This window comes from Trachurus japonicus, chromosome 9 (genome assembly GCF_045865225.1).
Source record: "Trachurus japonicus isolate A0001 chromosome 9, Traja_1.0".
Classification (NCBI taxonomy): Eukaryota; Metazoa; Chordata; class Actinopteri; order Carangiformes; family Carangidae; genus Trachurus; species Trachurus japonicus.
In genome coordinates, this window is record NC_140915.1 from 26172718 (window position 1) to 26233665 (window position 60948).

Below are 60948 nucleotides of genomic sequence, written 5' to 3' on the forward strand. Positions count from 1 at the left end.
GAAATGCTGTGTGAAAAAAAAATGCATCCAACAACAATCACACTTATTCTTTGTTTTTCTTCTTTATCTCACTTTCTTTGACACTTCAGTCGCACACTTTCATATACAGTCAGCTGCACACACACACACACACAAACACAAACAAATGATAGATTTGCCCCTCTCCAGCTTTACAACAACCGCTTTGGCATTTTGGCAAACAGCCTTTGTTTACTGAGCCTGTCGATGGGCTATGTAATCGTATATTTCCACAGAGAGTGTCTGTAAGCAAGGACGCTAATTAGCAAACGATTAAGCTCTCACACAAAAGAGGTTCTTGAGATTAATTGACGCTGAAGTTTACAAAAGCTTGTGGCTCGGTAAATAATTTAGGATGAACAATAGTACACCTTGTCTCACTGTGTTTTTGTTTTCCGCTAAATAATTGCAAGTGTCGCGATGAAGGGTTGATCACTGTTCAACACTGGTTGTCTAAGGTGGACAGTGGAGAGGTGTACGGGACATACTGTCGGCATGGTGACATTTCTTTTCTATGTGCTTCATTTTCTGATGTTGAGTCTAAATGAAATCAAAGGACATAAAGCTGTTGCCTTTGAGCTGCATGCAGTGTAAAATATGGGAAACACTCCAGTAAATGTGTAAATGTTCTTGTTCACACATGCAGCATTATGTAACTACAGTACCTGAAAAGATTAGAACCATGTCTGTTACTGTATGCCCTTCCTCGAAAACCACCAGAAGAAGCTGTTTTACAGTCTTGTCAGCCCTACAAGTGTCTCACACACACACACACACACACAGACACCAGGGGAACAGCTACATCACACACTCACGCGATATGGACAGTTGAGGAGGAATCGCAACTACAGTACAAATGTGTGCATGCCGGCTGAGACGTGAGCATAGACACACAAATGCAACGCCCGCCCGGGAGTACAGAAATATAAATCCCTGGTTCCAGTCTCCTCTGGTCCAGGGGTGTCTTGAAATTGCTTGCTCCAAACAATATTTGCTGTTCCCCCTTCCTCCTCCTCCTCCTCCCCCTCCTCTTCCTCTTCCTCCTTCTCCCTGCTGATGAAGACTCTCTCTCAGCTGAGAGAGCTTTGTTAATGGTGGAAAAAGTTACAAATCCCACCCTGAAAAAAGTTAGGAATTGCTTTCATAAGCACAATGAAACATCCAGCATGGCCAAATAAACAAACAAACAAATTGCCTCTGGGCATAATTTGATTAGCAGTCTAAAAAAAAAAGGCAACTTAACAAACTGGTTTCACAGTTTATCTAACAGGAATCAACATGGATACTGCAGCCATAAGATCACCCAGGCTGGGCAGTGAAATAAACTTGGCAATCAAGGGGAAAAAAAATGTTTGCTTTCAATAGTTGATGCAACCGGGAAGCAAGAGCTGAAAACATCCTAATAAGCATGTCTAGAAACACCCTACGTCTTGCTGATTTAACAGACATCTGAAGTTAAGCAGTCCTGAAAATTTGAGCCCTGCTGTGCCTACTCTTCTGTCCTGATGCTAGTTGACTCAAAGGATTAATGCATGTTTGCAAAATAGCCTGTCAGATCGTTGCGGGCGACTCAACCAGTCCAGTACGTGTTTAACTTGAACTGTGATTCCAAATGCAAGGGTGTGTGTAGTGTACGGTGTGCATTTGTTTTCAGTCAGTGGTTATCAAATTCTAGTCAATATAAACAACCACAGTAACAGTGTCCTGTCATCTGTGGTGTAGAAAAGTTCAAAATAGGCAGAGCAAAAAAAAAGACCTCCAAAAATACATTCTATGCATGTGACTCTGGTACAATCACATTTGCTTCTGATTTCGCAGAACGATGATGCAGTGTTTCAGAGATAAAAGAGACACAAACAGAAACAGAGACAGAAGAAATTGAATTTATGCGCATGAGAGAAGCGCATACCGTGTATTTGCTAGCCCATTTTACAGAGTATGATGCTGATTCTTAGAGCAATTAGGCAGCTGTTAAATGGTTTATTACTAAAACAGCCTCTGGCATTTTAACTCAACAGATGTTAAGAAATTGTACAGATGATATCACTTTATTATGATGACTGAGCAGTATGCTATGATGGCCGCTATACATTGTACGAGACATGATGTTAATGGTTATGATGCAGATAAATATAAACCCTACAGCCAGTGTAATCACTGCTAAATCGTGGTACTGGGGGTTCAAATAGTCACCGTTTGTCATGGTGAACGGTGGATACCTTAGGTGGCAGAGAATTCTACTATCATGATTAGGTAATGAAATATAGACTTTCCTTATGTATTGTCGATTTCATCGCTTCGTTTAATTACGCAGGTGAGATGAAACAGCATTTCATCCTGGGACTACCAAGAGAAAAAGTGCAGTTGAGCCGGGGCTTGAAAACTCCATCACAATTAGATATATGCACAGCCTTTTTCTAAATTCTGAGCAGGTTTTCCATCGGTGAAATTCCTGATGATCTGAGCTGGGCTGAGCGTGCGCTGGGTGCTGATGTGACTAACAGAACACTCCAGCAGCAGAGCGCCTTTTGGGCTGTCGCAAAGGACTCTGGGTAATAAGGCTGCAGATGAGTGCGCTGCGACCCAAAAAACAAAATGGGAGAGTGGGGATTGGATGAGTGTGTGTGTGTGTGTGTGTGTATATGTGCCTGTTTTTGTGCATTTTGTGTGCGTGTGTGTGTGTGAAAAAGAAACAACACCTCTTGTTCTGCCAGCCAAAAGCACACTCTCAGATCTGCAATACTGAGATGACCCCAAGACAGACTTCTCCAAAGAGTACAACATGCTTCAGTGAAAGAACAGACAGACAGACAGTACTGTGGGTACTCTTCACTCACACACACACACACACACTCACAGCTTTGTACTATTGGCTGCATTAACACTTAAAGAGCCAGTGGTAACATTTCTTGAGATGTACTATTGTTTACTCTTTGAATCACTAGGTTTGCTCTAATCATGTATATTATTATCTATTCTTTTGGGAGCATTTTAGATCAAATATTTTCATAATAAAGCTATTAAAGATGCTCCATCAGTATTTTTATATCAACAATGAATCAAAAGAAGGTGAAGACTAAAGGCTAAGCAACCAAGACTTGACGCTGCACTTCCCTTGACGAAAATTTTCACATTCTTCAACTCAGTTTTTGTTTTCTCACCTGCAACTTATTCGTTTTGCTTCACTGTCCCCATATAATTTAAAAAAGGCACCTGTATGTTAAATGACCAATAAAGAGTCGAGTGCCAATATGCATAGCATTGAACATCATCGGTGAGAGTATGTCTTTGTTGTGCCACTTGACAGATCAATGTCATGTATAGGGAAGATTATTTTGAGGGCCACAATGATGCAGAAAGAACATGAAACCCTGGCCTATATGAAGAATTTGGGGGTTATTATAGCATATTTCAATTAATTTTAATTAAATGGGGTTTTGTTTTTAGAAAAAAGTAAAAGTTACAGCTTTGTGTGCATAGGTATTTCTCTCCGACACATTTTTGCAAACATGTGTTCAATCTCTTTTTTTATTATGTTGTTTTCACATCTGAGCCAGAGCAGCTTGACAATGCTAAGAGTGCAACTTAGGCTACGTTTACATGGAAACGATCTGAACAGAAAACGTAAAAGTGGCGTTGCCTTCTCACTTTTTATTTCGCATTTAGACAAGCGTTTTTGGGGTGGAAATCGGTGTGCATGCGCAGTGACGCAAAAGTCTGTGGAATCCAACATGGTTGTTGTTATTTTCCTGTGCTGGCGCATGCATGTGATGAAAACGCAGAGCAAACTTTTGCGTTTCCACCCTTTACACGGAGACGCAACAGCGGAGCGTTTTTAAGATTTCCACTTTCCTGGAGGGTGGTTTCACTTTTTTGCATTTTCAAGCCTCCAAAATGCCGTCGCTGTCAAAACAAAAGGCACATCCGATGAAATACTTTGCCGTTTTCATCCGCAAGCATTGTCGTGCAAATTCCCTGGATTCATCACATGCATGCAAATTAGGGATGCACATTTTGAATTTTTTTCTGACCAATAACCGACGCTCATTAACCGATAATTAACCGTTAACTGATAAGATTACAACGCTCGCTCAAGTTGCCGTTAAATACACACGTGCGCTGTGACAGCTGATCAGCATGACACCTACTGTGCTCTGTCTCAGCTGATCGCGCCCATATGGAGGTTAGATTGTCCAATGTTGAACTATTATACAAAGTGCAGCCAAACCAGACTGGAGAGAGAGGGACAGCAGAGCTCCTCTGTGGAGCCGCAGGAGAGCTGCAGGTGAACAGGCTGGAGAGCAGCAACATCCTCTTTTTTTTTTTTTTTGCAGTGCCATTGTTACAGGTGATGCACATGATATCTATGTCCGACCGTGCAGCTACATGTATGATGTTCCTTCACGGGTGCTACCCTGCACATACTGTCAGTCCTCCTGTGTAACTTTTTGCTGGGAGATTTGACTGAAAGCATGTGGAAGTCTGCACGTGTCGACACGCCCGCATGGGTTGGAGCTAATAATAAAAAAAATTAACCGATTTTGACCGAGTATTAATCGGTCAAAGTTCTTGTTATCTGTTAAACGGTTAATCATGTGCATCCCTAATGCAAACCTATTACCTTTAACACCATTAAAAAATGGAGGGAACTTTTCCAAGTGTATTTTACAGTTTTCCTTGTACTTAATGTGATTATAACAGTAGCAGCAGTGTGGCCCTTTCTTGACAATGTTCTCACTCTAAGACTCTTGGGACAGAGGCTGCACACTGACTGGGATGGAGAGGCTCTAACCTGTGTTAAAGTGTTCTCCATCTGGATATACCTCTCAGCCTCTCCCCTTCTCTGAGCCTTGATGATGGATGGTCCTGCATCAAGGTCAAGACAGAGGTTGTGTGCCCATATTAACTACCCTCTTCTACTGATAGACTGTCAGACCCTGTGCGTCTGGAAGCCTCCCACTGGCCCTGGTGTAAACAACTGCAGCAACAGTGGCTGTGGGGTGAGAGACAGGACGAGTCCTAAACATACATCATGTGGACTAAATATGCGTATATTCCCGGCAGTTTCCTAGAGAAAAAAAAAGGCATTTTCATTTCATATTACAACATATCCTTTACAGTGTTTTAGTGCCGCATAATGTGATCAAGCTGCAGGAAATGAGAACAAGTTGAGTCAGGACTACGGCGGTTTAAGTGATGCCGTCTCTGTCTTCACTGAGTCATAAAGTGGAGTTTAGGGGGGAGATCAACTGGCTTTTATTTCAAGGTTCTGGACTCTGACCGGAAGATTTCTTTTTTGAAACAGCAAGACGGCTCAAAGAAAATATTGGACCAAACTTTGTAATTCTCTGTAATTCCTCAGTCATGTTGCTTTGAGTGACCATTATGATGGTTTACAGCATGACGCTGCATATTTCTAGCACGTTTGCACATGCATATCTCAGGCGTGTGTCTGTTGGTGTGTAGGGAATACACACACACACACATCAGGTTTTATGTAACCATTCAGTGCAGTCCGGGAGGATTTCCCAATTTTTACTTTTTGCACAAAACACTGTTTTGCCCAACTACTGCATTTTGCATTGAGGCAGATTCATGCAGCCAGCAGGAGCAAGTGACGTCTAGACGTTCTGCTGCCAGGGGTAAATGATGTCATGTTAAAGACAAAGATGAAGCCTCAGAACATGATTAGATCCTCTCCTCTTTGAGATCCACAAATGGAAATATTTATTTTTACAAATGTCCTAAAAGCTTGCATATCATTAACTTGAAAGGCCCATCTTCCACACAGAATCCCGCTTTTCCGGACATTTAGGCTAAAATGGGCAATTAGAATATTTGCGGGAAAGATGCATAATCGAAACTAAGAGTTAAAAGTTACATACAAAGCATTTGAAATATTTCACTGATAGAGAAAAAAACTGTTTAAGTCATACAATTATTATTTTTTTTAAACTTCATTTCATGAATGCTTATCAGTCATGATCAAATCCAAACCTGTCTCTCAGCATCAATTATTCTCCATACGAATCAAAAAATGGGAGTGCGACGTTTGCTCTACATGGACAAAATATGTGCCACAGACACAGACAGAGGTGCTGAATTAAATATTTTCTTCAAGGCCTACAGCACAGCCAGGTGAATAAGAAGTGCGGTCTGGCTTTGCCTGTAGAGCACCTGTGTCTTCATGCTCCACTGCCTGCTTTAAAAGAAAGAGTGTTGCTCTGTTCCTCGCCGAGGTCTTTGGAAGGTGAACGGTAATTGCTGAGGGAGGATTTAGCCTGACGATGGAACAAAGCACCTCTTTTGTTTAACTGAGGTAACTCTTATACTCTGAGAACAGGAGCGCTACTTTAGATGTAAACTTTAGACATGAATATGGTATCTGAGCTCTTGTGTTAGTGTGTTGGGGTGTCTGTGTGTTAACCACAGGGAGAGACAGATGGAGGATGATTTGTAGGCTGCATTACGAGACTCCACACTGTTCCTGACTCATTAGCTGTAGTATTGGCCCTGTGGTAATGACATCATAGTGGCAGTATTAGCTTTTAAAGTCTGACCGCAGAGCAAGTAAACTGTGATGGCCTTTTAAAATGGGATTCTTTCGCTCTGACTTCATCATGTGGTAAACTTTTCAGGAAACCCCAAACAGGTCCATTGTTTGAGTCATAAATAAAAGTTATTGGATGGACAAACTGTCTCTGGATTAAGACAGACATTGATTTAGACAGACTCTCTTACACAGTAAGCAGGTTTCTTATGACATGACATGACATTTACCCTCTGCTCCTGTGCTTTGAAAAGAGAAACTCACTGTTTTTTTTCCTTTTACACATAATATTCTATAAACATCGGGATGCATGACAATTGCGAAGAGACTGCACATGATCTTTTCCTGGAACTAAATGAACATGTCTGATCAGTGAGAGGCTGACAAACAGCTTGGCTCTGCCTGGTTACCGGGTCTTTCAACACCCCTCCAGAGGCTCCTCAGCCCTGACCGGCATTGTTTGTGGAGAAGAAAGCTATCAGAGGATCTACACAAGATTAGGGTTGCCAACTGTTCCCTCTGTGGCTTCCTGTTTTGCCGCAGGAATTCTTTTGGCGGGTGAAAAAAAAAAAAAAAAGTACATAACTGCACAAATCTGACAAGTTAACCCCTTCCTCTCAACATAGCCTTATTTGAAGTCTCACATATTTGGATATTATGTCGTACCACTTTAATTTGCATAGCAATAAGGGTTTTTTTTCTGCACAGAGAGATTACAGTATGTTGGTTAAAGGAGTAATCCAGTAAGTTAAAGGGATAGTTCACCCAAAATTGAATTTTCACTCATTATCTACTCACCCTCATGTCGACTAAGGTTCTGGGAGAAGTTTCAGAGTTATCCGTGGCTTCTCTGAGTTACAGGGGGTCTCGGCGTAGCTTCCGCTACAAACAAGCTTGAAATATAGACTTATTTAATCTTTTTTGGGACAATTTCGCATAATGGACATGCACTGCTACGCCGAGACCCCCTGTAACTCAGAGAAGCCACGGATATCTCTGAAACTTCTCCCAGCCCTTAGTCGACATGAGGGTGAGTAGATAATGAGTGAAATTTCAATTTTGGGTGAACTATCCCTTTAAGAAATGCACTTTTTGACCTCTCTGTGTTCTTGCCGATAATGAAATAAGCAGATCAATACCACTCTCATGTGTATGAAGCTGTCAGCTGGTTAGCTTAGCTTCGCATAAAAATTGTACAGAGGGAGAAACAGCTAGCCTGGCTCCATCTAAAAACGTGCCCACTTCTAAAAAACCCACAAACTGGTATGCCATATCTTGTTGTGGTGCACCTGTCCATGAAATAGCCCATGTCCATGAAAGCCCTAAGATTTTTTTCTTAGCACTTTTGCAGGCTTTGTTTTGTTTTCCAGTTTCTAGTCTTTGTGCTAAGCTGCGATAAGCAAAGATGTGGTATCCACCTTCCTCTACTGTAGCTGCTGTAATCAAGAAAGCTATAGTTCATTACCTATATCATATTTCTTTAAATGTTATTTATTAAGAAAAAGTTGCAAAATAGCATCGATTGTGTGACACTTCACATGTTGTATTAATTCAACCAACAGGGTCTGATCTCTTTCAAATCCATCTAGTCTATTTTTCTCTCTCTTCCCACAACCATTTTCCTGCAGCGCACTCATTCTCCTTTTTATCCATCATCTTTCCCTGTCACTCCTTTCAGCCCTCCTTCACTTTCCCTCCTCGTTCTCACCCTCCCACACCTCCTTGCTCTTCTCCTTTCCCTCCATCTAAATTGCAAATGGCAGCAGTGCCGACTGCCAGAGGAGCTCCTCAATGTCATTAGAGCTGACCCTGTGGATTAACTAGAGGAGAGAGGCGGTGTGTAGAAACTACAGATCAATAACACGGCTTATCCTCTGGGTTCTTTTACTTCACTTTGGATTTAGATCTGACTAACTGCCACTAGTCCACTCTATTCCTGCACAACAAACAATAGGAGTTGTAACGTGGTAAAAAAAAAAAAAAAAGGTCAAAATAGAAATCGTTACACAGAAATGGAAGAGTGATTAAAGAGGTAAAATCATGCCAGAGAAAACTAAGTAATTTCAAGTAATTACTCAGTTGGAGCTCACACGAGAAATGGACAAGAAACTTTGCTGATGAGGGAAACATGTTGCACACAGCAGCTGCCTGATTATGGGGAGATGATTAGGGTGTTACAGAGATTCAGACAGGACAACGTCAGAGGAAGTATCATATTTCCAAGTCTGTAAAGGTGTATTTGAGATAAAGTCACACAACTTAAGGCTGGAGTAAGAAATCAGCCTATAGACCAAAGAAAATAAAGCCTTAAGATGTACAGTAAGTCAACCGTGCGGAGCTGAACACCATCTGATCACAATACCAGCTCCTGTCCTGCGGTTGATCCAATTAACAATGTGATGTGATATCTCTGAGATAAAGAGATGGATGGAGAGATAGATGTGTGTATGTGTGCAGCAGCCGTCATACTGTGTGTGGTTGGTTTACCGAGTTGGCAGGCCGAGTCAAGTCACTGAGCTCAACTAAACCTGATAGGTGCCCTTATCAGAGCCAGCTAAAGTCAGAGCCCATTATAACAGGTTGTGTGTGTGAGTTCACTCACCTGCACACACACACACGCACACACACCATTGTGACCAACATACGGCATCAAAAGATCAGGTTGCCAACTGCCAAGACTCTTAAACTTGAAAGCAGATTGTGCCCAGTTCTCATCTGCATCAGTTTTGCACATTTACAACAACCAGCCACCTTTTCCAAAACCGAGCTACTCAAACATATTATGTCACAGAAGCCAATGTTCCCTCAGCACAAAAGAAAATCACTACAGAACGCGATGAAATCAACATGAGGCTCGGGATTCTGAGTCAAATATCTGTTATTCGGTTGGAGCACAGGTAAATAAGTAAAGAGGCAAAGGGATTTTTTTTTTTTCATACTTGACCCTTTTTGATGTATAAAAGTGAATGAAAGCTACAGAAAAAAAGGGGTTGATGTGATAGCTCATATCCATTAGCTAAACTTTCCAGGAGTGTTACGAGTAATCCTAAAAACATCAGAGCAGCCCTGATGCAAAACAGCTGTGATCCTGATTTCATGTGAATGCCACTTTGCACGAGTTGCTATCAGGGCCTCCAGCACCACTGCAACAATAAATTCTTTCCACTGTTTATACGACTGAATGTTAAGTCTTAGAGCGGCTAATGGACTAAGTCTTAATAGCAGAGATGATTAAAGTTTGTTGATCGAAGCGATTTCTGCTTTTCATCTCTTCCTGTGTCAAAATGAGGTTGAGGCACTATATTGAGATTCTGAGTTAAATATCACCAACTTTGTTGTCAAACACATAAACACTTAGAAAAATAGAAAATTAACCATTAACAAGGAATGGGAGTATGACAAAGCTTTGGCTTCCAGATTTTTCTACCTTTTTTCCTGCTGTAGCCTAAGTGTTTGATCGACTATTAATTTACTGACAATGCATAGGTCCACAATTTTCGGTATGTTTCCGTGATGACCAAAATCTTGATCTTGTGATAGCTGCCAGAGAATCTAGTATAGTTAGCGATGCATTGCCTCTTTACATCTGTGACAACTCAGGCACAATCTAACCAGTAATTTGTCCAAGTCCTACTAGGCTACCAACCCAAGAAAATCTGATAGTGGAGACACTGCCGGTGGGTCTGTTCCCTTCTCAAACAGAACAAGACAGCAGGTATGAAATGATCTGCGATCAAGTTCACTTGTGCCTGGAGCTATTATATGCCTTGTACTGACAGTTTTAATGGGTCTTTATATGCGTTTTATGGCTGTATTGTGTATCATAACCCCATCAAAGGGCAGTTAAACCACTTGTTATCAAAGCATAAGACATTATGTTTAAAATGCCACTGTGCAGTTTATTCCTAGAGCAGTTCTGAAATGACTGAACTGTATCTTAAGGAAATATGACATTTTGGTTTGTAATGTCATGTTAAGTTGTAAGCTGTACAGTCATGGCTTGTTCTGTTTGATCAACATTGAGCATCACAGTCAAGTCTTGAGTGCCATCTAGTGGTTTAATTAAATTGGGCCACATGGCGAACCGTGGCCCCAGACTCCAGAGGCCTTCAACATGACAATGGAACCACATGTGACAGTAAACAAACAGACAAAGCAATAAAAACAATGGCCAAAGCCATATGTCACATGGATCTTCAGCACATTAAAGGTTTTTCAGTATGAGAGTTTCCATTTCAAATTGACCCATGCCCATCATAAATTCAAACATTAAGCCACAAAATTGAAGAAAGGTCAATCTAAAAGCCACTCAATCCTATGAGCAGTACATTAACAACCAGCAACTTGTGCCCATGAATAAGTCAACAAAGACATTCTGCTTCCTCGCTGCAGGTGAAGCAAAGTTGTAGTTTCTATTCATCTATTTTCAGAAACATCTTCAACCAAATAAAGGCCTACTACAGAGGTCTTACCAAACTGTGCTTGCGGAAAATTATCGCGAGACCTCCCCCCTCTGCCAGAGTGGAGCTGTGTATGTATACAAACCCATACCAGGAGAGGAGGATTTATTCAGGTGTAAAAAGTCTAGAGGTTGTTGCCACGTTTGTGTTAAGAAACCCGGTCTGTCGGGATGTCCTGGAGGAGAGAGTATGTTGAGCGCATGTTTAATAGACAGGGGTGAAAGTAAGCCGGTACGGTCCGGTACTGCGTACCACTAAAAGATTCAGAGGCGGTACGCAGTACCAGGAAGATCATGAGAGAGATAAAAATAAATAAATAAAATAAAAAGTAAAAAAAATAAATAAATCTAATTTCACATGAATTCCCTGTGGTTTGAAATGATTTCTGTGAAATTGTCTCGGTTATTATTATAACACATAGTGTTACAAGATCCCGACCCGATCAAAGACAGAGACATGATCTACATTCTGTGCGCAGCAGCGCTTTGCCCTGAGACGTCAGCACCACCTGCAAGCAGCTGCAGTGTGCAGCTGTGCACCGCGGGACGCGCCGCTCGCTCACTGCTGCTGAAGACTGAACCTTTTTTCCCGGTACCGTGAAACTTTGCCCTCAGCGCGTCGTGGAGAGTCCTGTCGGGACCGACGCGGACGTTACACGCGTGCCAGAGCACGCGCTGGGTCTCGGTGCGGCTACAGTCGAGCTCGCGGTCTGTTTATGTGAACGCGGCTCCAGCTGCTCGGTGTGCGCCACAGCGGTGGTGCGCGTTTAGACCATAGTAGGCTACATCCATGATGGTTTCAAGCAGAGAAAAAACAAACGTGTGTAAAAACAAAACGGAGCTGAAAAATGAAACAATAAGTCAGTTTTGCACCAGTCTGTGGAAACAGCCTAAAGTGAATGAATGACAGCAACAGTTGTATCATTGAACTACTGGAAGATAAAAGTAATGACTACATGACTTTCCGTTTGTGTGTGGGCATATTTACCATTTTAACTCTGTTTTTACTTCATTGTTAAACCACAGTAGGCTAGAGCTTAAATACAAGTTTGATGAGAAACTGTTATTTATTTATTAAATCAAGTAGCCAATTTAGAAGCACATGTTTTTTTCTTCTAATTAAATCGTGGTATTGTATATGTATCGAGAATCGTGGAAATTTACTAGTATTGGTGTCGATATATAAGAAAGCTCCAGCCTCGATGGCGAGACCGCAGGCTGTTTGCAGGCTATGATATGTTCTTTTTTATTTATTATGGGGATCAATAGGCTACCTGACATTGTCCTGGGCCAGTGGTTAGAATGGTGGGGCCAGCGATCTTCAAAATTTCCTTTATTGTCTACCCCTGACCCAGCCTTCGAAACGTGTACCACGTTTAACGTTTGTTGTAAAATGTCCCAATTAAAATCAGTAATAATAACAATAATGCAGAGAAAAATAACTTTTGGTAATAGTACCGGCAAGAATTTAAAACTACTTTCACCCCTGTTAATAGATGACATGTTGTGGTCGTGTCTGATGCTGACCTGGTGGTGGGTTGGACAGGTGGAAGCTGAGCTGCAGGAGGACGGCAGCAGAGTGTGTTGGAGAACCGCCGTCAGTAAACTGAACATGAATGCGGGGGCACAGTCCGGCCAAACAGTCGATGAATCCACACTGTTGACGGCGAAAGAGAGTTTGGACCGCCAGGTGAGGAGCAGCCATCTTGAAATGCTCTTGTAGCTCTCTTGCTAGCTTGTTAGATGATGATGGTCGACCTAAGTTTTTCTATCTTCTGAAATAGTAACGGAGTTCCAATAAACCCAGAAACTACACAGTCTTCTTCAATTGTTTCCGCAATATCTCTTAGTTGCTCTACTTTTTTCCCCCCTTAGCCTTAGGTCTTGTTTCTTCTTGCTCACTCACCCACTGACAACTTTCAGACTAACTTACATCCATGCCGATTTTAGTATTCGTGAATACCCTGAAGATGCCGCCGGGAACTAATTTTGCTGCACTTCACTTAACCCTTTAACGAAATATGACTTGCTGTCTTGATATCAAATTCATGTGACATCCACTTGAATCATAGCCTGACAAGTCAGACTATCATTATAATGTACCTACGGAGCAATATATTTGCTGCCGCCAGGGTGCGTCTAGATTTCTAGGCTACTTGAATCACCCAGATCAGAGCGATTTACTCTATCGCTCTGACCCAGATGCCATCAGAAGAAAAATTGTGATTGGTCCATTGTATTAACCCATTGTTTGCCAAGAAAAGTCTACAACAATAATCTAGAAATTATTATTTCAGTAGGTAGCCTAAAAACTAACAAAAATGAATTAAAATAAAATACTTAAAAAGTAGCCTAAACATTCTTTCAATATTTTTTCTTGGGCCTTCACCTACTTTGAAGGCAATTTTAGATAAATGTTAGGCTAAATGTTAAGTTTAACAGAACAAAACGATTCACTATATTTTCACTAGAGCTACTGTTATCGCTATTTCTTCTCTTGCAGGGTAAGAGTGACCATAAAGAAAATGTGGGCAAGAACATTTTAAACCAAAGAAAACAATGCAGAATGTAAAAAGTACATAGGCTACAAGTCTGCAAAGCAACACGGGTGAAACATTAATGGTATCTGCTTCAGTAAACTTCACCACTATCATTATAAGCACTAACGTATTACTGTATTAAGCGTACTACACTACTTACTTAAAAATGCATAAGTTTTGAGTAAATGTATAGGCTCATTCAACATGTCATCTTTTCTCCTTTATCATGTCCTTTAGATATTCATTTAGTAGGTCTACGCAATATGGACAAAAATATATTATAGCCTATTATATAACACAATATTTCTGATTACCTTAATCTATAGGCCTACTGTGAGAAAATTTACAAAAATTGTTATCACAATGAGAATACACTACCAGTCAAAAGTTTAGGAAACACCCTGATTTTTCCAGTTTTTTAAAAAGATTTTTTATTGAAAATAATGCAGTTTAATGTCTCAGTACTCTGAATGAAATGAAATCATGGAACAAATGAACAATTGAAGTTAAAAAATAAATCATGGAATCAGATGGTGTAGTTTAACTATTGGGTCACCAAAATCTATATTTTAACAGCATACTGTACATTGAAATGTCTCCTTTAATACAGTCTAAAAAACATTAATTAAATTTTATCTTTTTATGAGAAATTAGGCTATATTGTTTTTTCAGTTGACACCACCTATTTTGTCATGTCCCTCATGGCTTTCAATGAAAGTATACTTATATACCAAATCAAACTATTAAAAAAGTCCATACATTTTGATATTAACTTAAACATCTACTTGTAGACAATTATTCATTAAAATCACATTATTTTGTTCTGTACCTGAGTAACCCCTCAACCCTGTTACAAATGATTCTCCCCCCATAAAAACAATGGAATGATCCATATGAGCATGTAGGCCTACATCAGGAAATGACATCACTGAAGTCTTTTGGACAACAGGACAACAGAAACAGGCAACTGGCTCCCTTCTTTTACTTTATTTTGATCTTAAATTTTGTGATATTGTGGTTGTCAAACTCAATGACTCAACACTGTCACATGAAAAAAAGATAGAAAACTATTACTTACATACACAAAAAATTATGCTATAGGTACTATGCTGATTCGTGTTTTGTTTTTCAACGCTTTGTGCCCTTTTACAACTGTGTGCTGATTAGAGTTATGGTACATTCCATCTGTTTTCCTAAAGGGGGCAGCAGCATACTGTATAGAGCAACCACCTGTATCTATGTTTTGTCTTTGTACAGTATCGCCCCTCCACCTCCAAACCCCCACATCAGCATGCCACAATCATCCATCAACTGTCTGTACCACTGATCTGTGCAGGGGAGGCCATCCCAGCTGACACAGAGCGAGGGCTGCACCACCTGGACAGGTCACCAGTCTGTCATAGGACTGGCTAACAACGCACACACACTCACATTCATATCAACTGGCAATTTAGAGTCTGTAGAGAGCAAACCAGAGTAGACAGAGAGAGAGAGAACCCACAATGTTCATACACATGAGCAAACTCCAACCAAAAACTGTAAAATGTCAATTTAAAGCTAAACTAAACACATACAGTAGTTGTGTGATCTGAAGTCAACAACCTGAGCAAATAGAAAGTACCAGAGGTATCACTGTCAAATGTGTCTCTGATTCTGGAGGTCTTCTGATTCAACACTCTATCATTCTTGTTATTGGTAAGATAGTCCTCACATAAACCTGCAGGCGTGTTTAGGGTCATAACCTGTTGAAAAACAAATCATGGCCCCACTAAGTGCAAACCAACTAGATTTCCACTGATTTAATGTCCATTCCTTGTGTTTCTTGGCCCAAGCTATTCTTCCTCAGCAGTGGTTTCTGTGAAGGCCTATGTTGTTTTACTTTTTGTTGTTGTTGTTGTTGTTGTTGTTGTTGTTGTTGTTGTTTAAATAAATGTAAGCAATTTTATTGACAGACTTTATTTTGATGTAGTTAAAGGTGTACAGAAAAGAAAATTGAATTTAAGCCCACTCTGGGTCATAAAATTAGTGTAATAACTCATCTATCAGACGATGTTGGCCAAACTTTGTGCAAAATTCTATTTTTGAGTAAATCCGGGATGAAAGTGTGTTTTTTTTTTCCGCATTGGATAATGCAGGCGCACGGATTATACGTCAGCCTGTACACAATTCACCAGCCACTGATATTGGATCCATAATCCGTCATTCAAACGTCTGAGACACGCACACACACAGACGGAGCTCGGTCTCGCCCCAAACTTTGAATATCCCGCCCGCTCGATAACGACCAATCAAATTTGTTTTCCTTACTCGGGTAAACTCGTGTTGCAGCTCGTGACAACTCGGCGCGACAAACAGGACAAACAGCCATTTCTGTACACCTTTAAGTAGGTCTACATTTAAGTTTATCTTAAAAGCATTTGTGAGACTTTTATTGTGAAAGGAAATATAACGGATGTTTGGTGATGATGTTTAGCATCTTTTCTTTGGTTCGGGGGTTCGGGTTAGGGTGGACTCATGGATGTATTTTATCCATGGGTGGGCTGCACTAGTTCTGGCAAGTGAGCTATACCGTGTTATATTTCATTATTCATCATTACCGTACGGGCGTGTACAACTACAATTAGGCTATGTTTCAGGAGACCTTCAAGAATTTCAACGTAAATGTCAACGCTTTAAATGACAGGAATACTTTCTCCAGCGGCGATCCAGTAACTGGACATGTGTCCTTCGACCTAACGAAAGAGACAAAGATCACTTCGATATCGATACGAGGAACTTGAGAACGCAACGGCGAAAGTATCCCACAAACAAAGTGGACTTCTTCGACTTAAAGCATGTCCTCGTGCAAGCCAACAGCAGTATGTACCTGTTGAATTTGTTTGGATGCAACAACTATTATTATCAACACATTGTCAACCTAACTATACTTTTTCTCACAGCTACTGACGACTCTGTGACACTACAGCCCGGCGCACACATGTTCCCGTTTTCGAGTCGGCTGCCTGAGGGGTGGGTACGAGCTGCTTTCTCCATTCTTTTTTCGTCAGGGGGGTCACGTGGTTTTCCAGAAACCAAACGCATAAAGCAGCTGTCATAAATTCTATGGAGAAACAAATGCAGCAGATTAAACCAAAATGTTTGTTTGGAATGTTTGTGTTAAAGCAGAAGTAAGCGATCTGGTCGTTTTGGCTAACTTCTTGTCAGATGATGGAGTTAGCAGTCCCCACCCTCGTCATGGATCTATTGGTCCTCGTCCCTACGTCACCACATTCACGTACATCCCTTGGCTGCACACACAGCCCCTTATGCCGTTCTCTCTCCTCATTGGATAAAGGTTGTAGGTTGTAAGGTTGTATAACTATTTAAGACTTATATTAACACAAATATTCCGCTTACTTCTGCTTTAATATAAGTCTTAAATAGTCATATCTTCCGACGGCAATCACTTATATATTGTGTTTGGTCTGAAACACGGGTCTGTCAGTCACTCTGCTCTGCTGTAAGCCGAGGAGAAAACTTTCCTTGTATCCTACAACCTTTATCCAATCAGGAGAGAGAACGTGCAGCCAAGGGATGCGCGTGAATGTGGTGACGTAGGGACGAGGGCGGGGACTGCTAACTCCATCGGCTGTCAAGAAGTTAGCCAAAACGACCGGATCGCTTACTTCTGCTTTAATGCAGACATTTTAATATTTTTGTTCAAGATGAGTGCCTTGTGAGTGGTACTTTCGCTTTTTTTTTTTTTTTCAAATTTATGTTGTTTCGAAAATTTGAATTAGTACTTGAAAGTATTTGAAATACATTATTTTGAGGGGAGGAGCAAGAAGCACATGATTTATAGAGATTTATTCAGAGCCCTGACAGGTTCACTCATGTTAGCACTTGTTGCAGTGGACCTTTGTCAAAACGCAGTCGTTAACATGGTCAAAAGCAGCACACAGAGAAGCAGACTGTGACTCAGATGAACTTGGTATACCTATGTGTTTTAAAACACGCGTTGATCTGCTGAAGGATAAAAATATAATGTAGGAACATATTCTCATTGTATAGCCTACACCTTAGTGCTTAATGTACAAGTGCCTCCTCGGGATATTAATTACAAGCCAAACGGCACAAAGTTTGCTTTGTAGAAACTGCCTTAAAACAACAAATTACTATCAGACACACTGCCATACAGTTCTTAGTGTGTGTCTATTTTCTTTATCTATGTAGCCTACTGTCAATCTTGGATTATTGCAGATGTTTACAGGACATTCATCCAGTTTCACCAGTTGACCAAGTTAACTGAAATGTGAGGGGAGGAATGTTACAGTTTGAATTATTAACACTTAACAACACCATTTAAAAATGTATCAGGATCATGCATTGATGTACTCTACGTGTCATTAGAAAAGTAATTTGACAAATGTAATATGTTATCTTAAATATGTTTGACTTCTATCACGTCTTCTAACTCTAAACTAATTAAACTGTGTAGAGAAGTTTAGCTCTATAACCTGACTTGATTAGAGGTTTGGGTGCATTAAGGGCCAAAGTGCTCCAGGTGATGATGATGATGATGATGATGATGATGATGATGATGATGATGATGGTGATGATGATGATGATGATGAAGATGATAATAATGATGGAGATGAAGACAAAGATCTGCTACTTGACAGACTCCACCAGATTCCTCTTGGCTTCCTACAGCACAGAAAACACAGCTGAATGTAATCTTTTTAGCCTTATTATGGAGCAATGCCAACACCATCATCTTAATTTCCTTGATGAGAGCAGTCTCCTCTTTGTTATTCCGCTGGTTCTCATCCCAAGAAAACCAGTGTGCTGATATTCACTAACCTGGGACGTCTGGCTGAGAGCAGCAATTGTGAGACTTTTATTGTGAAAGGACATATATAACGGATGTTTAGCATCTTGTCTTTGGTTTGGGTGGAGTTCTGGCAAGCGAGCTATAGGCTGTTACCGTGTTATATTTCATTATTCACAAAGTCCTTCTCAATATTAGAACGTCTACCGTACGGGCGTGTACAAAATTAGGCCAACTATGTTTGAGGAGAGCTTCAAGAATTTCAACATAAATGTCAACGCTTTAAATGACAGGAATACTTTCTCCAGCGGCGATCCACTAACTGGACATGTGTCCTTCGACCTAACGAAAGAGACAAAGATCAATTCTATATCGATGCATGTGAAAGGAGAGGTCAATCTCCAGCCGAAGGGCAATACGGGGAACTTGGGAACGCAACGGCGAAAGTATCAGCCAGTCAAAGTGGACTTCTTCGACTTAGAGCATGTCTTCGTGCAAGCCAGTAGTATGTACCCGTTGAATTTGTTTGGATGCAACAACTATTATTATCAACACATTGTCAACCCAACTGTGGTCTTTTTCTCACAGCTACCGACGACTCTGTGACACTACAGCCTGGCGCACACATGTTCCCGTTTTCGAGTCGGCTGCCTGAGGGGTGGGTACGAGCTGCTTTCTCCATTCTTTTTTCATCAGGGGGGGTCACTGGTTTTCCAGAAACCAAACACATAAAGTAGCTGTCATAAATTCTATGGAGAAACAAATGCAGCAGATTAAACCAAAATGTGTAAATAACGGTAATGCATGAATTTGATGCATTTTCATCTGAATGTTTTTCTCTTTGTTTGTTTCCACCTTTTATTTTGAATGGATTTGCATCAACGCAGAAGCTTCCCATCCCCCTTCAATGGACGTTTTGGACAAATAGTCTATTACATAATTGTGGGCATCAAGCGGCCTTGGCATATGAAGAAGGAGTTTGAGATAGGGCTGAACTATGTAAACCGCATTATTATGGACCAGCCTGAGCTGCAGGTAGGTAATGCATGATGATGTAACTCACCAAGGATGTCTAGGGTAAATACAAAGAAGCATCTCTGCCAAAGTTCCTGCTACAGGTTTTCTCTACTTTATATTGTGACCTTTAACAGCAACAATATAAAGGTGTTTGCTTAAACTTGATTAAATCGGCCAAACCAATAATAACACAAGTCGTAACTTTACACAGTAGTCCAGCCGCGAGTTCACTATAGTAAAGAAATGAAACTGAATGTACGAAAAATTTACATCACTGCCCCACTGTGCAAATTTACAATTTAAAAAGCAGGAAAGGTGGTGAGAAGATTAGAAACGTTATTTAAAGGTGCAGTTTGATTTAAGTTTGTGGGTGAATGTACATGTATTGTGTTTTTCAGCACAGTAGATAAAATCTGTTGATCAGTGCTTCACCTCTGTAACTCTGTCAACTCGTCTCCTCTGTACAGGCTCCTCTCTCAGGCTCCAACGAAATGGCAGTCTGCACTCTGTTTTGCTCCTCCTATCCTGTCTCACTGAAAGCCAGTACAGAGAAGAAAGCCTTCATTCTTGGTACTGTTACCATCCACCCATCGTTTTTTCTGATATGCATGATAATGAAGTTATCAAAAATTGTCCTTCTGACACTGTGTCTGTTCTTCCTCCAGGTGAAACTGTAAAAATAACCTGCATGGTTAATAATGGGGCACCTCGTACACTTACTCCAAATGTGATGCTGCGGCAGACACAGGACTACAAAATCAACAACTATTCCAAGAGGCAGGTTCGCGGGACTTTAGAGTCAGTGACTGGACAGCCTATCAGCGCTTACACCTCTGACGAGCACACTGAGATCATGCTCACTATTCCCTCATCTGCAGTGGCCTCCATCTCTAACTGCCAGAACCTGATGGTTCAGTATGAAATTAAGGTTGGTACTAATGAAAGCCGGATACTGGAAGATATGATTCATTTGTTTGTGATCCAGTTTGACTGCAAAAATAAAAATCAATTATGGACTCCTTGAATTGAACATTTGTTCATGTTCATTTCTTGTGTCTCCTGCAGGTGAGCCTCAGTGGGTGGGGTGTCCCCGGCCTTGCAGTTGTGTTTCCAATCGTTCTGTGTGAGCCTCCTGCACAATTAATCTCCAACCTAATTTATGAGTACATATAGAGGAAGGACTCACCAGGATCCATTTCCTTGGTCTGGTGTCCACTTCTTTTACCTGTTGGGTCAAATTAACTAACTCCTTGGAGTTGTGAAGTTGCCATTTCATTTGCAGTGTTGTTGTTGTTGTTGTTGGGAGCGCCTTATGCTATTTCTCAGGATTTTTTACTCAACCATGACCTGGGATGACTTCTGCCTTTTAACAGGTCAAGGACATGACTGTTTTGACAACCACATTTTGTGATTTATTTATATTTTTTAAGATGCCTACTTTTCCTATTTTGACAAACATATGTTTCAAATGTATGGTGCTAATGAAATGTGGCATTGAAAGCAGCATATGAATATAATATATGTTGTTCTGAAAACTTTATCGTCAGGAAGTGACGAAGGCTCTCAGCCAAAACGCATCAAAGCATCTTTTTTTTACTATATTTCAGACATTTTAATATTTTTATTTAAGATGAGTGCCTTGGTACTTTCTCTTTTTTTCAAAATGTATGTTGTTTCAAAAATTTGCGCTCTAGAACGCTGCTGGTCTTCCTGGGGTCGCCGCTAGTCATCTAATGTAGAAATTAAATGTATTGTCCACTTCTACAGTATATACACAGCATAGTGCCTCACTTAATATAGGAACTGACTCTACAGTATATGAATTACAAGCCAAACAGTGCAACAAGTTTGCTTTGTGGAAACTGCCTTAAAACAACATACAACCATCAGACACTGCCATACAGTTCCTAGTATGTGTCTGTTTTATCTATGTGAAGTTAACTTTGGATTATGTACAGTACAGGACATTTATCCAACCATCTGACTGAGATGACTGAAACATGAGGGCAGGGATGTTACAGTTTGAATATTATTACCACTTAATACCATTTAAAATGTGCTATGATCATGCATTGATGTACTATAGGCTACATGTCATTAGAAAAGTCACATGAAACATGTTATATTAAATATATTATGAACGTTTTTATTGTTTCATCTCACAGTTGTTTTATGGTATTTAACTGGTATAAAGTGTTCCATGTTTTAGTGCAATATTGCAAAATAATTTATTGTATTCATGAAGCACTTTACCTACATACAGTAATTGGTAAAAAATGTGGTATATTATGGCATGCCATTCAGGAAATTAATATTTGAATATGGAATGAACCATATTGAATGAAACTCTAAATATATTGAGTGAACTTTTGAATATATTGAATGAAACTCTGAATATATTGAATGAACCTTGAATATATGGAATAAACTCTGATTGAATGAAACTCAACTCACTAATAGATTATTCCTTTTTGGGCTATCAATTGTGTTTTTAAATCATTTTTGTGCATGTTCAGTTGATAACTTGATCTCTATCTACCTACATGAATAAAGGTTCAATACAATTCTAAAATACATGTGTCATGTTAACATGCAATAAATGCAGTAAAAAAAAAAAAAAAAAGCAATAATGGCAAGATCTCGTGAATTTGATCATGGTTAGTGGGTCTGAGAAAAAACACCAAAATAGCTGAACAATGTAGTCCTTCACAAAGGAGGCATTGATTTGGACAAGAAACCGTAATCCTAATTTCATACAAGAAAGTTAAATAAAATAGCGTGAGCATAAGTATATGTAGCCAATTGTTGCACCATTAGCCTAAGTGTTAGTAAACAATGTTTGAAGAGCAGACAACTTGAATAGCTTTTCATGGACTTTGCTTTTGGCTCGACAGGAATGTCCTGCACTCTTCTCATATTGCACATTCACTAATTGTGACTTCACTGAGTGACTCCCACAGCAGAAGGAAGTGTCTCTTGCAGACCCAGGACCGCAGCCCTCCGGCTCCGCCTTAAATATGGGCTGGGCCCTGGTACATTCTGCGCCTGCGCGGTCTGTAAAGCAGTTTTGTTGACGAAAACTGAGCCAACGTTCCTCAAAGGAGAATAGTAGTTTTGCTTTTGACACAGTGTCTTTTATCGTAGCTCATCGTTTATTTGGCTTGGCGGTGAGTGTGCGTTGCGCGCGTGTTTTTGTTGTTGTTTTTACTTAACTTAGGTTTTAACGATGTTTCAGGAGACCTTCAAGAATTTCAATATAAATTTCAACGCTTCAAATGAGAAGAATACCGTCTCCAGTGGCGATCTAATAACTGGACAAGTGACCTTCGACCTCTCGAAAGATACAAAGATAACTTGTATATCAATGCATCTGAAAGGAGAGGTCCATGTCCACTGGACCACCGGCGGAGGGGGATCAAGGAAAAGGAGGAGACGGCGGAGGGTTCACAGTTGCAAACTGCAGCTCTTCGATTCAAAAGCGATCCTCATGCAAACCAACAACAGTATGCCCTGTATTTGTTCGGATGCAACATTGACAATCATCAGCAATAAAAGTCATGGTGAACCTAACTATTGTCTTTCTCTCACAGCTACCGACGTGACACTTCAGCCTGGCACGCATATGTATCCGTTTTCATGTCAGCTGCCGGTGGGGTGGGTATGAGCTGCTTTATCCATTCTTGTGTCCATTCTCAACTCAGATGTGTGTTTATAGGCTTTTATCTGATCTTAATGCATTATCATCGAGCTTTTGCAGAACTTTGTGTGTATTTTTTCTCTCTCTCTCTCATGCTTCAATCAAGATCTCTTTGTTTCTTCTTTCATTTTTAATTGTTTTGTGTCAATGCAGAGACTTCCCATCCTCCTTCTGCGGAGTTCATGGAAAAATACTTTACAATATGACAGTGGGCATCAAGAGGCCATGGCATATGAATAAGGAATTTGAGACGGTGCTGAATTTTGTGCACCGCATTAATATGAACCAGCCAGAGCTGCAGGTGAGTGATGTGTGACTTGATAATATAACTCACCCAGGACCTTCAGGGCAACTAGCAGCTCTGCCAACCTTCCATGTCCCTCCCACGTTTACTTTATATCGTGACCTTTCCCAACAAGAAAAGTATGGGTGTGACTGCTTTCATTAACAAAAGCTCTCTACAGTTATGTGTCTCAGTGCTTGTTTTTACGTGACCACTTTGATGTGTAATGCAACAATAAAACTGAACCGATGTTTGAGAACTTAGAATTAGACCGAAGGTCATACTTATGCACTACTTTAGTCCTGTTCTAAGTAAAATATCCCTAATTGGTAGAAATACAATCCGAGTCATAACGCCATACACTAATTCCAGGGAGGATTTGAGTGAGCTCACTATGGTGAAAATAAATGAAACTAAATATGTATGAAATATTCTTTAAATGTGTTCATAATTTGTGCTCTTGCTTCACTGTGTAATTCACAATTAAAATGGTGGAGGTATAAAAGCAGCCAATACAAAACTAAATGGTGGTGAGAACATTAGAAACTTTGTTTATGGTGGCATTTTATAGGTGCAGTTAAAGCTCACTGGTGCATATTGTATCATGTTGTTAACGCAGTGGATCAAATCTGTTGATTTTTCTCTCCTGTACAGGCTCCTCTCGCAGGCTCCAACCAGACGACAGTGTGTTCTCTATTTTGTACCTCCAATCCTCTCTATATGACAGCCAGAACAGAGAAGAAAGCTTTCATTCCTGGTATTAAAGCAGCCATCCATCCATCCATTCTTGCTTTCTCAAGAAATAACCATTTGCATGAAGCAATCAAAGGTTGTCCTCCTGACACTACGTCTGTTCTTCCTCCAGGTGAAACTGTGAAAGTAATCTGCAAGTTTAGCAACGGGACAACTCGTACAGTTACTCCGAAGGTGAAGCTGCAGCAGAAGCAGAAATACTCTCTCACCAACAGTGCTGCCAAGAATAACTGTTCCAAGATTCTGGAGTCAACGACCGGACAGCCCATCAGCGCTCACAACTCTGACGTGTACACTGAGCTCATGCTCACTATTCCCTCATCTGCAGCACTCTCCATCTCTAACTGCAGCATCCTGGTGGTTGAATATGTAATTGAGGTTGGTAGTACTAAGGAAAGCCTTATACTGGGAGATATAGTTAATTTGTTTGTGATCCACTGTTACTGTGGAAACAACTTATTTAGGAACAAATTTTAATTATTGACTCTGAGTTTCACATCTGTTTATGTTCATTTCTTGTGTCTCCTGCAGGTGAGCCTCGGTGGATGGTGTGTCCCCGATCTTTCAGTTCTATTTCCCATCATACTGTGTGAGCCCGCTCTACCAATCTATCCCCAACCTCATTTGTGAGTACATATAGAAGAAGGGCTCACCAGGATTTATTCCCTCCTCCCTCTCTCTCCCTCACAACTTGGTCGTGTGTCACTATGTGACTCCACTTACTTTACCTGTTGATTCAAATCAACTACACTCCTCGGAGTTGTGCTGTTGCAACTTCATTTTATTTACACTGTTGTTGTTGGGAGAGCGTTGTGCTATTTCTCAGGATTTTTCACCCAACCCAATCAGGGATGACTTCTGCCTTTTTATAAAAAAAACATTGTCTGGCTGCAAAACCAATTTTTATGGTGTTATTTTGTTTGTTTTTAAAAGTTGCCTCTTTTCCAATTTGTTATGGTAATGAAATGTTGGCATTGAAAGCAGAATCTGGATATTGTTGTTTTGAAAAAAAAAAAAATTAGTATTTCAAGGTATTTGAAAAAGTCTTTTGAGGGCAGAATCTGAATCAGGTCTGACAGCTTCACTCACGTTAGCACTTGTTGCAGTGTACCTATGCCAAAAAATCATAATTAACATGAACCTAGTGTAGTCCCATGTAAGAAAAGCAGCACAGAGAGAAGCAGACTGTGGCTCAGATGAACTTGGTATGTGTTTCTGTTAGACCTTAAAGCAGAAGTAAGCGATCCGGCCGTTTTGGCTAACTTCTTGTCAGCCGATGGAGTTAGCAGTCGCCGCCCTCGTCCCTACGTCACCACATTCACGCGCATCCCTTGGCTGCACACACAGAGAGGACCGCCCCTTTATGCCGCTCTCTCTCCTCATTGGATAAAGGTTGTAGGATACAAGGAAAGTTTTCTCCTCGGTTTACAGCAGAGCAGAGTGACTGACAGACTCGTGTTTCGGACCAAACACTCTATACAAGTGATTGCTGTCGGAAGATATAACTATTTAAGACTTATATTAACACAAACATTCCGCTTACTTCTGCTTCGAATAAAGAAACAGACCAAACCATTTACAGTACCAGTCAGGCTTTGTTTTCACGAGTGTTTTAAAATGCCAAAATTGTATCTCTTCCCACATTTTGATCTCTACTGTTTGATTTTGATGCATGTCTCTGTATGTGTGCTGTAACTGCACATTTGACTTTCTTACTTGCAATTAACAGCCTATTGACTGTTACCGGCGACGAAGGACTCGTTTTTTATGGGCAGTTCAAATTAGGAGAGATTGGTGAGGAAATGTACACTGCTCCTTCTTCCTCTCCATGGTCATCCTTAAATCTACACAATTCAGGTTCTCATTGTTAAGACTTAAACAAGTATTTTGATCTATTGAAGCATAAAATATATGTAGAAATGTATTGTCAGCTTCTGTATACACCATAGTGCTTTGTTTATACAGAAAGTGACTCTTCAGTTCTGTATATAACTAACAGGCCAAAGGAACCAAGTTTGCTTGGTAGAAACTGCCGTAAAACAACATACTACCATCAGACACACTGCCACCGCCATGCCTAGTGTGTGTCTGTGTTGTATCTACAGTATTTACTGTTGCTTTTTAGATTATTGCAGATGTTTAGTTTCATCTGGATGTCCAAAGTCATAGAAACATGAGAGGAGGGATGTTACAGTTTGAATATTATTACCTCTTAATGCTAAAGCCATTTATTTCATATTTCAATTAATGTTATGTATATTTTATTGTTTCATCTCAACTTCTATCATATCTTGTAGCATGATAACTTGTCAAATCAGTTTGCATGTTAACTGCGTAGAGAAGATTTTTATTTTATAAAATGACTTGATTAAAACTTTGGGTGCAGGAAAGGTCAAAGTGGTCCAGGTGATGATGATGATGATGATGACGACAACATTTTTTAATGTGACTGTTTAATGGGCTGTATAAAGCAGTTTTGCAGTAAGAGCTAACACCTTGACAGCTATAGCAACATAGCATCCATTCTCAGTGCCTCCTGTGGTCAAATTCGGGCCACCCTGTAGTCAACTGAACTGTGTGCCGATAATCATAATGTGTCTATATTGTTGCCTAAAGAGTGACTCTGTCACAGCAGAAGCTGTTTTGACTTAATGAATAATAATTGCTCCCCCATCAGGTGGACTGTAAGGTGTCATTTAAATTCATCATGCTATTGGTGTGCTATGAATGTGACATTTATGGAAAATGTTCATGCTACAGTGATATTACATCATAAAAGTAGGGCATTTCATTACAAGTTTGGAATGGTAATTTCTTCATTGCAGACAATGCATTGAAACAAAAGCTAACAACAGTGGTCAGTACACCAAAAAATGTCAATGTCTCAATAACTCATGTGGCCTAAGGAAGTCCATTTCTCTCTATTGCAACCTGCTGATGACGCTCTGTGACACTCTAAGCTCAGTGGCAACTTCCCTCTGACAACATCCCATCATTTTAAGCCTTGCATTGGCCAGGTACTGTTGATCAATTATGTGTTGTCTCGGTCTCATCTCAAAATATGAACAGCATGATGAAGAGGAATGTTTAAATACAAATTTTCATTGAACCAGAACATTTAATGGTGGATTCGTGGATCAGACGCTTGTGATTTTTGTGGTTAATCACCTTGTCAGAGAGGAGCATGTTATGTTAACTGAAACGTTGAATAGTTGGACATGTGCATAGGGAAGGTCAAATTAAGCTTACCTGTTAATATTATAGTGCATTTTAGGTGTACTCTTGTAACTTTTTGTGAGTAGTGTATCTTGTATGTACTTGTACTCCTTTAATATTTTAAAATATTTTTTCCAATTTTATTTCTGCTTGTGGCCTTTTACAGCTGTGTCTTGGTGGCAATGACAGTAGGCTACCTTCCATCTGTTTTCCTGTAGGGGGCATAGTTAGACTGTGAGGATCAGATTTCAAGTGGAGGCCTGGCTTGCCTTCAATTGTTAACTCACTGTTCCGTATTACACATTTATTTACCGCCTCTATTTCCCTATGTCACAAACATGTCAATTTGATACTGAAAAAATGTCTTTACCATGAGAAAGTTATCACTATTAAAGGTGAAGAAAGTTACTACTGTAGATCATTACCATGTGTCCAGGATGACTCTTGGACTGGTGACAGTGTCCTGAGAAATACTTTAGCCATATATCTGCAGTTGTCACCACTCAAGCTTTCAAATTACACTATTTTGTTTTGTATTAGGAAATGTATTCAGCTGTAATACAATAAACCTTCTTACATTTCAGTGCACAGGGCACAATATAGCATGTTCTTTGGTAACCATGAAGCACTTTGTAATTATGGTTTATAAGTAATATATCAATCAACTTCACTATTTAAAGATGATTGGGGGTTAGACACATCCTTGTCAAAATATGTTCTTTATAATATTGCTCCCATTACAATGACCAAAAACAGTAGGTGTACAGTACCTAAGCTCCTCCCTTGGTTTCCATGGACTCATTATTTCATCAGCCCACATGATCATTGCAAATGCCTTTGACACGTGGTGGACACTCCCATGTAATGAGGGTCACCTGTAGCTTTTAGCCGCATATATTACCATTAAAGCTGTAAGCACTTCTGTACTGTTAATGGAAATGTTTAAGCACTGTGTTGATTTATTCAAGAAACATGTATGTGACAGTTCTATCCACAACATTTTGTGACAACCAGTTATTCTTTGTTTATTATGATGGATCAGGTCAGTAAGGAAGATTTATTGAAGTCCCGTGGTTTAATTATTACCAAAACCAGGATGTCTATCTGCACACACAGGCTCACCTCACTATAAAATCTGTGTCTTTACTATCTCACCAGACATTCTTGTCTTGTACTCACAGCTTTGCTTTGCAGCCACACAGTATATCATGTCAAACAGTGTTAAGATATTTTCAGTGGGATATAATCCCATAAACAACAGCAACATCTTCAGCAGTGGTGATTGTCTTACAGGACAGGTTACTTTGGAGCTGACAAGTGACTGTAAAATAGACTCACTCTGTGTCAAGATGAAGGGAAAAGCAGAAGTTCAATGGACTGAGAATCATGGAAAAACAGTTATAGTATATCATAGCAAGGAGAAGTACTTCAGCGTCAAGCAATTTCTCATTGTGGAGTGCCAGGGTAAGTGCAATACTTACTATGCCATTCAATGTAGCACAATCTGTTGTAATGAGACTTCTTAAATTATATTGTATGAATGTGGTCTTTTGCTTTTCTGTGGTTTATTTAACCTTTTTTTGTTTTAAATGAGCCTAAATGTACCCATGCCTGTCTCATCTCATTTCTTGAACCAAAATAGCTTCTTTTTGAATTTTATTCTTAAACACGAGTGCATATCAGAGTTTAAATAAACCTCACCATCTGCATTGAAACAGCAAAATTAAGAAAAATCTACAATAGGCTGTTTGGATTTTAGACCCATTGTATTTCTGTGGCTCAGATGAATAGTATGTCTTAGTTGATTTTATTAGCCATGCTGCAGTTGCTGATGGAAGCCATATTAAATCACTTTGTTTTACAGGCAATAACACTGTTGGTCCAGGAAGCCACGTCTACCCATTCAGCTTTCAGATTCCAGCACAGTGAGTTCTTCTTGAATTACTTTTAAGGGAAAAACAAGAAAGCTTCATGTAAATGCTTATTTATTGTTACTTGTGTGGGCTGTTTCATACATGGTGTTGTCATGTCTTGCAGAGAGCTCCCTTCCTCCTTCAAGGGCACTCATGGAAAGATCCTGTACACACTGGAGGCGAACCTGAGCAGGTCCATGAGAATGGACTGCAAAGCTAAGGCCAAGTTCAACGTTATCTACAAAGGAAACCTAAACAGTGATCCCTCGCTGATGGTACAAAACTTACAGTAAACACACAGACCAAGATCACAACCGCTGTTTGACTTTAATGCACCAATAATAGTTCTGATGAATTTGTAATTTGTCTGTCAGACTCCACAGAAAGATATCATTGATAAGAAATTGAAGCTCTTCACATCAGGAACAGTGAGCATGGATGTAAACATTGCACGAACAGGCTTCTACCAAGGTATTGAATTTATGCCTTTACTCCAAAGATTATCTAACAATCACAAGTAGTTCAAAGTCCCTTTCCTTAACATTTTATGGTAGATAAGAAAACAAGATATCAGAATTGTGGGGACAGGGAGATAATCCAATATATTCTCTAGTTTAGAAGCCTCTTTAAATCACACCAAGATGTTAACTTAATAATCAATACATTTTTGAAAGAAGAGAGAAAAAGCATATATTCACTCTCATTCAAATCAAAAGTTGAATTTCAAAATATGAAAATGCAATTACCTACACTGTAACATTGTAAGATTAAAGCAGATATATTTGTGTATGCAGTATGAAACTACTGCCATCACCTCTGTATAGGCTTCAATTTCAGAGTGAGATTATTGTGTACTGAGTGTTTCTTCTTTTCTCTCCAGGGGAAGGCATTAATGTGGTGGCCTCCATTCACAACAAATCATCTCGTGACATTAAGCCCAAGTACTGTTTGTATAAGAAGATCAGCTACTTTGCGAAAAAGAAGAGGAGAGTTGAAACCAAAGACATCCTGAAGGAGGTGGGTGAAGCCATCCCACCTTCTGCAGCTCAGACTGTCACCAGGACCATCACCATCCCTCCCACAGAGTGTGGGTCCATCCTAAACTGCAACATCCTCAAAGTCGAGTACAGGCTCAGGGTGCGTATTTCCCTTTCCAAAACACATCAGAGCATGTCTTTATGTCAACAAAACTCCACAATAGACATATTAAGTGCTGATTCTTTCTCTATCACAGGTCTATCTGGACGTTAAGTACGCTTTAGACCCTGAGATCAAGTTCCCTATAGTCATCCTACCCGCTGTGCAGGGGCCTGGTGAGGAGCAGCCACCTCCATATTTTGACAATGGGTTTGGAGCATTTGCAAACTCAGGCTGGGCAGGAGGGACCAGCTTCCTACAAAACCCAACAGCACCAGGCCCGTCTGCTCCACCTCCACCCTATGCTGCATATGGGATGTACCCATCCTTGACTGGTTTTAATGGAAAGTCATGAATCATTTGAAGGTATAACACATGACTTCATGTCAGGGATTGAATACCATTATAATTTAATGAGCAAATGTAGGCTATGCTTTTATTCAGACAAATGGCAATAACGATTCATTAGAAAGAACACTCCCAATCTCACTCAGTTAAATGCTAAAGCCATCACACGCATCGCAAACACAATAATACAAGACAACACACACCCACTACACCAGTACTTCACATTACTGCCCTTGACGGAGAGATAGAGTACTAAGATATGATCACGGTTAAAGCAGATATCAGTGGCACGGCCGTTTCGGCTAATGCTGTGTTCAAGGCAGGCTTTTGAAACCGTAAGTTACAGCTTCAAGTCACAACTACGACTTGGTAGCGTTCCAGGTAACCCGTAGCTCGTGTTTTTACCGTCCTGTTGTCTGTGAAAGTTCCCTATAACGGCCACTCGTAACTTCCGACCCGTGAACTCGTACCAGATCGAACTGGTATGACTTCACAGGAAGGAAAAACACAAAGTACGAGTTTCCTTGAACGCACCATGAGTTAGCAGCCCCCGCCCTTGTCAGGCATCAATTGGTCCTCGTGCTACGTCACCACATTCACGCGCATCCCTTGGCTGCACACACAGCCCTTCATGCCGTTCTCTCCCCTCATTGGATAACACTTGTATCCCACAAGGAAAATTTTCTCCTCGGGTTACAGCAGAGCAGAGTGACGGAGAGACTCGTGTTTAGGCTGAAATACTTCATGTAAGTGATTGCTGACGGAAAATAGGACTATTTAGGACTTATAGTAACAAAAACATTCCACTGATATCTGCTTTAACTAACAGCCTCATACCTTCAGCCATCACAGAACTAAATCAGATTTTTTAATCTGCAGGCCATATGTTTATGTATGTACTGTGGATGTTGTCCAATGTCACTGCTGTTGCCATTGCATGTAAGGTGCTTCATATCTTTGTTCAGAAACTCAAATGAATTTCCCAAAAGGGACAATAAATGAACTAACTAACTAACTAGCTAAAGATAGTGGATTCCTTTTAATATTTTCTGGAAACTATCTGGGGTTTTTATGTAAAACACTAAAGAACTGTTATTTATGTCATGAATGGTGCTTATAAATAAAGTTTATTATTAAGTTCAAGCAATATTGAAATGTTATACACCTATATTGTGAACTATAGCCTACTTGGCTTTACTTACTTGTTTTAACACTTCAATGAATTGAATGAAGGATTATTTACAGCCCCATAATCAGGTATCTTATTCCATAAATCATTTAGCATTACTCGGAGAAAACAACTGATAATTTAAACAATCAATGAGTCCTTTGAAAAGTATAATATAGGCCTACAGTGTAATCTTTAATCACAGAATGATATTACTTTTGGATTTGACAATAACAAATAAACTGCACAACTGAAGGCATTGACCATAATAATAATAATAATAAACTAATCTAATTTATGATTGATATGGAATATTGTCAATAATGGTTCATTATCTATATCTCCTACTTTACATTTTCAAACCGTAAAACAACAACACCCATAAAACAGCAGGCATCTGTGACTGTGCCCATTCCAGAGTTTCAAATTACAGCCACACCCACTGGCTTCCCTATGAGGATCATCAACTCCAAGTTTTTCCTCGACACAATCAAAAAAGAGAGAGATCTGTTGATTACACTACAATTATTTTAGCTACATACTCATTGATTGGAGCAGATAAAATATCACTGGCAACGTCAGTGTTGCTGAAGGTTGCACAAGACCCAGGTCTTTCTTGACGCTAGAGGTCCCAATTTACAATTTCAATATGAATACGTTTTAGTAGAGTTAAGAAACAATAACACCTCAATATTTTTCTGAAGGCAGCAAAATCATAAGATAGCGGGAAGTAAATAGCTGATTCCTCCGTGAAGTTAGGACACACCCCATTGAGGAAACTGGAGGAGAGCTTAACGTATTCTCAGCAGCGCAACCATGTCGTCCACTGTGCAGAGCTTAAAAGTTACCTACAAGCCTCAACTCAATGCTGCAAACACCTTTACCAACGGCGACTGGGTTTCTGGTCAGGTCACTCTGGAGGTGAACAAAGAGTGCCAGATAGACTCTCTGCTCATCCAGTTCAAAGGGAAAGCCGAGGTGTTGTGGACCGAGCGGCACGGGCAGACTACTGTTGTCTACCACTCCAAGGACAAGTACTTCAGCCTCAAACATTACTTCGTCCAAGAAAAATATTCCAGAGGTTTGGCATGTTTTTTTTTTTTCACGCATCGCCACGCGCTGTCATAGTTTTTGATGTTTGGTAGGTGTGTGATATATCTTTCTCATGTGCGAAACTTTTTGAAAGGAATTTCAAGAATTTTCAATAAACATAGGGGAGGCGGGGGTTGGTTTTGTGAGGACAAACAAGAGTCTAAATGTAGGAAGTTTAGTTGTGTTGAATCTGTTAGCAGATAGACTATGTTGCACGAGTATTTTACTAGTATTTAGATAGTGGTAGTATTTAAGTGGGTAAAAATACTTTGTCACAGCCATTACCATTGAATTGAAAAGAGCCTCCCTTTTGTTAACTGTCGAGACTGTCAAATAAAAAAGTGTAGAAAACATTTATCAGTCAGCCACAGACCCTTATCAACATCAGAGAATGAGGTTTGACCCTCTGACCAGCCTCCTGCAGACTCAGCCCATGGTTGATAACATGGTTGGTTAGAGTCGTCTGGATCTCATTTGTGACATTTCTCCTATTTCTTCTTCTTGCCTCTCCTTGTCCTTTTTGTCCTCCTCCTCTTGCTCCTTCTCCTGGTTCTCCTACTCTTTCTTGTCCTCCTCCTCTTACATGAACACCTCTGCATCTGATTCTTTCTCCACGGGGCTCCATTTTTATGCAAACCAAAGAGAGCAAACAGAATCCTATTTATTGGGTTAAAGTTTTGATTTTCAAGTGATCTCATTGGTTACAGGTGTTTTCACAGTTGCATTCTGTTTGCAAGTGATTGATAATCGAGTGTGTATTTCTGTGGCAGTGTTTAGCAAACAACACACACAGGCTTGTAGTTTTGAATGATGTGTGTAATGTAGATAACCGTGTGTTTTCATTTGCAAAAAGTGTATTTTAGAATTGCAAGCTCAGTGTAAAGCAGACAATGCACTCATGATTCAGCAGTAGATTGGCTACATGAGTTAGTGGTTTCAATAACCGTGCCACAAGCACCAGTTTTTGTGTCTTAGCAATGGAATCAATTAACTGATCAGCCATTTGTTAGCCGTTTTCAGACCAATGCTTAATCTGTAGATTTGTCCTTCAAAAAATGAATGGCGGTAGGCTAATATTTAAGTCAATTGCTCAAACTGACAAAGTGTGCTTCTTTCACTTTAGTTACTGAAGACCAAACAGTTCTGACAAACCAGCATGGAGACACATGTAAGTATCTGACAATTCTGCCTCAGCCTCTGATGTACGTGGCTCAGTTTTGTTTTTCATTGTACTCAGATCCCATGTAGTGGTTTCAAGCCACCTTGGCCCCTATATTATTTTGTTGGCTAGTATTATTACATTACAGTCCAATCACAATCTTCAAATTTGACAAAAACACAGTGTCACTTTTGTTTCTACATTTTCAGACAGCAGGGTTGTTCCCCCAGGATCCCACGTCTACCCATTCACATTTCAAATCCCTCACCAGTAAGTAATAGGCTAATATATGAAACTTAAGTATTTTTTTGCTGATGTAGTTCACTTTGAGTTAATAGATTAAATCAAATGATTTTAAAAGGCTTGCAAAAATATATTTTCTTGCCTATTCTGTAGCCTATTCTTTTCTGATCAGTCTCTCATGCTCCTCTGTCTTACTTTCTCTCATGCTAAAGGGACATGCCCTCCTCCTTTACTGGGGCTACTGGTAAGATTAAATACTCCCTGATAGCAAAGCTGAGCAGGTCAATGAGGATTTCAACTAAAGATTCCACTAACATCAACTTTGTGACAAAAGCAGATGCTTCCAGTATGCCTGGCATAATGGTACGTTCTGGGTAACATCTTCTTTGCAGTCATTCAAAAAATCAGTTCTGGTTGTTGATAGTTGAGTTACCAAAATCCGACCCTGTATAATACTTGCAAGTTGTGTTGGGCAATGTTGATGTCGATCACATCAGGACTGGCTATTTGATTGTGTATTTTAGTAAAGGGATGAACACACAAATTTGCACTGTTTGGCAATATCCTTAAATTGAAATATATATATGTATGTTTTTTTAAGTATATTTTTTGGGTCTTTTTCGCCTTTAATGAACAGGAGAGTTGAGAGAGAGAGACAAGAAATGGGAGGCAGAGAGGGGAGGGAGGGGTGACACGCAGGGTAGGGCCGCTCGATGCGGGATTCGAACCGGGGCCGAGGACTATAGCCTCAACACATGGGGAGGGTGCTCTAACAACTGAGCTAAACACCGCCCCTAAATTGAAATATTTTAGTTTACCTGTGAGAATAGTTGTTTAATTTTAGGGGAAGGCAGTGGGCAGGACAATTTGAGGCACCAGAATAAAGTCTAAAACTGTTGATGTTTGTAAGAGTGTTGTATTAATGAATCTGGTCTTTCAGGCACCACAGCATGAATCAAAGGATAAGAAGCTGAAATTCTTCTCTTCAGGAGAAGTATCCATGGATGTAGACATCGAAAAAACTGGATTTTTACAAGGTGAGAGCTCTCATAATGATACTTACCAATTTAATGCTAGGGCTGGGATGATATGCTTTTCTCCCGATTCGATCCTTCTACGATCTTTTGGATGCTGATTCGATTTAAATTTTGATTCTACGATATTGCCGATTTTCTCGATTTTTAGTCTACATTTTTAACACCAGTGAAACAGTTGAATGATTATGATTGTCTACAGCCTATTCCCCAAAAAATACACCTCGGTTTTTAAGATTTATTCAGCAGCAATATATATGTTTACTCTCTTTTCAAAAGCCTGGACTGCATAAAAGAGGTAAAAATAAAAGAGTACACAAAAAACAGGCTTCTGAAACCTTTCTGACAAAATGAGATATAGACTGAGGTAAACTGCTACATTTTAACATTTATCTGCACACAAATACTGTAGGAGCCTATAAATTAACATACTCCATTATAAAGTGAACTTAAACCCTTTTCAAAACCTGGACTCTCTAAGGCACGTTGCACAATATAAAAAAATGTTTTTTTAAATTGATTTTTGAAAGAAGAAATCGATTTAAAAATCACCAAAAGAAAATATCGGATACTTATGTGAATCGATTTTTTCTCCCACCCCTATTTCATGATAAGGATACTTTCACATTTCTGGTCTTCTTTTAGGTGAAGGATTGAAAGTTGTGGCCCTCATTCAGAACAACTCCTCTCGTGAAATCAAGCCCAAGTTCTGTGTGTACAGCAAGCACAGCTTCTTTGCCAGAGGGAAGAGAAGACTCCATACTAACGACCTCTTAAAAGAGGTGGGAGAGCCCATCCCCCCTTCTGCTAAAACAAATGTCACAAGGATCATCAACATCCCCCTTGATATGGAGCCCTCCATCTACAACTGCAGCATCATCAAAGCAGAGCACAGACTCAAGGTAAGCAGCTCTATGTGTGCACTTGTTCTCACACAACTATGCACAAAAAGTATTATGTCTTCTAAAAAAAGTGTTCTTGATGCCAGAGAAATAAGTTGGTCTGTTGTTAGGGAAGAGGGACATTAATGCTCTGGAGACATGAGGCAAAACAAATGAAATCCAACAGTGTAACATTAGCTGTGTTTTCCACAGGTCTACCTCGATGTCAAATATGCTTCAAACCCAACGATCAAATTTGATATAACCATCCTACCGGCCTCTCAGGTTCCTGCTGTGGCACCACCACCTGTTGCTTCCGACTTTGGTTTTGGACCATTCGGGAACACTAACCCACAGGGGGCGGCTTGGGGCATCCCTCCACCACAGCCACCAGCAGCCTCCCAGGCTTCTGATCCCCCTCCTCCCTATGCAGCACATGGGATGTACCCGCCTTTGGCAGACTATGGTACCAAATATTAGTGACAAAACTGAAGGTATATGCACATTTCAAATAAATGAAATAGAGGTTATATCATTCTTATATTGTGGTGAAGGGTTTTTGTTTTCTAAAGTGAGATTTTTTTCAGCATATTCTGATCAGTGAGGCTATTTATTAGACTGCAGTATTTACTGATACAGTACATAATCTATAAAAGGGAGTTTATTGTGCAGTCATGATAAGATGTCTCCAATTGTAACTTGTAAACAAAGTATGACAAGTGGTCTTTCTCCAATTTCAGATACAGCTTTATTTTTTTGTTTGTGAGGTGAGACTGACCATAACTGAGCATTTTATAGTGTTTGTTTGTTTTTATCTGGATGATTTGTAACTGGAAATATATTTAAACCCTATTAAACCTTGCCTTTTAAGTTGCATTAAAACACTGTGACACAGTCATTTACCTTTTTTCCCCCAGTGGTTCTTATAATGAATATGTGTGAGCAGTTCATATAACAGTTTTATATAGATATTTGTATCCATGCTAAGAATTCGTTCTAAAGGAAATGAATGGGATTTTTCAATTGTAAGTTTACAATGTTTTATGTACAATGAATAACAAATGGTACAAAGCCTAACCGTAACCCATTGTAAAAAATGTCTATAAAACCAAAAATTTTAAAATAATAAATATTTTTGATGTGCTGATCACTTGCAAAACTGTCAGTTGGACAAAGCTGTTATCACACACACACACACACACACACACACACACACTTTTGCAACAGTGTTGAGACACAATGTCTGAACAATATTTGATTCCCATTGTTGAAACAGGGTTCCCGCGGGGTTGTAAAAGGTATTGCAGTTTTTCTCGATTGTTTACACACAATTTTTGGTACTTGAGACACAATGGCCTCAACATCTAACTCATGCACCAACTCCCTTGACCAAATCTGCTAAACTACAAGCACAATTCCTGCTTTACACCCAATTTGCAGTTCTATAACACACTTTTTTCAAAACACTACACACAATTCTCTGCATTCGGCACAATTTTTTTGAAGAAAATCTCTTGTTTTCACGAGTAACACACTGTTATTCAAAATTCTAAAGTTAGTTTCCCTACTATGCACACTGACTCATCACATGGGTAAACACCTGTCACACAGTTTTACAATTAGCAGTCAGAGCTTTAGCAAAAAAGGGAAACAGGCAGTGATGGACTGACACCAAAAAGAGAGAAACTAAACAGAGACAGAGAGAGGCCACACAACACAAACACACACACACACACATATATAGCAGTGATCATAATGATGATGACAAAAGAAAATGCATTGATCACCAAAATTGCATGTTGATAGAGGGATTCGAACCTAGACTAGAACAAAGTCTTTGACTACAAAGAATGCTGCTCTACTAGGTGAGCTACATATTACAATAGTCTCATCTTGTCAAAATGATGTGTTCAGACTTTCAAAATTGTTCGGCCGTAAACCAGCTGACCCCAACCGACTCTTTTTTTTTTCTTTTGTGGTCAGATCAGCATGGCTGCATAGTCACACAACCACCTCGGTCGCGTCTTCACACATTTCATTTGTTAAGGTGTATTTGAGTGTTCTGAGTATCAAAACAATATTCTAAAATTTTACAACACATTTATATATGTACTGTCTGTAGTTACAGTAAAAAAAAAAAAAACCTAAGTCATTATGAGGAATGGAGTAGAAGTGTTTTCCATTCATCCTAGTGTTTTACACTGACCACATCAGTGTTCAACTGGTTGTTATAAATGTCTAGTCATATGATGGTTTGTGTGTGTCATTTGAGACTAAAATAGCATTTTGAGAAGAAATAACATTGTTTTGAATGTAAAGTTTCATTTTGCAGGAGCAGTGAGGGGTTTTGCCCATTGTGTGTGATTTTTTGGATTTATGTGTAGAGTTCTGAGAGTATGAGGCATGGTTTCAGAAAATGTGTGTAAACAATCGAGAAAAACTGTAAAAGGTAGTAAATGAAATTAGCAAAAATTAAGGCCATTAAAAAGTATTAAAAAGTAATAAATGTCATCTGACGAGGTATTAAATTTTCGAAGCAGTATCCAACTATGAGTTTGTTCCCATTTGTGTTAAGTGCAGGCCTAAAAATCCCGTGAATTTATTTAGCCTATATTTTATAAATTATATGTGCAAGTAGGACCAGAGCGATATCAATGATGTGACGTCGGTCAGTGTGCGTTCGCAGTAAAACTATTTGCGCTTCAGTCTAAAACCGTGCCGCCTGGCTGATTTTGGCTGCTGCCTTGGTTAAAACGTGTGTGCATGGGGGACCGGACCGATGTATTGTCTTTACTTTCAATATAGATGCGCATCATGCGCGATCACAATGTGTCAGTGTTGGGTCAGACCAAGATTCTCCCTCGGTGTCTCCTACTGTTTCCCACGGAGCTCTGCCCTGTTTGAAAGGTGAAGGAAGCCCATACAGTATGTGAAAAGACGTCAGGTCAGTAAAATGTTGAACAGGCTGATAATCACGTGAAAGTGAAGCAACCTCATTCATAGTTCGCTCCGATTATACAATATCCAATGTAGACGCGCGACATGCACGCTCACAACCGAAAGCAGCACCGTAGCTGCGCGCATTCGGTGCGACTGCGACCCGCTTGTTTTTTCGTGCACGAGTATCAGCTGTGCGCTGCAGACGTGCACGGTTCCCTATGTTGCTGTGTCGGGCAGGTGTTTCCCACAGAGCTCTGCCCAATTTAAATAAACACAAAGGTTTCCAAAGTGCTGTAGCTACAGACAAACGTAATCACAGAAGGCTAAAAATGAAGTAAAGGTGAGCCGTCAAGATGTATGCAGTAATTAATTATTTTATATACTGTACCTATCACTTCTATTATTTCCAATTCACAGGTGCATTAGAATATCATGGTTAAGTTTATCAAGGCATATGTCAGTATTTCAATTCAAAAAGTGAAACTAACACAAACAATTAAACATTTCATGTCTTTATTTATTCTATTTATTTTAATTGTACTAATTATGACTAACGTTAAATGAAGACTTATAATTCAGTATCCCCAAAAATCTAAATATTACAAAGGACCAAAAAAAAATCATTTTTAATAGGCTACAGAAATGTTGGCTTTACTTCTGGAAATGGACTTTGCCATGATATTATAATGTATTGAGATGCACCTGTATACTGTATAATTTGTTAATGCTGAGTGTCACCACCCTAAGCACACCCCCCTAACAGGTAACAGGTACTTGATTTGAATTGTGAGCATTTGCCTACTACACTTAGTCACTCAGAAAGTTAAGTAAGAAAATGACAGTAATCTGTTACTTTTTAATTAGTTACCCCCAACACTGCAGTTTGAAAAGTTGCCACTACAGTTGCAGCTCGAAGTCGTGTTGGTATTAAAAAATACTGTGACGGTATTAAAAAAGGTATTAAAAGGTATTAAATTCAATTTAAGAATTTCTGTATAAACCCTGTGAAAGAACATTATACATACTGTATATACACATTTGTGGTTTGTTTGGAGTGTCTGAGGAAATATACCTGTGCAGATAGTAGGCCTAATAATTTAGCTGGAACATTCCTTGATGTAAACTCTCATTATGTACAGCAAATGGACATTTACTTGACATCATAGTGTCATGTGACACACTTAAAAAGCCTCAGCATATGGCAGGTCCAACCTTGATCAAAGCAGGTGTTACTCTTGCTTGACTGAATGATAAGAGAAAATTAGCAAGACAAGATGGTAACATTGTTAATTAATATCAGAGACTATACTTCCCAGGTCATGGCGGTGATTCGGAGCAGGTAGTTAGCGGCAAAAGGCTCACACACTGTATGGCTGTGATCCTGCAACAAAAACCGGTTTGACAACTTTTGCATGCTTGAGGTCGGATATCAACAGTCCGGCTGCACTGCTGTCTTCACAAGGCAAGTTTCTTCTTGTTTTTCACCACTTTTTTTCACCATTTACTTTTGTAAGATGATCATCCAGAACTTGATGCCAGCAGTAATTATACCTTCACATGGAGACACATCAGATTTAGACATTTCTAAAGAAACAAAAATACACTCACACAAATTACATCCACAACTGCAATGTCATCAAAAACATTGCTGCCACCTTGTGACATGTGATGGTCACTGAACTATAATCATCACACAGCAAGATTATAGTTAACATTTACAGTGTGTAATTTAGATCAGTAAATTAACGTTCTTTTTTAAAACTGTCAGTGTGAATGAAGCACAACAAAAGCTTTGCATCATGCATATTTCTTATGGGATTAATCTGTGCACAAGAAATGTCATGTCTCCTAGAAAAGTATTATGATAGCAGAAAGATAAGTTAATCAGTTGGAAGGGAGAAAAGGGAAATGCTCATCATGACTGAACTCGTTGAATTGAACAGCTCCTCTTTCTGTGTGATCTGTGACAGGGAAATGAAATGACATGTATGTACAGTTGTTTTTATAATCTATAAGCATTTCATCGCAGTTTGATTGTAGATGTGATTTTTCTATTATGAACTTACGGCCTTTGTAATATTGTTTTGTATTATCTTGTCTCATTATGTACTACTAAATGAGTCAAAAAAAAATCTCCCATTTTCTACCTACGACGTTCGATGTACATTTGACCAGTAAGTCTGCCATGGTTATTATCAGGATTTCTGGATTTCTGTAAATACAAGATGTGCTGTGAATGCAAATCTACTCAATGTCATGATTGCGCAATATGTCAGGTGACTAAGCATGTGACAGTCTCAAGCCTGAATCAAAGCAGGTGCTACTCCTGCTTGACTGAATGGTATGACTAAATTTGCAAGACAAGATGGTAATGTCATTGATCACTTCATATCAGAGACCACTGTCTGGTCATGTTCTGGGTCATGATAGTGATTTGGTTCTGGTAGAAAACAACCACGCTCTATTATTCAAGAGGAAAGACAATTTTGGATTCTGGCAGTTAATAACATACCTTAATTGCTCAAATATAGCCTCTCATTAAAGTCGTGAGTCAATATTTGGCATCCAGTGGTCTTTCACCCAGTCATTGTGAACATTGTTGACCTGTAGTTCAGGGTGTGTCTGTGTATCATTCTTTCCTTGAGGGTTGCACAAGGTCAATGCTGATAGATGTAACACTCTTTTTCACACACACACACACACACACACACACACACACACACACACACACACACACACACACACACATATATATATATGTACATATAGTTCATTTTATAGTGTCTGTGTATCTTGTACTTTCCTTGAGGGTTGCACAAGCTTGCTGATAGATGTAACACTGTTTTTCATTTATATAAATTTCTTTCTGAGGGTACTGTCTTTCTCACATCTTTGACAATATTTTTTTGTATTACCTTGGTTACAGGTTGTGCGAAAAGTGTATTATGTCCAGCATCCCCACAATCCTAACACAGAAAAGTTATGACGATCAAGGTGTTCTATCATTTGGAAATTTCCTTTCCTTTCCTCATATATCATTACTGGTGTGTATTTCCAAGTCATAGCTGAAATGAGCAACCATCTTTCAGAGGCTCCAATGAGATAATAAAATGAGAAAAGGAGTTTCTTTACCTAGGACTGCCTGAGAGTTTGCTTAAAAGATATTCTTAGACGTTACAGTATTTAGCAAAGAGACTGTGAGCAAGGTGAGCTCCATCTTTGGAGAGCTACAAACTGCTCCAGATAGTCATGCTACAATACAAGCTGAGGTCATCAATCCTACCACTATTTTGTTCATAAGCTTGTTTACCATTTTGTTAAAATACCTGCTAATAGGAAGCTTGTAGCAACTTGTGTTCCTATTTGTACATTTTCTGTTGCTAGTGAAATGAAAAATCTGCTACAAACAAATCAGTTATATCAATATTCTTATTACTTCTGCTGTCATGATGTAACATATTGAAAATGGCAAAGAAGTGGGCAAAAGGAAGATGAGTTTTACTGACAGATATTAAATAAATTCTTATTTTAATTAGAAAAACCTAAGCTCTGCCTTGAGCTAGATTGATGCAATTTCTTGCAGTTAAGAATATTAAATGAGCTATTTGAAAGATTTGCTGTTGCTACAACCCACATTTGTACTAGTAATAACTATGTACTCAAAGGTTGTTTTGTAATGCAACGTAAATGTAAAGTAAACATCGCATGCAGGCTTATGTTAAGGTATTAGTCACTCCACAGTTTATCTAACAATGAGTCTTTGTAGTTGAATTACAAGTATCTCAAAGTCCTTCTGTGACAATAACCTGAGTTGTATGTAGTCCTAGGCTCTGGTTTAAAAACATTGGGGGTGTATTGGACAACATCAGTTAAACCAGTAAATTTGGGCCATGTAACATTTTACCTAGTGGAATATTTTTTTATGGTCACAGATAAGACAAATGAGATAAAGTAGTGGCAGTGAGATAATCCAAATGTGTTCTCTAACTTAAAAGGACTCCCTCTTCCAAACAAACCAAGCAACATAAATGCTAAATTAATAATCAATACATTTTGAAAGAAAGAGCACATCCACTCTGATTCAAGCTAAAAGTTGGATTCTTAAAAATTAAAGCGCACCTCTGCTCACCTTTGCTGGGATTTGCTTACATGGACTCACTCTGTCTGATGTTAACAAAGGCTACATGTATTTGTATAACAGACAATACTGAATCAGGGGGTGGACTTTGTAACCCCTCCCTGCCTATGCTACTACTGGTTTTAGCATTTGTAATAGGAGTCGGCCTTGCTGCACAAACTACAGCAACAGAAATGGAGCTTGCACCTTAATCCTATGACAGGATGACTAATGACAGTTAATCTCTACAACTAACGCAGGTGCAAACACCGACTTACACTGATACCTAGAGCTCCAAATCTATTGTATACATATGGTTATTGTGTTTGAAATGTTGCTCTGCTTTCCAGGGGAAATATTAGTAGTAGTATAGTGATATGATGTAATGTGTGGTGGCATTTGGAGCACCGGGCCTTATGTAGTTTTTAAACAGGAACCAGTCTAAGCCTTTGCTCTGCATACCTTTTGTATCACCCGTTGTATCACTGTAACCCTACCTTTTGTATATTGATGAGGAAAACAAGTATGTCATTAAGTAGATACATGTTCATTTGCTTTCTGGCTTTAGACAAACAATAGATATTACTGTAACTGGAACATTTCCTGGCAACATGGGAATCAAATGTTTACTGCAGGCTATAAGATGAACGTTTCGATCTCATAGATCTTCATCAGGATGGATCCTGATCTTAACCTACAATTAAGAGTGTGCAGACTTCACCCTTTTTCGAAAAGTCTATTTGTTTGTTAGTCCTGCAATACTTTGGATGTGCATGCTCTATCCCACTATTGTGTTCTCAACATCAAACCCACACCCTTAAGGTCAAGACAAAGCTAATCAGACAAACACATGACCATCTTTCTCTGAGCAATGATATTATGGTGTGTGTTGGATTATAACAGTAAAGTACTACAACAAACATCTTAAAGGCTGTGCTGGAACAGAATATGTTACTACTTGGGGTAATCGACTTTTGGATGAATTTCAGAATGCACCGAAAATGCACTATAGCCTTTACAGGTGAACCTAATGTGACCTTCTCTAAACCTTTGAATGCACGTCATTCCAACTGTTCAATGTTTCAGTATTTATAACCCTAACATGTTGTTTTCTAACAAATGTGATTACCCGCAAAAATCACAACAAGTGTCTGATTGAATCGACCACTAAATGTTCTGGTTCAATGACAGTTTGTATTTAAACAGTCCTCTTCATTATGCTGTTCATATTTTGACATCACGAGATGAAGACGACACCTAACAATCCATCAGCAGTATCAAGTGGTATACCCACCACTGTTGTTTTTGTTTCAATAAATTGTTTGTGATGAAGAAATTGCCATTCCATAATGCCCTATTTTCCTGATATAATATCACTATCACATCAACTTTTTACATTGTCCATAAATTTCACCTTAAAGTCAGATATCCCTAACTGTTTGTGAAAAGTGTATGTAGGCTGATAGGATTATGCTGTACTGTAGCAACTACAAACAGCACCAGAACCCTTTTTTTCCCAATGAAACACAATGGAAGTGGTGGAATTGCATCTGTGGTGCTCAAAATATTGAAATTAGATTTTTATTTCATGGCTGTGTCAAATAATGGACACCACATCCAACCATTTTAATATTATTGTCTACATAAACTGAGCCATGAATTGGACTAAACTCTTATACAACAGGAAATACAACAGTAAATGGAAATTAACTGCATGATGTCATGATCGGAAAATATGTCATGTGACACAGTAGGTGCGTTTCCATCAGCTGTTTAGATGCGCATCGAGATGTATCGCATCGGAAAATGATGATGGAAACGCCGTGATTCGCATTAAAATCCTCTGATTCGCACAAAATGAAATACGCTCGCTATGGCCGGGTTTTGGTTGATTCGAATGGGATGGAAACAGCTGTATGCGAATCAAGTGTGACGTAGCGCACTTTCACCCCGTCTACTCCCGTGTTTGCAGTTCACTCACAAGACAACATCAGGGTTTCCGCTGTCACACAACAATTAATTAATTGTGGCGCATCGCCACGGCAAAATAAAAGCCCCCACACACCTTCATATGTGATTACTGCACAGTTCTTCATAGTTCCTCCTCAGTAAAAACCAAACTTATCAACCAGCGAATCCAGCGTTTATCATTAATAAAGTCTGGGGCGGCGCAACTCTCTCTCTCTCTCTCTCTCTCTCTCCCACACACACACACACACGGGTCGCGTTATGACGGTAATAAACATATGCGCTAAATCGCGCTAATGTGTTCAAATCAGACCGTCCGTCCGTCCGTCCGGCCGGGAGGGGGGGGATGCAAAGTCCGTAGATGGAAACACACATGATTCGAATTTCTTTTAATGCGCATTTCCCAGTAATTCGAATCACTTTGGATGGAAACATGGCTACTGATAGAGCCTTAGCATGTGACAGTTGCAGACCTTGATTAAAAACAGGTGTTACTCTCAGCTCCCCAGAGTGGTTGTCAGGACAACTCATTCTCACCAACAGTGTGAACATCATTTTCAGTGTTCCCAACCAGTTGCATCCAAGCTGCTGCATTTGATGTCTTAAGAATAAATAAGTGGTGTTGTGGAGAGTTTAATGATTCTTCCCATCATCGTGTGTGGTTGTGTGTTTATCGGAGCAGGTATGCTAAAAAACAGGTTTAACAAGAACTGCATGCTTGAAGTGGTATAAATAGTGTTGAGCAGCGCTGTGCTGCATTTTACACAGCTTGGGTTTCTCTGTGCTTGTAGGACAATCAGATTTTCCTCTGTGCATTTCTCTGTAGGAGATGACCATCAACAACTTCTTCATTGAATACGATGCCATCAACAGCAAGAACACCTTCACAAACGGAGACACCATCAATGGAAGAATCATTGTGGAGACTTCCAAAGAAACTAAAATCCAATCACTTACTTTCGTGGCAGAAGGAAAAGCTCGGGTTTGCTGGCATGAACATTACGGGCAATATCAGCATTATGTTTACTGGGCTGATGAGAAATATTATCAAGTCAAACATCACATCTTGAGAGAAGCAAGGCGAGATGGTAATGTATCAAATTAATACAATCTTTACATATAATGCACACAAACTGTTCCAAATATAATGACTACAGTATTGGTGACTCTCATGGTACTGTTTAAGACTTAAAATAAATGATTATTTTTCCAGGCACTGAAGTCATTGGCAAAGGAAGACATGTATTTCCTTTTTCCTTCAATATTCCTGACAGGTGCATATTTTTTTTCATAATTTTTTTTTTCATAACTTATTCTTTCTTTTAGCTTGATGTATTATTTCAACTCAGATAATTTACACTTTCTGTTATTGTGCTTCATAGAAAACTCCCATCATCCTTCAAAACCTCAGTAGGCAAAGTTGTTCACAAGTTGAGGGCAGAGCTTAAACAGTCAATGAAGATGACAAAAAAGACCAAAGTCCACTTTGCCTTTGTCTCCAAACCGGACATGAATATTCCCGGGCTTATGGTAAGAAACCATTTATCCATAAAAGTATAATCATTTTTATAATGTATGTTATATGTCCAAGATGAGGAGACAACTGTCATCCTGCTTTAATACATGGTTGGGATTTGTTCTTATAGGAGCCACAGTATGGTAGCAAGGACAAAGCTATTCTTTTTGGCTCTGGAGATGTTTCAGTGGATGTTCACACCAAGAGGATGGGATACGTTCAGGGTATTTATATTCACTGTGTTTCTTTAACAACAAACTGAGCAGTCACTCTGAGGGGAACAGATATCGATGTTAACAGTTTTGAAATACTGCTTTTTCACTCTAGCTTTCCATTCTTTATATCACAGGTCGGGATCTCAAAGTCACAGTGGAAATCAGCAACCACGCAAGTCGTTCAGTGAAGCCCAAATTCACACTCTATGAGAAAAAGAGTTATTTTGCTCAGGGGCACAGAAAAGTTTGCACTACTCAGATTCTTAAGAATAAGACTGAGGCTGTTCCACCCTCCAGCAGGGAGACTGTGACCAAGGTGATCTCCATCCCACGAGAACTCCCTCCCTCTATCTTGAACTGCTCCATCATCAAGCTGGAGTACAGGCTGAAGGTAAAGTTCACTATGGTTTTTCCTCATTTGGAGGAATCAAGAAGTTTCCAATCAAGAATACAAGCTTTTACCAGGGGAAAATGAAATAAAGATTGAACACCACTCTTTTTTCCCCAGGTTCAGTTGGATATCAAATGTGCAATAAACCCAGTGGTCAAACTCCCTGTAGTTGTCCTGCCTGAGGCTCCTACTGTAACACAACCACCTCTTCCAGCTGAATATGGATTTGCAGCATGTGGAGAGCTCAACCAACCGAGCTGGAGCACCACACCACAACAAGGAGTACCCCAACTTGGGGATTTCCCACCTCCCTATGATGCCTATTCAATGTACCCCTCCTTTGCTGATAATGAAAAGAAGAGCACTCTGCCTCAAAAGAGGAAATAACACATTTTGTAATAATAGTTTAGTTGGAGATTTGTGGTATGTCGTATTGCAAAAGGCAGTGATGAACAGAAGGCTGAGATCAATTGCTCAGAATGCAAACTGTTGTATAAGTAGGCTATTGTATACGTCATAATACATACATTAGTTGAAGTCCTTGCAGTGGTGTGAGGCAAGAACACCCGTGATAGATTACAGTGCTACTGAGATAAATAGAATAATGTATAATAATAATGTATACGGACAGAGAGTTGCCACTGTGAGTCCAAAGAATCTTCTTGCTGTGAGGCCACAGTGCTAACCACTGCACCACGGTGCCACCTTGTACATAAGTAATATCAGTAAAAAAGTATTTTTATATTGTAGTTTATACAGTAGGATATAGTAGGATTACTTGAACTCAAAATGCATTGGTGTTGTTTCTTGTTGCTGTATTTAACTGTCTGTGATTACCATTATGTTGTTTTCTCTTCTGTCCTGTGGTTTTAATATGTACCTTTGCACCATACACTTTACGCCCAGGTCAAATTTCCCTGTATGGGACATACAAAGTAATATACACTCCATGAAGCACAAATGGTTTAGAGATGATTATGTAGTTATGAATTGCATACATCAGTAAATCAAATTGTAAAATAAAGCAAACAAAAGAAACACTTTTTTCCCCCCAGATATGCATGTATTCATTATTTTAGGACCTCTTGGTGATGGTGAGTGATTTCATTGATTGCCTTCGGTTGATTTCATAAAAAGTCACTGTTTTGAATAACACTTTTTTTCAGATTGAAATATGTCATCTGGGAAAGTTCCATTCAGGCTCATCACGTGTCCAACAAAAATCATTAGAACCCTAGGTTTCCCCTTGTCCAGGGCACTGTCTAGGTTAGTAGCCCATCCCCTATACAAGTTGATAGGATTGGTTCTTTTATATATACGTATATATATCACATATGAAACCCTCACAACTCAGAATCTGTTTTTATGAAACTGTCCTTAGACAACTTCAGTTACAAGGTGGAAATGTGCTGTCATCGTGTTGGCTGAATTTGCACATTATTGTCTTATTAAACATCATACAGATGTCTTCACGTGATTAGCCAATTTCACCTTTTCTACTCAGGATTCTGCCAAGGAGAGAGCTTTCAAGTGGTGTTGACACTCACCAGTCTCATGTCATGGTTAGTTTTACATTAATGTTCTTTTTTCATGTTACTACATAGGCTTGTATATTATTAGGATGATATAGTACTTAAGAGCAGGAAGTAAAATCAGCACCAGAAGCCTCTCTGAATGTGGTCCAACACCTTACTAAGACACTTTTTTAATTGTTTTTCCTTTTTTTTCTACCTCCATGACACAATTAAAGTGATGGGATTTCATTTGCTCAAAATATTTAAAGAAATGACATTCTTTAAAAAAAAAAAAAAAAAAAACGGGGGGGGGTATTTCATGGCTGTGTGAAATAATGGACACTAGGCTACAGACAGCCACTTTAATATTTTTGTTTGCCTGTACATACAAATTCCAACTGAATACCATAACGACAACATTATTCATACACAAAACCTTTTATGAAACCTTTCTTCTATATTATTTCCAATTCCTGTCATGATTTTTAAAGATGAATTCAACTTTCTTTTGGCTAAACTCTTGTGAAACAGAAAATACAACATGTACCATAAATGGAAATTAACCGAATGATGTCATGATCGGAGACACACTGATAAAGCCTTAGCATGTGACAGTTGCAAACCTCGATTAAATAAAAAAAACAAAAACAGGTGTTACTCTCAGCTCCCCAGAGTGGTTGTCAGAACAACGTGCTCATTCTCACTAACAGTGTGATCATTTTCAGTGTTCCCAACCAGTTGCATCTAAAGTTGCTGCATTCGATGTCTTTAAGTAGGAGTGGTGTGGAAAGTTTAGTGATTCTTCCTGTCATTGTGGTTGTGTGTATCGGAGCAGGTATGCTAAAAAACAGGTTTAACAAGAACTGCATGCTTGAAGTGGTATAAATAGTGTTGAGCAGCGCTGTGCTGCATTTTACACAGCTTGGGTTTCTCTGTGCTTGTACAGGACAATCAGATTCTCCTCCGTGTAGCCTATTTTTCTTCAGGAAATGACCATCAACAACTTCTTCATTGAATACGATGCCGTCAACAGCAAGAACACCTTCACAAATGGAGACACCATCAATGGAAGAATCATTGTGGAGACTTCCAAAGAAACTACAATCCAATCACTTACTTTTGTGGCAAAAGGAAAAGCTCGGGTTTGCTGGCATGAACATCACGGCAAACATCAACACCGTGTTTACTGGGCTGATGAGAAATATTATGAAGTTAAACATCACATCTTGAGAGAAGCAAGAAGAGATGGTAATGTATCAAATAATTCTACATATCTATAATGCGCATGATGCACTATTCCAAATACAATGACTAATGGTATACCTGACTCTCCTGGTACTGTTTAATTTAAGACTTAAAATAAATTATGATTTTCCAGGCACTGAAGTCATTGGCAAAGGAAGACATGTATTTCCTTTTTCCTTCACGATTCCTGACAGGTAAGTACTCTTTACTGAGTCTTGTTTTATTTCAATTCAGGTATTTTACCTTCTTGTAATTGTGCCTCAGAAAACTCCCATCATCCTTCAAAGCCTCAATAGGCAAAGTCGTTCACAAATTGAAGGCAGAGCTTAAACAATCAATGAAGCTGACAAAAAAGGCCAGTGTCCACTTCGCCTTTGTCTCCAAAGCAGATATGGATATTCCTGGGCTTATGGTAAGAAACCAGCTATCTTTAAAAATGTTACCATTTTTATCATGTATGTTGTCCAAGATGAGGAGACAGCTGTCATCCTGCTTTGATACATGGTCTGGATTTTGTTCTTATAGGAGCCACAGTATGGTAGCAAGGACAAAGCCCTCAAAGTTTTTGGCTCTGGAGATGTTTCAGTGGATGTTCAAACGAAGCAGATGGGATACGTTCAAGGTAAACTATAGTCTGTAGAGGTAATCCTTCAAGGATTTTAATTAATTGTCTTTCCTTGATAAGCAACTGGGCAGGCCTGGGTGTCATTCTGAGGGGATATTAAGTTTGGCTGTGCAAATTATCCAGTGAGAGGCAAACCTGTCAAACCTGTTTTAAACTGACAGTGATAATATGAATGGTAAACAACACCTTGCCTGAGTGTACTCTTCCAGCAACAAATTACCAGTGTAACAGATGATGATGAAACTGAATCTTAAAAGATAATTACCATTTTTTACAATATGGGCCTTATTTCTAGCATAAAATACGATCATTTACTCACCCAGATAACTTTGGTGTCATTGCAAGTCGTTCCGACGAAATGAGATCCAGCCGAGAGCTGCATCCAATGCGAGTCTATCAGGCACCGGATTGCAGCTTCTTATCTGCCGCGAAACTTGTTCATTTCACCAATGTTTTGTTGTGATATAGTAGTGCTATTCCCCTCTGAGTCTGGGGTTAGCTGTTATCAACATCCAGGGTCTGTAGGTTGACCTATAACCTCTGACCTGGATGATGTCATCTCCGACCGCTGCTTATTGCTATCGTTTCTGCGTGTTTCCAACTTGTCAGAACAAAATGAGCAGCTGGACGAAGTTCAGCTTCCACAGGCTTCCTCTCCGCAACCTGGACTTACTAAAGCTCCGGCTAGTTGCGCTAAAAATGGACCAGAATGCCGGAGTGGAATCGTTATTATATCAGAATGAGCCGTGCAGCGCTCGGAGATGACATCATCCAGGTCATAGTAGGTCAACCTACAGACCCCGGATGTTGACAACACATAACCTTGGACTCAGAGGGGAATAGCACTAGCGTATCATAACAAAATATTGGTGAAATTAACAAGTTTCACGGCAGATAATGTGTTATGTAGAGGCTGCATTCCGATGCCCGAGACTCGCATTATATGGATATACGCGGCTCTCGGCTGGATCTAATTCTAAATCTAATTGTAAAAAATGGTAATTATCCTTTAAAGGGACTGAAGCCACTTGAACTGGATCTTGTATTGTGGTAAATACTAATGTATCTTATCTGATGACTAATGGCAGTTTCACAGTGAACACTCCTCGTAATAGTCAATAGTTTTTATTGACCTCCAGTGGTCTTGTCCTGTCATTGTTATGGTTTCATAGTTGGGATCCAAGAGGTGTCAGTGCTTACTGTTTGGAAATACTGCCTTTTCAGTCTAACTTTCCATTCTTCATATCACAGGTCAGGATCTCCAAGTCAAGGTTGATATCAGCAACCACTCTAGCCGTTCAGTGAAGCCCAAATTTATACTCTATGAGAAAAGGAGTTTCTTTGCCCAAGGTCGCAGGAGAGTTTTCACAAATGAGATCCTTAAGGGTAAGACTGAGGCTGTTGAACCCTCCAGCAGGGAGACTGTGACCAAAGTGATCTCCATCCCACGAGAACTCCCTCCCTCTATCTTGAACTGCTCCATCATCAAGCTTGAGTACAGGCTGAAGGTAAAGTTCACTATGGTCATTCCTTATTTGGACAACAAGTTTCCAGTTAACTTATTTAACACCACTCTTTTTTCCTAGGTTCAGTTGGATATCAAATGTGCAATAGACCCAGTGGTCAAACTCCCTGTAGTTGTCCTGCCTGAGGCTCCTACAGTAAAACAACCACCTCTTCCTGCTCAATATGGATTTGCAGCATGTGGAGAACTCAACCAACCGAGCTGGAGCACCACACCACAACAAGGAGTACCCCAACCTGGGGATTTCCCACCTCCCTATGGTGCCTATTCAATGTACCCCTCCTTTACTGATAATGAAAAGAAGAGCGCTCAATTCTAAATAGGCTACCTTCCTCAAAAGAGGATATCACAAACATAACAGAGGTACAAACTCCACACAGAAAGGATCAGAGCCAGAACCTTTTTACTGAGGCAATAGTGCTAACCATGTACCACTGTGCTGCCCAACATCACTGTAAGTCACAATTAGCTATATTGTAGTTAATCACCCCTAAATCTATACTAAAACAGTATTCCTCTTCACCTTTTTGCAAGCATTTGAATCCTAACTAGTTTTCTCATGGCTTCATTGTTGGTTTGACTTTGTAATTTGAATTTGTTATGGCTTGTGTTTTTATTGTTTCGTTTTTTTCCCATTGCCTTTAAAAATAAATAAATAAGTAAAGGAAAGGAAACAGAACAATTACTGCAATTTTATTAGTTATTCAGACATGTATGTATTAAATGTAAATTAAATAACTTATAATTATATTGACTGATTTCATTGATTGTTTTCACTTGATTCCATTTAGGACACCATCCTGATCTAGTTGTCAAAGCAACAGTTGCAGCACAACACTTGCCTTCACATCCAACTGCCTGTGAATTATGACTGAGATGATGTATCACAAGACTTTGATAGTATATGTGCTTTTCTATTCAAGGCATCTAAACATTTGACAACATCTATTTGTTTGATCTTATCTTTTATTGTACATTTTCTAATATATTTTCAATTTCCTCAAATATATTTTTTAATTTCCTCAAATATATTTTTGACCATAATTTGAGCCTATAAAATCCAGACTGCTTCAGTGACTTTCAGAGTCAGGTTTAGATGGTGATGGGACAATGTTTCTGGGTTTGTGTGGTATCCTCCTCATGGTCAGTCATCATCAGCGGCGTGGATAGGCCTGCTTGGTGAGCAGTGTTGACATGATGGTGGAAGACATCTCTGACCTCATTAATGAGTTCTCTTACTATGGTCTCGGTGACATCAAAGCTCAGTGAGATTCTCCAAGGCTGGCAACACACTAAATGATTTTAATCAAATTTCCGAAGTGACTCACTGATGACATACTGCTGCTAATATTAAAATCAACAATGGCTAAAGCTCGCATCAACCATCTGCTCCAGAGAAAACTTACAAAACAGTACAGTGTGTGATTCAGTGACAATCTCATGTTTCTACTCTCTTTTATAATGCATGTTGTGAAACTGACATGCAATAGCCTACTAGTCAGTGGACAAAATACAAAAAATGCCACAATTTTGTATATATACTATATAATTCTATATATCGACATCTTCATTAAGCACTACTGTACTGTGGTCTATTGTGTGGTTATTTCATTATTCTTCACTAGAGGAGTAGTGAATATTTACACTTACAGGCCACTGTCATCTCAGTCCACAATGCTGACTTAAGTTACTTGTGTGAAAGTGACACCTGCAGCTCATGATCATGTGACCACGTGTGACACAGATACAGGTTCTGCTGCAGTGCATACAAGCCTTTCCAGTACCCTTGTTCATAAGCTCCCACTCCAGTGCCACGGTGGATTCACGCCTGCTTCTAGCTTACACTAACGACAGCTTTTCCTTGTGTTTTCATCACTCACGAGCTTTGGGGAGATTATTTGATGCAATTTTATCATGACAGTAAAGCATCTCTCGGTGGAGTACAACAAGGTCAATGAACGGGGCACTTTCTCTCCTGGGGACATTATCTCTGGAAGGGTCGTAGTGGTGACTAACAAGGAAACTAAAGTGCAGCGTTTTCTGGCCAGAGCTAAAGGAAAAGCTGAGGTGACGTGGTATGAACAGAAAGGACAAACTACAGTTCTTCACAGTAACAGGAAGAAATACTTTTATTTTGAACATATTATTCTTCAGGACAAAAACAAAGGAGATGGTTAGTATGATCTCTTGTGCCAAAAATGACTAAAACCTTCTGAATTGGAGAAAGATGTACTTTTTAACACAAATAACTTTTAACACACTTTCTTTTTTAAAGGTTCAGAAATCATCAGCGCTGGGAGAAATGTGTATCCATTCACCTTTAAGATTCCTAATATGTGTGTGTGCCAATTACCTCACTCCAAATATGGAATTTATATTCAACACTCATTACCAGCTGCTTAAATGCATCTCCCTTACATATGTGGATCATTTCCTTACAGAGATATGCCTTCATCCTATGAGGGCAAATGGGGCAAGATTACGTACAGTCTGCGAGCACAGCTGACTCAGTCAATCTGGCTTGTCCACAAAACCAAGATTGAGTTCCCTTTCCTGACCAAGTCTGAGTTCCCCTTTGCCTCCAAATCAGAAATGATAGTCATCGGTCTTAAGGTACTGAATTGATTTTAGTTTTCTGCTTTACTTTCCAGTTTCCTCTTCTGTCCAGTGAAATGTGTAATGGAAGTGGAACTTTAATAATATGGATCAGCTACAAAATACTGTAATGAGATATTATAATAATCAACAATCCACCTAATGCCAGTTCAAACTGGTGTTCACTGACTTGGCTCATTAACAGCTTGTGTCTTTATTCATTAGGAGCAACAATGTGCGACCAGGATTTCATTTTATGGCTCTGGAAAAGTGACAATGAATGTTACCTCTGAAAAAATGGGAGTAAAACAAGGTGAACACGTTTCGGAAAAAATGTCTGATATCTGTGGAGTGATTGTATCTGAACCATTATGTTTTTTATTTTATTTATTTATTTTTTACATTTACAACCAGGGGAGGCAATAGGAGTCTCAGTGGAAGTACTCAATGACTCGGCGTACACAGTAACACCCAGATTGTACTTGTGTGAGAAGCAGACCTTTGTCGCTCAGTCAGTGAGGACAGTGCACACAAATTGTGTTGTGTCCGCAACCGGAGACTCAGTTCCAGCTGAGACCAGTCGCACCATCACCAAGATTTTGAGTATCCCTCCACAGATCACCCCTACTTTCTTCAACTGCGGCATGATGAAGCTCGAATACAGACTCAAGGTACTGATAATGTGATTACAAGTACTGTACATTGAGATTATTATTACAATCAATATCAATATTCACACCCTTAGTAAACACACGATTTTAGCTTTCTACTAATGAATGTTGATGTAAAAAGGAAAACAGAGATTGTCTTGGTTTAGCCAAAGAGTGGTTGCAAAACATTTCTATGGAAGTTTTTTGTGACAATAGCACCACAGTGTGGCTGTATGATGCAGTGAGACAGTGGGAGATGGGAGGGGAGGTGGGGTTGAGAAGAAGAGTTCTTACAGTTTGTCCACATTAAGGAAAGAATAAACTGTATGATGGAAATTTGGAACCAGATTTCAATGCGTTTTCTTTCAATTGAAATTATTTTTTTTCTGATTCAAATGAGTCTATTTGCCATTTCCCCATAGGCAGAAGCTGAAAACAGCATTAGTCTAATAGTTCTTGTTTCTCTGGTTACAGATCACCCTTGATGTCCCACTGGGAAGAGACCCAGAGATCAAACTTCCTCTGGTTATTTTGTTGGGTTCACCAAAACCACATCAGCAAAAACCCAAGAGATCCATCTGGTTTAGAAAGCTTCCTGGATAAAAGGATACGTAACACCATCGATGCATATGTTGTATGACAGAATTCAAAATAACAGACAACATCAATAAATCTGTTATGTCTGTTCAGTGTAAATGCATTTGACTAAGCAGATGTTTTTTCTGGACAGGGTCAAACAAGTTCCTGAGAATTTGCTCACTGTATGTTCTCATGTCCACTAGATGGAGATGTGTGTCACCTATTTGCTTATCGCATTTATATGAAAGGATGTGACCACTTAAATCCAATAGATGTAAATACTATAGTGAAAATACTCAATTACAGCTACAGGCCCTGTTTTTGAGATTTGACATAGTTTGACATTTGACAAGTCTTAGCACTAAACCTTGAATATTGCCTCCCATGATTGACATGTCATATGTTACACGTTTTTCTTTTGCATCTTTAGGTGGAGGTAACTTCTTTGCATATAGTTACGTGGGCTACTTTAGTCCACCTATGAGTCATGAGATGATAAGCAGGGATGGGGGAAGTCCAGCAACACAAATCTGTTTGAATTTTTAAAAAATCTTCTCTAATCTTTGCTTCTCATGTAAAATATTGGAACATTTTAGGCCTTTGAGCCTCAAGTTCTCATTTAAACAAAACCATGTGAAAAGTTTTGAGGGGAACTGTCTCTTTTGTAGAACTCCAAACAACTGCCTGACATGTGAGCATGACAAAAGGCCCCCGTCACCGTTGATGTTGTGTATTTTTTTGGGAGCGGGTTCAAAAGCCAAAAAGCTTCAGTTAATCTTTAACCAATTCCCTCCCTTATAAAGTCACGATATGTTTTATGTACATGCAAAATCTGAAACTTAGTAACTATATCATCCATCCATCCATTGTCTACACTGCGTATCCATGTAGGGGGCTGGAGCCATTTCCAGCAGACCCTGGACTCTGGACAGGTCACCAATGTATCATAGGGCTGACCTATAGAGACAAACAACCTAATATGCTCAAGTGACTACAGGCACTAGCATCTTCAACAACCTAATGTGTGTGTCTTTTGGATTGTGAGAGGATCCCAGAGAACCAACACAGGCACAGGGAGAATAAGGGTCACCACAGGCTTCTGTCACTACACTGTGTATATCAAGCTGTATAAATTAAAATTAGATAAACTTGCTCAGGTAAATAAAAGTTTCTTCTCTATTGGGCACTTGTTATGTGAACAGGTAAAGTTTATTATTGAGAAGTCGTCCATTGTGTCCTCACAATCATGGCTGCTAACCCTAACCCTAACATACATCCACCACAGCAGAGACAAACAATGAATCAGTGAGAGCTGAGAGATTAAACATTAGGGAAACTCGTCCTTGTCCATGGACTCATTTTGCAACAGAGGAAAGTACCGAACAAAGGCACATTCATGATTCTAACAGTACATGTGTTGCCCAACCAGTGGTTCTTAAGTGAAACCAGGCCCATGTTCTTGACAGAGACTCAGAGATCTTTCCCTGCCCAGGAGGGGAAACATGTTGTGAGTGGAGCATTTTATGGTCAGGATCCATCCTGGAAACATTAGATCTGGTTATTGTGACACCACATTCAGCACACCCACCTACCCAGAGAGAGAGAGAGAGAGAGAGAGAGAGAGAGAGAGAGAGAGAGAGAGAGAGAGAGAGAGAGAGAGAGAGAGAGAGAGAGAGAATAGTGTTTGGTTCTGACTCAGCACAAACAGATCTTGATGATTTCATGTTAATCCCACAAAACAGAGAAGAAAACCATCAATGCTCCACTTTCACCATGAATACTATAAAAACACAAGAGACCAACACAGGCTTCGGATTCCACTGGCCTGGTGAACATGGTCCCTGCACTGCTATTCTGGGAATTGAAAATTAAACTCATATTTCAGCTCACAATTGACTTGTCATCATGTATCACTTAAGTCTACTGGAGGATTTATCAATATTTAAGTGGAAACATCAAATGTAATTGAAATAACATGCCAGAAATGGCTCAAATAGCTCTTACTACATGACTTACTATGACTTACATTATTGTAAGTAACGGCAGCAACTTTGTCTGAATAATCACCGTTTGGTTAAAGGAGGACTGACAGCTCCTGACACAACTCTGCAAATGTTGGATGAATGAAAAACAAAACTTGCGTGAATGTTATGTGATTGAACAGAGCAGAGAAGAAATTCTCAGTGTGGTTTTATGTAGCACAGCACCCAGTGCAGATTTAACTAATCCATGCCTCTGCATCTGTGTGAACATACCCGCAAAGCAGCAGTGTCTTATGTCTTCAATAAAACGGGATAGGCACATTGAGTGTTTGAGGTTTGGTACGATGGAGAACACAGTGCGACAGATTCCTCTAATCCCTGAATCCTACACCTGCATGAAGACATCTCCAGAGCAGCAGTTTGGTTCATTTTTGGCTGCTGTCACGGCCTTGGCTGCGCTGTAGCAGAGCCTGCCTGGTAACCAGTCTGGCTCCGTGTACAGTGAGCAGGCTGTCAGCCAGCCAGCTCCCTACACACACACACACACACACCACAGCCTTGCCTGGTTTAGGAGTAGGGAGGTGTGGCCTCTGGCACCCCCCACCTCCATAGCCAGAGCCAGTACCATGACAACCATGCGGGCCTGCTGGCGACTCCCTGTCTTCATCGGCCGCGGTTGCCATGGTAACTCCCCACGGGGCTCCCGCAGATCAGCGGGATGGGCGTCCAGTTGACTAACCCTCTCCCAGCTGGGGAACGGCTGAGGGAGAGCGAGGGAGAGGAGTGAAGGGGAAGGGAGGGTGCGTGTGTGTGTGTGTGTGTGTATGTGAATGTGTAGGATGGCACAGCAGAGCCTGAGGAGAGAGAAAGAGAGAGAGAGCGAGGGAGAGAAAGAGAGAGATAGGCAGTCTGTGTGCATGCAAAGAGAGGAAGGCGAGAGACTTCAGAAGGAGACACAGGAGACGGCCAGTCTGACCTGCTGAAGCTGCCCATCTCTGCCTACATACAGCCTTTAGCTTCTCGGCCTGAAAACAGAGTGGATATAAGCTTTTAGAAAAACACACAAGAGCATGTTTCCCAATAGTTACCCAAATCTATATATATTTTTTTATTCTTTTCTCCTCCTCTCTTGGGATGGCAGGGTCAGGATCAGCCCACCTTCAAATGAACGCCCTCAGTCACCCATTGAGCTCTTGTCTAACCCGTCAGTCACAAAGATCATTCTACCAAAAACTGTATTTCTGTCATCTTTCTTCCATTTTCCAATCATGTCAGTGAGTACAAGTACCACTTTTTAGGTTTGGTCTGTGTAATAGGGCCACAGATGGCTCTGTGTCTGTAGTGCGGTTGGAGAAAGAAATGGCATCACTAGGTCCGTTGGCTGGAGAGTACTGAGGGGCTTTTTCTGCTCTCTAATTGCTCCAAGCTGTGTCCCTTTGAAGGCCCAGAAACACAGATTTTCATGTGTGCGGAGGAAAAGGAGAAACCAAAAGCCGAACCCACTTTAAACCAGCGTAAATTCATTGAATACATTAACACAGTTTTTCCTGGTGATGTTGCTCTGTGTAAAAGAAAGAGGTGATTCAGTCAAATTCATCATAATGAAGTTTTTTTATTTTGGAAAAGGAGAGAGATAAACTTCCCATAGTAAACATTTTCTGATCTATTGGAAGTGCAGAAAAGTTTGATTTCTTCTTTTTCATATAAAATCCTTAACATATTTTTAAACGTATAAAAAAGTGACACAAGGCAGTTCCGTCAGTGTTACAGAAGGCAAGTTGCCAAAACATTCTATACTTATTCAAATAATCTACAGTTTCTCCGTTTATTTTCTCTAATGTACGTGCAATAATACTTCTATCCTAAAACTATCTCTACGTAAAGTGTGTGACTATATTGTGCACTTGTAGTGGTAACCTTTGGAATTACAAATTGTTTTACTGTTTAAAAAATCCCTTGACACGAGTTTGTTTGATTACACAAAGGATATAAAAACGACAAAAAAAACCAACAAAAAAAACCAAAACCAAAAAACACTTAAGTTTTATTTATGAAACTCAGAGAAGCACCCTCCCCTGCATAGGTGGACATTGCATATCTTGCAGCCGAAAACACTTTCATGTCGCAGTCCTTTGTTGGTGCAGTTCCTGCATCGACGAGAGCGTTCTGACATGCGCTCCAAGCGGTGTCCGTACTCTATGGGTGAATCTGCGTGTCTCTTGCGTGCTGCCCTCTCCATGCCCCTCGCCCCCTGGTAGTCTCCGATCAGCTGCTGTGCCAGGCGCACGCGGAAGTGGCGCTGGGTGAACTGCTTGCCGTTGAAGCCCGCGGGCGGGGTGCCCCCCCGGCTCTCCCTCAGAATGATGTAGGCGTTGACGATGCAAAGGTTGACGTAGAACCAGAGGAAGTAGCGCCACCACTTCTTGCACGGCCTGCCGACCTGGTAGCACTCCCTCAGCTGGTCGCACAGGTTCACGCCCCTCATGTTCTCCTGGTACAGCAGCAGGGGCAGAGGTCGGGGCACGCCGTACGACAAGCTCGAGTTATCCATGCTGTCGCTCTCCCCCTCCCCGTCTGCCTCGCGCTGCTGCCGGCCCGGACTGATGCCCACGATCCCCGGAGCAGAGTTGGTGGAGAGACAGCTGACCATCTTGGCATCCCGTGTCACTGTGGCGACCAGGTTGCCACGCTGACACTGGTAGAACTCGCCCTGGGCCAGCTTTCCAATGTTACGGGGGCGGAGGACCTCTGGGTAACCTTTGCGCCCC

The 60948-nt window shown here is 39.9% G+C and overlaps 7 protein-coding genes across 7 annotated transcripts; all 7 read left to right on the plus strand.

Annotated features, from left to right (window-relative positions):
• Positions 1 to 18510: 18510 nt before the first annotated feature.
• LOC146981623 (arrestin domain-containing protein 3-like) lies at positions 18511 to 21876 on the plus strand. Its single transcript, XM_085787025.1, has 6 exons — positions 18511 to 18882; positions 18966 to 19035; positions 19265 to 19412; positions 19862 to 19964; positions 20060 to 20322; positions 20460 to 21876. The coding sequence occupies exons 1-6, from the start codon at positions 18615 to 18617 to the stop codon at positions 20565 to 20567; spliced, it is 960 nt and encodes a 319-aa protein (XP_085643151.1). The 5' UTR covers positions 18511 to 18614; the 3' UTR covers positions 20568 to 21876.
• A 596-nt stretch (positions 21877 to 22472) lies between these two features.
• LOC146981624 (arrestin domain-containing protein 3-like) lies at positions 22473 to 25570 on the plus strand. Its single transcript, XM_085787026.1, has 6 exons — positions 22473 to 22897; positions 22985 to 23048; positions 23245 to 23392; positions 24029 to 24131; positions 24240 to 24505; positions 24659 to 25570. Exons 1-6 carry the CDS (start codon positions 22621 to 22623, stop codon positions 24755 to 24757), a joined length of 957 nt encoding a protein of 318 aa, XP_085643152.1. The 5' UTR covers positions 22473 to 22620; the 3' UTR covers positions 24758 to 25570.
• Positions 25571 to 28476: 2906 nt separating this feature from the next.
• Positions 28477 to 31009, plus strand: LOC146981625 (arrestin domain-containing protein 3-like). Its single transcript, XM_085787024.1, has 6 exons — positions 28477 to 28807; positions 29208 to 29268; positions 29381 to 29531; positions 29631 to 29727; positions 30137 to 30393; positions 30491 to 31009. Exons 1-6 carry the CDS (start codon positions 28552 to 28554, stop codon positions 30746 to 30748), a joined length of 1080 nt encoding a protein of 359 aa, XP_085643150.1. The 5' UTR covers positions 28477 to 28551; the 3' UTR covers positions 30749 to 31009.
• A 1683-nt stretch (positions 31010 to 32692) lies between these two features.
• Positions 32693 to 37065, plus strand: LOC146981626 (arrestin domain-containing protein 3-like). Its single transcript, XM_085787027.1, has 7 exons — positions 32693 to 32990; positions 34125 to 34169; positions 34370 to 34430; positions 34616 to 34766; positions 35344 to 35440; positions 36083 to 36339; positions 36532 to 37065. The coding sequence occupies exons 1-7, from the start codon at positions 32726 to 32728 to the stop codon at positions 36796 to 36798; spliced, it is 1143 nt and encodes a 380-aa protein (XP_085643153.1). The 5' UTR covers positions 32693 to 32725; the 3' UTR covers positions 36799 to 37065.
• Positions 37066 to 46101: 9036 nt separating this feature from the next.
• Positions 46102 to 48078, plus strand: LOC146981627 (arrestin domain-containing protein 3-like). Its single transcript, XM_085787029.1, has 6 exons — positions 46102 to 46431; positions 46557 to 46617; positions 46726 to 46873; positions 46990 to 47083; positions 47209 to 47465; positions 47583 to 48078. The coding sequence occupies exons 1-6, from the start codon at positions 46173 to 46175 to the stop codon at positions 47850 to 47852; spliced, it is 1089 nt and encodes a 362-aa protein (XP_085643155.1). The 5' UTR covers positions 46102 to 46172; the 3' UTR covers positions 47853 to 48078.
• A 1802-nt stretch (positions 48079 to 49880) lies between these two features.
• LOC146981628 (arrestin domain-containing protein 3-like) lies at positions 49881 to 52871 on the plus strand. Its single transcript, XM_085787030.1, has 6 exons — positions 49881 to 50227; positions 50358 to 50418; positions 50489 to 50636; positions 50750 to 50846; positions 52101 to 52357; positions 52436 to 52871. The coding sequence occupies exons 1-6, from the start codon at positions 49969 to 49971 to the stop codon at positions 52691 to 52693; spliced, it is 1080 nt and encodes a 359-aa protein (XP_085643156.1). The 5' UTR covers positions 49881 to 49968; the 3' UTR covers positions 52694 to 52871.
• A 930-nt stretch (positions 52872 to 53801) lies between these two features.
• Positions 53802 to 56233, plus strand: LOC146981629 (arrestin domain-containing protein 3-like). The gene is made up of 6 exons (XM_085788184.1): positions 53802 to 54547; positions 54650 to 54710; positions 54816 to 54987; positions 55195 to 55282; positions 55384 to 55640; positions 56094 to 56233. The coding sequence occupies exons 1-6, from the start codon at positions 54289 to 54291 to the stop codon at positions 56220 to 56222; spliced, it is 966 nt and encodes a 321-aa protein (XP_085644310.1). The 5' UTR covers positions 53802 to 54288; the 3' UTR covers positions 56223 to 56233.
• Positions 56234 to 60948: the final 4715 nt, after the last annotated feature.

Excerpts from the sequence above, each read along its gene's own strand:
- LOC146981626 (XM_085787027.1), top strand. The coding sequence starts at position 32,726 with ATGTCGTCCACTGTGCAGAGCTTAAAAGTTACCTACAAGCCTCAACTC. Across the intron at positions 34,431-34,615 it reads ACATTTCAAATCCCTCACCA|GGACATGCCCTCCTCCTTTA; the intron begins GTAAGTAATAGG and ends CTCATGCTAAAG. Across the intron at positions 35,441-36,082 it reads AAAAACTGGATTTTTACAAG|GTGAAGGATTGAAAGTTGTG; the intron begins GTGAGAGCTCTC and ends GTCTTCTTTTAG.
- LOC146981623 (XM_085787025.1), top strand. The coding sequence starts at position 18,615 with ATGTTTGAGGAGAGCTTCAAGAATTTCAACATAAATGTCAACGCTTTA. Across the intron at positions 19,413-19,861 it reads TGGACCAGCCTGAGCTGCAG|GCTCCTCTCTCAGGCTCCAA; the intron begins GTAGGTAATGCA and ends TCCTCTGTACAG. Across the intron at positions 19,965-20,059 it reads GAAGAAAGCCTTCATTCTTG|GTGAAACTGTAAAAATAACC; the intron begins GTACTGTTACCA and ends TTCTTCCTCCAG.
- LOC146981629 (XM_085788184.1), top strand. The coding sequence starts at position 54,289 with ATGACAGTAAAGCATCTCTCGGTGGAGTACAACAAGGTCAATGAACGG. Across the intron at positions 55,283-55,383 it reads AAAAATGGGAGTAAAACAAG|GGGAGGCAATAGGAGTCTCA; the intron begins GTGAACACGTTT and ends ATTTACAACCAG. Across the intron at positions 55,641-56,093 it reads AGCTCGAATACAGACTCAAG|ATCACCCTTGATGTCCCACT; the intron begins GTACTGATAATG and ends CTCTGGTTACAG.
- LOC146981627 (XM_085787029.1), top strand. The coding sequence starts at position 46,173 with ATGACCATCAACAACTTCTTCATTGAATACGATGCCATCAACAGCAAG. Across the intron at positions 46,618-46,725 it reads TCCTTCAATATTCCTGACAG|AAAACTCCCATCATCCTTCA; the intron begins GTGCATATTTTT and ends TGTGCTTCATAG. Across the intron at positions 46,874-46,989 it reads TGAATATTCCCGGGCTTATG|GAGCCACAGTATGGTAGCAA; the intron begins GTAAGAAACCAT and ends TTGTTCTTATAG.
- LOC146981624 (XM_085787026.1), top strand. The coding sequence starts at position 22,621 with ATGTTTCAGGAGACCTTCAAGAATTTCAATATAAATTTCAACGCTTCA. Across the intron at positions 23,049-23,244 it reads TCATGTCAGCTGCCGGTGGG|AGACTTCCCATCCTCCTTCT; the intron begins GTGGGTATGAGC and ends GTGTCAATGCAG. Across the intron at positions 24,506-24,658 it reads TGGTTGAATATGTAATTGAG|GTGAGCCTCGGTGGATGGTG; the intron begins GTTGGTAGTACT and ends TGTCTCCTGCAG.
- LOC146981628 (XM_085787030.1), top strand. The coding sequence starts at position 49,969 with ATGACCATCAACAACTTCTTCATTGAATACGATGCCGTCAACAGCAAG. Across the intron at positions 50,637-50,749 it reads TGGATATTCCTGGGCTTATG|GAGCCACAGTATGGTAGCAA; the intron begins GTAAGAAACCAG and ends TTGTTCTTATAG. Across the intron at positions 52,358-52,435 it reads AGCTTGAGTACAGGCTGAAG|GTTCAGTTGGATATCAAATG; the intron begins GTAAAGTTCACT and ends CTTTTTTCCTAG.
- LOC146981625 (XM_085787024.1), top strand. The coding sequence starts at position 28,552 with ATGTCAAACAGTGTTAAGATATTTTCAGTGGGATATAATCCCATAAAC. Across the intron at positions 29,728-30,136 it reads ACGAACAGGCTTCTACCAAG|GGGAAGGCATTAATGTGGTG; the intron begins GTATTGAATTTA and ends TTTTCTCTCCAG. Across the intron at positions 30,394-30,490 it reads AAGTCGAGTACAGGCTCAGG|GTCTATCTGGACGTTAAGTA; the intron begins GTGCGTATTTCC and ends TCTCTATCACAG.